At 38.9% G+C, this 72,089-nt stretch overlaps 1 protein-coding gene across 1 annotated transcript; it reads left to right on the top strand.

Moving 5' to 3' along the window:
• The first annotated feature begins 13,375 nt into the window (after window positions 1-13,375).
• Window positions 13,376-64,195, top strand: LOC114646445 (carboxypeptidase A2-like). Its single transcript, XM_028794639.2, has 11 exons — window positions 13,376-13,513; window positions 22,730-22,811; window positions 28,873-29,007; window positions 36,424-36,522; window positions 37,401-37,502; window positions 38,181-38,282; window positions 46,839-46,949; window positions 48,179-48,269; window positions 54,554-54,753; window positions 56,549-56,633; window positions 63,903-64,195. The coding sequence occupies exons 1-11, from the start codon at window positions 13,449-13,451 to the stop codon at window positions 64,088-64,090; spliced, it is 1,260 nt and encodes a 419-aa protein (XP_028650472.1). The 5' UTR covers window positions 13,376-13,448; the 3' UTR covers window positions 64,091-64,195.
• The last annotated feature ends 7,894 nt before the right edge of the window (window positions 64,196-72,089 follow it).

Below are 72,089 nucleotides of genomic sequence, written 5' to 3'. Positions count from 1 at the left end.
TATCTAATTTAAGTTGGTTTAACTTAAAATAATTATTTTTGCTGTTAAGTTTTATTTAAATTTTTCTAGTTACATTAACCTAAATTTGTAAGATATGTCACATAATTAATTTATGCTGAAACAAACCAAACAGATTATTTTCTTTCAACAGAAGTGTAATCTTTCTCAGTGACTGTTGTCATTGCTCACTTATTTTATGTTAATCTAACTCAAAATTAATACTTTTCCAATCCTCAAAACAAGGTGTCTCCATTATTCCTATACACAGTTAAATTAATTTAACTTAAAATAATTAAGTTTTACTGTGGTGGGTTGGCGCCCTGCCTGGGGTTTGTTTCCTGCCTTGCCCCCTGTGTTGGCTGGGATTGGCTCCAGCAGACCCCCGTGACCCTGTAGTTAGGATATAGCGGGTTGGATAATGGATGGATATATATATATAATCAAGTTTTATGTACATGTCTATCCCATATTTGCATAAAGTGTGACATTTTCCATAAAGAACCACCCCTTTTGTTGACAACACATTCTAAACTATCCCTACACCTTTGATCTTTACTAAATGCCATGGATTTTGTGGAGTTGTGAAAGACAATTTATGATCATTTTTCGATATGCTTCACCTACTGCACATCAGAAATGTTTCAAATCAATGTAACAATGTCACTATTGTTAAGGTTACATGAAAAATGCAATCAACCGAAATATAACTTATTTACTTAATAAGTAAAAAGTGAACCACTACACACTTAACCAAGCTTTTGTTTTTAATGTATTTAATAGATCAAAGCACTGTTCATAATTTTCATTCATACTGTATGTAGTGAAATAAGGTCGAGTTGCATTGATTTAAGAAAATATGTATTCTCCACCTAAGAAATCAATTTCAATAAACACATTCAATGTAATTTACATTTAATGAATAGGATTCAGTTAATTTAATTCTACACAAAGACATTCTTTTAAGTTATCCTAACTTTGTTGTGTTTTCTGAACACAAAGTGAATGCACTGACTTAAAACTACTTAAACCAATTAAGTGGAATCTCTGTCCATAACTGAATTAAGTGTGTTTAACAAATCATTTTTGAAAGTAGTATGTTACTGATTAGTTGATGTCACACTGTAGTGCTATGGTTATTGCTGCCACACAACTCTTGGAGAGTGCATTTGGATACTGGCCTGGAATTTGCATTTTCTCCTTGTGTTTGTTTTGGATTTTCACTGGGTAGTCTGTTTTACTCCTTCATTCCAATACATATTGTATATCTGTGTTGTTGATGGGTAGGTACATGACTGATGATATACTGGCTTCATGGCCCAAATTGCTCCCTGCTTTCCAAACATTGCTGCTGGGAAACCAGGGTCTAATTGCCTGCAACCCTAAATTAGAATAAGTGGGTTGGGAAAAATGAAAGGATCTTCTGGTGTAGTCCACACCTGTCTATCAGCAAACAAACAGATACAGGACTGGAGCCAGGAGTCAGTCCATCCTTGACCAGAATGATGTCAGAAATGTCCATAAATCCTCCTTACACCCTGGAGGCATTTTTGCAGCAATCTCCACCTGAGGGGGAATACCCTAAAATAAAGTCTTATTATTAAAAAAATAAAGGCAAGACAGTCAATTTTTCACTAAAACCTGACAGATAATTTAAATGTGATAGAATCTGTGTTTGAGTCAAATGTAAACATTCCTTTACTTAGAAACTGCTGCTAAACCAGGAAAAAAAATAGGCGCTCATAGTAATATTTTCACATTTTTGTTTTCTGATACAGTATATCTCATGTACAAGTAATGCCACGACAGTTTTTTATTTCACCTCTAAGGTGTTCCCAGACATGTCAACTGTACCTGTCTAAAGTTTCATGTTTCTTTTCTAATGGATGATGAGGCAACATCTCAAACTGAAAGCTATCAAACTGAAAAGAACATCTTCCTGACACCCTGCTCTCTCTACCTGAAGCTCCAGCATTGAAAAAGAATAAAGGGGAGTCTAATTTGAGGGAGCTGCAAACTAATATTAGAACTGCACTAACGTAAATAATAATAATAATAATGAAAGGTCTGATGATCTAGTACAAATGATTACATAACATCCAAAAGAAACTGCAGAAATAAAAACATTTTGGACTTTCACATTTTAACGAAATTCAGAGTTTAAAGTAAGACAATAACATCCTCCAAATTAAATGTGAAGAGCCAGAACAATCTCAAAATAAGCTTAATTAGAGACTTTCAGATGCTGAATGTTATAAGAAGAGATGGTGTTTGAGATTATATGGCTTATCTGATCAGGACAATGAGGAACAAAATTTATATGCCTTTGTCTCTGGATGTAGGGTCAAGCTGGCACAGACTGGTGGGACTTAATTTGGTTTAAAGACAAAATCAATGTTTACTTAATGGAGAGAAATCTGTGCTTTGGACAGGATCTCATAAAGATGGGGAAAGAAAGAATACCAAATGCTCTGGCTACAAATTGAATAAGCTCGCAAAGAGGGTAAAGTGGCTTATTTTTGTGGTGTGTGAGAGTTCACTGAAGAAAAAAAAATGAAACATTTCTGACTTTGTACAGTGTGGCATAGACTTCCTTTATTAATACCATTGTGTTTTTAATATTTGAGACATTCTTTATTTAAATACTGTTATTTTTTGGAGTCTAGGTTTGACATTACAGTGTTCTTTAATTTTTAAATATTGTTAGCAAAGTTTGGAACGAATGATATTAAAGTAAATAAGCTACTGTGTAGATATGAAACCGTCTCCTGTTTCAGTAAACAATGGAGGATTACATGATAATTTAAGAAGTAAAGCCTTTTTTTTGTTCTGCAGTGAATTGAAAGCTAGTTTTATTTTTTTACAGGAACCCCATTCTTGCACTAAGGATGCATCCACCTGGAGAGCTCAATGGAGTAATGACATTTGGTTTTGGAGAACAAATCACTCTACTGTGTTGGCTGTTCTTAGATGGGGGAATATAGGACACATTATAGTCAAACAGCGATTCTAAATGTCAATGGCTATTTATTTTGGTTTAGTGTGATAAACATCAGATTTTGCTTTGCAATATACTGTATATGTTCATAATTTGATAATGGAGAATGCTAACCTTTAAGAGAACAGTGAAAAAAATATATATCAAGCTGATTCTGGTTTAATTACTATTCTCATCCTCCTTGATCTGAGTGCAGTCTTTGACACTATTTGTCACACTACTCTTCTCAATAGATTATCTTTGATTGGCATTACTCACACTCCACTAGATTGGTTTTGATCCTACCTGTCAGGCCGCACTCAATTTGTTCATCTTAAAACTTTCACATCCCAACCCACTGCTATTACTTCAGGTGTGCCCCAGGGCTCTGTCCTGGGGCCCCTCCTTTTCATTATTTACCTTCTTTCCCTTGGAAATATCTTTAGTAAATATAACATTAGCTTCCACTGTTATGCTGATGACACCCAGCTCTACCTCACTCGCAAACCTAATGTTTCCTTCCCACCTTCCTCGCTTATTGATTGCATAGCAGAAATCAAATCCTGGTTTTCTTCAAATTTTCTTAAATTAAATAGTGACAAAACTGAGGTTCTCCTCATTGGTACAAAATCAACATTATCCAAAACTGATCATTTTGCATTTGTTATTAACAATTCCTCTGTCTCCTCTTCCCCACAGGTTAAGAGTCTGGATGTCATCCTTGAAAGTACTTATCCTTTCAGTCCCACATCAATAACATCTCCCAGTCTGCATATTTCCACTTGCGTAACATTTATTGTATTCGTCCCTCCCTCACTCCTCACACCACTGATATTTGCATTCAGTTGCTCTGCTCCCCAGCTCTGGAACTCACTATCATCTGAGCTTAGAAATATTGAACCATTTTCACTTTTCAAATTTAACCTTAAAAACTAATTTGAGACTGCTTTTTCTCTTTGATTACAATTGCTCTGTCTGATTTTAATTTTTTTATTTTAGTTATGTTTATAACCTGTGTTTTATCTATTATTCAGTGTCCTTGAGTGTTTAGAAAGGTGCCTATAAATAAATAAAATGTATTATTATTATTATTATTATTCAAAAGTTAAACTTGTAATAGAGGGTGATTTTAGCATAGTAATGGACAGATCTCCGGCGAGACCTTATTGCATTAGAAATTGCCTACAATCTATATATATAAAATTCTTTTCGCATTTGAAACGGAAATTATATATGACCATGTGATATGGAAATTACGTATGAAACGGAAATTACGTATGACCACAGAACATATTATAATACAGGAACTAGCCAGGCGCGTTCTGACAGAGAAGTTTTATTTATTCGTCCACGTTACTGTCGCTGAAACTGCCACATTGTAACTTTTTTTTAGTTGGCAGTACTTGATAGTAGAAGAGATGAGGAAAACAGCTTTGCGTCTTTCTACTTTTTAACTTCGCCGAGATGTAAACAATGTGAATACAAGACCGCCTTCAGCTGTGAGGGGTCATGAGAACAAAGTGGACACTGGGAGGTGTGGAATGTTGGGCTGCTCCGCTGAGTTGAGAGCTTCGCTGTTTCGGGCAGCGTCCTCTCTTCTCGCACTGTTTGTGACACTTCAAGTCCCCCGTTGGCTCCTGGGAGAGTGGAAATCTTTGCGAATGAGTGTAATCGGCGCCATCGAACCAGGACTCTGTTTGTAAATTGCCCTGCACAACTACTTACAGTCCATTAAGGTAAGTTCGGGTGACTAAAACCCCACAACATTCAAGGTTGCTTTTGTGATTAATTATTTTAACAAGTAAATCACAGGCATGTATTGCAAGGTTGTCAGGCAAAAATTTGGACGATCACATAGAAAATGTAATTTCTATACCACAGCGGTCGTGTAGCGCCTTTCACAAGGGATCTACTACTTACCTGTTGTGTTATAGCACCACTCCAGTATTGCTCAATGTATCTTTACTTCTTAAATGTTAATGTTTTACTGTTTAATAACTTTATAGACTACATTTTATTCTTTTCCCTTGCACTCAGTGAGCGAAGCCATTGGGTAATCAACTAGTCTTTTTATAAAAATTTAGATTTAATTGACAATTGGAAAATTAAAAATACCCTTTTAAAGCAATTTACTGAATACAAATAAAATGTTAGCCCTTAATCTAGAAGATGTGGCTCATTTCAACAGTGTTAGAAAGTAAAATAGTGGTTGAAATCTGGCTGTTACAGACCATAAAATGATCTAAATTCATATCATTGTAGAGGAGCAATTACATACTGCAGCTAAATTACATACAGGAAGTTGAACAGTAGTTTATTCAATAATGAAGATTTGATTAAGAACATAAATGCACTTATTGATAGGACAGGCAACGAATAGTAAAGAGTATGGGAAACACTGGGAAATATTAATAGAAAAAAATTGTGTCACATTTAAAAAAGGAAAGAGTTGGCTTCAAAAAAACAGAGGATTCAAAATATTTTGAAAGGAATCTTAGCTTTTAATAAGGATCATAAGGAAAATCAAATTAATATTATTGGGAATGAAATGTTGCAAAATGAGATGAATTCCATAAGGAAAAAGCAGAAGGTTCCTTTACACGTCTAAGTGCAAATGGATGGAAAAAGCAGAGAAAACCAGTACATATTTCTTTGGATTTGAGAAAAGTAAAAAGTGCAAAACAATATGACAAGAAAATTTTAAATTAATGAAACAGTCTGTAGTGATATAAATAAAGTGTCGAGGTTTGATAATGATTTTTATAGCGGCTTATATAAAGCCGCTAACCATCCTGATAGCTGTAAATTGTTCAGCTCAGTTATGAATCTGGTAATTGCTAATAAGGAATTCAGAAAAGTAAATTCTGAAAGTTAAGCACTCTTAATCTGAAAAACTCTAAGTCTCCAGGAAATGATGGGCTAACTGCTAAATTTTATAAGAAATTCACTGATAAGCTTACTATGTGTCTACCTGCAGTTTATGAGGAGCCCTTCAATCCTGAAGAATTACCACCTTTTATTAAACAAAACGTAACTACCCTCATATGAAAACTTCATAAAGACGCTAAATTGATTGATAATTGGAGCCTCATTACCCTATTTAATATTGATTATAAAAGTATTACCATATATACTCGATATATATCTTGATTTTACCGTACAATTTCAGGTATTTTACAACGTCGGTCGTATCAGTCGAATGTGGAAAACTCACGCTATTGGCACAAGAGATTATGATATGCTAACGCCCACCTGAGAGAGTAACCACGGAGCACACTGCCTTTTTTATCTATGTATTGTGCCTACGTGACCACATGGTCATACCCGAATTATTCTGAAGCAACATTTGCACTGTTTTGTGTTTTTTTATCTCACATCCTCATACACCTTTATTGTAACAGCATCCCTTATCTATGATGGAGCATTCAATCAGAGGAAAAATAAAGCTGGTTTTAAATTAAAAGCCATTGAAGTGGCGAAAGAAATGGTAACGGCGCTGCTGCAACAAAATTCGATGTGTGTGAGAAACTGGTGCAAGACTGAAGAAAGTAAGAAGAAAAATTAGTGTCGTATTTTTGAACGGGTGTACAAGTTAGGGTCTGATTTTATGATAAATTTTTCAGGTTTCAAGACCTGACTTATGCGCGAGTATATACGGTACTTAAGTGGTTTTATGAAAGGACGTTACATTTCAAATACTTTTAATCTCATTTTGACCCATTAATGTTAAATAGATAGATAACCATTTTCCAAGCTTTTCAGGACTAAATCTCAGTATTTAAAAATTCCCTTGGAAAAAATGTAATGACTGTGCAATATGTAATACACCAGTTAAAGACAGTGCATGTTATTAACATTTCTAAGGATGTTAGAAATATGGTCAACTTAAATTACATATCAGTCTCTAGTAATATAGAGGAGAAATTTAATGTTTGTTTAACTAGCGATTTATCTGTTAAGGGCAGAGTCCTACTTAGTAAAGCAGAGGGGTTATCGAGAGCATCATTATGTACGAGGGACGTTCAAAAAGTTTCTGCACTTTTTTTAAACACTATTTATTAAGAATTTCAAAAACAAATTACACTACTTTTCTACATAGTCACCTTCCTTTGCGATGCAATTTTCCCAGTCACATGACACTCACAGAAACGACCAATTACTACTCCTCCAGCCTTCACCGTTTCCAACAAAAATATAAACTTTTTTAATATCCCTCATATTTTCATCATTAGATGCTTCTAATTCTGTTACTGTGGAGCTATATAAGATTCCTTCTAATTTCCCATGGAAGAACAAGCCTTGTAAAGTTAAAAAAACAGATGTTAAAAAACAGGATATCAGATAGAGAACTTGGTGTCATTGCCTTCTCCACACACAACCAAAGTATTCACATTAGCTGGATCAACAGATTTCTTAAAAATTCTTCTAGTAAATGGAATTGCATAACCAATGTCATTTTTAGCCAAGTCGGTGGGTTACAGTTTCTGCTGTTATGCCCTTACAAAATAAGTAAGCTATATATAAAGTTACCTCCTTTTCAAAGAAAGGTTTTGTTGATTTGGCATAATTTTTCTCTGTTTTTTTTTCCTCTGGAATAATGAACATATTAATCACCAAGGAAATAACTATTCTTAGATGACTGGTTTAATAACAACATCTTATTAATTTACCAGTTATTTGGTAATAATCATTATATGATTACTTATTCTGATTGTTGCTCAAATTTTAAAAATATTTTTTCAATAAAAGAATATAAAATGGCAAGTAACTCTTTCCCAGATGATTTTTTTCTCCTTAATTATCCATCCATTATCCAACCCGCTATATCCTAACTACAGGGTCACTGGGGTCTGCTGGAGCCAATCCCAGCCAACACAAGGCGCAAGGCAGGAAACAAACCCTGGGCAGGGCGCCAGCCCACCGCATCTTCTTAATTAAAAGCAGTCAAACCACTGTAGACACTTTTTCATTAGACAGATTTTCATTATTTATAAATGCAGTTGACATATTGGACAAGAGTTACTAATAATTTTATAAGGCACTTCATCATAAAAGTAACCGTCCAGTGATGGTTCAATGGTCAGCTCAGCAAAGGAGAAACTGTTGCTCAATATGGACTGTTTCTTATATGTTCTTTATAACAAAATCAGAGAATTGCTGTTTTTAAGATATTGCACAGATTTTACAATAAAACACTTGATGTAAGTGATGTGTGTGTGTTCAGTAAAGGGGCGGCAGTGTCTATTGTCATTTATTTTTTCATTGTCTTTTTGTCAGCTCCTTTTGATTAGATGTTTTGGTACCGATTCTTTCCTTGTGTTTTTCTTTATTCTTTGTATAAAAAATATGTAAGAATGTGCATTTATATATATAAATTGGAATATGTAAAGCATTTAAAAAATATTTGTTTAAAAAAACAATTGTTAGCTGCATCAGAAATTTTTGCAAGTGTATTTGAAGTTTATAGAAATGGCATATTATTTGCTAAATTTGGGGTAAACAATTGGCCAGTTAAAAGATATAGCTTCACAGGAACCTTATATGGAGATCTACTACTATTATCTTGCTAAAACTCAAAATTGCTTACACCAAACATCACAATCAAGTACATTCTCTTGTGATGTAATGTGACGGAGTTATCTCAAAACTTTATTAATAAAACAGGAAAACGTATGCACCGTACTAGATATACTTTAATGACCAACAGGAGAGCAGTAACAACACACAAATACACCAACTTGTGGAAACCCGAACTGGGAGTTTTATTTCAAACTAACAAAACAACAACTTCAGACACAAGCTAAACCTTCCTGTTGTTTTTGGTCACAGAAAATGCCTGATAAACTCCTTATCGTCTTAATTAATCTTGTCCTCCTTGACAACTTACTCCTTCCTTACACCGGCTACTCCTATTTAACTCCTGCCACACTCAGGCTCCACCCACCTTTCACATCTTCCTGAAGTTTCCCCAAAGAGCACTCCTTTAACTTGCATGTCTCACTGCTCTCAGCCTTGTCTGTGGACCCACCTACGCGCCTCAGCAGCCAACCGGATGCTACAATACAAACAATATCAGATGAAATTAATTAGAATAAATGCAGTTATACAAAAAAATTCAGAGAGCAACAGAGTTGTGGTTGCTGCATATACACAAAAATATCCTAAAATGAACAGACTTGCTGTTTTCACATATTGTAATGACTCAGGGGATGTGGGAGATGGAGGAATGAAATTAGCCTCTTTATGCTGATTTCAGGCAAGTGACTCTATAAAGGACTGTTTGGTTTCTTCAGAGCTGTTTCCACCGATGTTCAGCAGTGACAGTGCTCCCAGTTGCTTTTTCCTTTCATTTACGCCACCCAGCTTCGCTTCACCAAGGGTCAGAGGCAACCCGTATGCCATACTGCTCCCCCGGCTCTCTGTGAGCCGACACAAGCCCATGATCCAATCCGAGGCTCATTGGGCCAAGCATTCATGCTGATGGGCTTCAGTAGCCGTGAGGCACGTCCTATCAAAGCGCTCTTTAAGTGGGGTATCTGTGCCCTCCTTCTCCTGCAGTTCACAGGGCCACTTCAGAGCCAACTTCTCCAGGGATTCTCACACTCTCAGTTGGTACACCACCACCTGAGGAGATTGTCCCTGTGATATCCAGACCCAGAGGTGTGACACAATACACAAAAAAAACCCCAAAGTGAACAGATGTCCGCTTGCTATATATACACAAAAAATCCCACAGTGAAGAAATTATTAAATACACTCAAAAACATTCAGAAAATCACTGCGGTTCTGTTACTAAATATATGAACAGAGAAACTTCTACTCAACATTTAAATCAACAAAAGATATGCACCTTGGCTCAAAAATGGCAATGTTGGGTAATAATTATAATTCAATTATTGATTATGAAACTAATACAAAATTGTTATAGGGCCATTGAATGTTAAATGTCCATATTGTTGTTCATTGAAATGGACTGATGAGCCATCTAGAATGTGTTGCGAAAATTGAAAAATCAAATTATCGCCTCTTAAAGAATTACCAGAGCCTTTTAAAAGTTTAGTATTTGGTTTAAACCTGGTCTCAGAACATGTTTACATTACTACAAGAAAATATAATAGTGTGATTCAAATGACACAAGCTAGTGCAAAAAGAATAATCAAAGGCAATTTTGTGCCAAACTTCAAAGTACAAGGTCAGGTGTAACACCTGTGTGTTAGAAAATTTCCTGGGTGAAGCTGGGTAACGCTAGGTTTTCATTATAATGCCAAAGTATTGCTTTAAACTGTAATCTGCATTCTCATTGTACTATATTAATATACTAGAGATGTCATAGAAAATCTAATACTCAAGAGTATGTATATCAGCTAGAGGATAATGTACATCTAATTCCAATTAGATTTGCTGCCTAACATAAACACCTGTATAATGGCATGAATATTCAGTTTACCTCTTTTTCGATAGAAATATAGTATCAGGTTGCATTAATACTGCATCACGATCTATCATCTATTCATTGTGCTTGTAAAAATACTTTTCAACACATTTTTCTTGTGTGGTCTCAATTATTGGTTGATAACCTTACTACATATTAAAGGGATCACTTAGTAAAGAGTTACCCAGAGCTACATTTAGACAATATACTGTGGTGTGTATTGCATATCTTAACTGAGTATTCCCAGTCTTACTCTGAATACTGATATATGTAAAATATATTTTCACAATTAATAAATATTTAAGTGGGTAATTTAAGTGATATTCTTGTAGTAGTTGGCATTGACACATTTCCACTATAAGAATATGATATCAGGTTTATCAAAAATGACAGAATACTTCAGAACTGAATCACAAGACTTAATATGTTGCAAAGCATAAAAAATATATTCTATTGAGATCCAAGTATTGTGAAAAAATTGTATCATGGTGTTGCCAGTGTTCCAAACCCTGACGGGAGGAGTAAGAGGGACATCCAGGCAATCCCTGGTCCACTGAAGCCCAGCAGTGCTAGAGTACCATTATGTTTGGGAGGGATTATAACTTAGAGGCGTTCAGTCATAATCTCACATATGGTAACTTTGAACCATTGGCTCCTCAGTCAATCACATTTACCAAATGTCTGAACCTGCGGTTCCTCTCATGTTGAGCCGGACTGCTATCATGATGACACATTGTCAGTAAGGTAAGACTATCTCACGATGGTCTATCAACAAATTGCACTAGATTATACAAACAATAAACAGTTCACATCATGGTAGTAGCTGAGTTTTGTTCTAATCTAGTCATCTGTCTACACTTGTTTTCCCCTATCTGGGAACTACACACTATGGATGTGTGTGTTTGAAGTTTACTGGTGATTGTTAAGTGACTCAGTGTTTTTCTTAAATATCTAATGTCCTTTGAATTGGTTCCAGTACTTCATCTAAGGCTGCTGGAATATCAAATTCACTATGACCCTGGAATGCAAAATGTGGGTGCAATAAATTGATGGATGTAAACTCCGAGCATTTTCTTCTAGTGTTACTTCGCTAATGATCACTTACTAGTTGAGTTTATACTTAGTGTATAAAGCACAATTCTACTTTTAAATTGTTTTGTTTAGTTATTAGTCTGAGAGTAAACTATGTAAATACAGGTTTCACAGACTACTTTAAGAAGTCACAGATAATAGCCACATAGTTAACTTGGGCGTCTGCCATCTACAAAATAGCTAGCCTAGATGATGATATGATTCCAGCAGCTACAGTTTTAGAAGCTCAACCAGACCTTTTTTTAACTGAAAAATATGTTTTCAAAAAAACATTCTATGGTAATATGGTGGTTAACACTGCCTCACAAATCCAAAGACCAGTACAGGTATTCAGTTTTTAGCTTGATGACCATCTAAATGGATTTTGCACATTTTCTTGACAGAGTTATTGTAGGTATTTGGACTTTCCAAACATAGAGTGTTCCCTAATTAGTAAGTCTAATCTCATTTGGTATGATGGAGTTGAGTACAGCTTATAATGAAATGGCATCCCTTTTAGTATTGATTCCTACAGAGTAAAAAGTGTTGTGTGGGCAAGGTCTTATTTTCCATAACCCTAAAATGAAAAATGAGAAAGAGAATTCAGAAGGAGGGCGGCACGGTGGTGCAGTGGTAGCGCTGCTGCCTCGCAGTTAGGAGACCCGGGTTCGCTTCCCGGGTCCTCCCTGCGTGGAGTTTGCATGTTCTCCCCGTGTCTGCGTGGGTTTCCTCCGGGCGCTCCGGTTTCCTCCCACAGTCCAAAGACATGCAGGTTAGGTGGATTGGCGATTCTAAATTGGCCCTAGTGTGTGCTTGGTGTGTGGGTGTGTTTGTGTGTGTCCTGTGGTGGGTTGGCACCCTGCCCGGGATTGGTTCCTGCCTTGTGCCCTGTGTAGGCTGGGATTGGCTCCAGCAGACCCCCGTGACCCTGTGTTTGGATTCAGTGGGTTGGAAAATGGATGGATGGATGGAATTCAGAAGGAACAATGAAGGAATGGACTATATGCATTTTCAGGCACAAAAGTAGGTTCTGGGTAAAATCTCCCACAACAATGCTTGGATTGGTTTATTAAAATATATTCAAAGGCTGCATTGTGGTGCAGTTGTAGTGCTGCTGCCTCACAGTAAGGAAACCCCTGTGTGGAGTTTGCATGCTCTACCTGTGTTTAAGTGGGTTACCACCCACAGTCCAAAGATGTGCAGGTCAGGTGGATTGGTGGTACTTAATTGACTCTAATGTGTGGTTGGAGTGTATGTGTGTGGGTGTGTGCCCTGTGATGGACTGGTACCCTGTGCTAGCTGGGATAGGTTCCAGCACACTACCTCCCATGACCCTGTTCAGGACTAAGCAGGTTAGATAACAACTGACTGACTAAAAGGGTGTGCTGCAACCTCATGGATACAGTGTTTTGGGCAGAACCCTGCATCCAGTCATTGCATGTAATTTGCATGTTCTCCCTTTGCCCAAAATGCACTAATTAGCTTTATAGGTGATTCAAAGCTGGTCCTGTCAGAGAGAGTGTGTGTGTGTGTGTGTGAAACAGACTATAATGGACTGGTGCCTTGTCCATAATGTTTCCTGTCCTATTCCTAGTGCTGAAAGGATAGGCTTGGAATAAGTAGACTTAAGAATGTGATGTTATGTAAATTTCATTAAAACACTCTCAGAATTATTTAGATTTTTAACCATGTTTTCCATTTTTAAGTGTTTTACTGCAGCACTAGAACGTTTTACACAAAACTACTTTGGACATTTTATCTTTGGTATTTATTTACTGTAAGTAGCATAAGAAGGAAAAGCAAACAAGGTCACTTTATCCAGTGTGAGTATGTTGCAATATCACCCTGAGAACTCAGCAGATGCATGTTGGGACCTGAGTTATATATACAGGTGATGGCAATAACATAGCCCTCCAGCTTTTAGAATAAAGGACATCTCATCACAAACGTGTCCATTTGTCATCCTGCAACATGAAGGGGCTTTTTGCCTTTGCTGTAATTATTGCAGCCATTCATTGCCAGAAGTTGTTTCTTGGGTAAGCTCCAGTTTGTGCAATCTAAATTTAAAATCTTGTCAAGTATAATTAGAATTTGTCTACCGCTTATTGGTCCAGCATATCCTTTAGTGTCTTTGTTAATGTTAATCAGGGTTCAATGTGTAAAATCAAGGCAGCAAGGCAACTACATAGAAGGGTCTGAAAGCAAAATGTTTAAAAATCACAAAAAAATCAAGAATGTTCCTTAGTGAGTGTTATCTTCCGTTCTACCTTCTGTGAGCAGAAATATGTTTCCTGGTCCTTGCTGATTTGAAGTAAGATTAACTTTTAAATGAAGGATTGGTTAACACACAAAAGATTTAAAGTGATGGGCTCCAAAGCTATTTATTGTATCATGTAACAGTTGCAGCTCTGACCAGTAATATAAGTATTCAAATTTACAAAACAGGTTGCTAAAAAGGATCTCTTGAAGCTAAGTGTATGTAGGGCATCAGGAATATAAAAAGAGAGAACTTATTCTATTTTTGTTTCATTTATAAATTTACTAGTACAGCTGTGAAACCATCATCCTTGCTGTTTTGTGTATTCATTTGTATAGACGCCTCCATTTTGTGCTTTGGGTTTTCACAGGCACCACTGTCTTGTGTGTGGTTGCTCTGATGCTACTGTAACTTGTTTCTAAGCACATACAGTACATCATGGTTTCTACACAGTTAAAGTAGTCTAATATTTGAGCAAATTACAAGAAGATTTCAGAAGACCCTTGGAGTTTGAGCAAATCCCTGATTTTGGGTGTTGACTGAGGTTTATTTAATAACTTTATGTTTAGTGTTGCCCCATGATCCTTGATTATTCAATTTCTGGTAAACGTGTACTGACCTTTGCGATTATTGAGCATCATTCTGATACACCCTTAACATAAACAAAAGAGCATGAAAACACTTGATGGTCATGACACAAGCAAGTCATGTGAAAAGCCAATGTCTGATGATCCTCTTTACCAAGTTAACCTAGATGTGTGAGCATTTCAGAAGAGGATATTTATGATAGAACAAAGGTGACACAGAGGCATTGACCGTTACTCATGCATCACAATCTATTGTATATGGATTTGTTTCCACCCTGGAATTTGTAGAATATTTCCAATAAAAACATAGTGGTACAAATAAAAGTATTTATGAACAGAAAAATAAAAAGCTCACTGAATGATAAAATGCTGAAAACAACAGTAATTACTGAAAGTGAGAGTCAAACCTGAATAAACAGTCCGAACACAAAATGTTTACCACAGTTTTATAAAAGAAATATTATAATTTTCTCCCACTTTGACTTTGTCATGTTTTATTGCACCGTTGACCAGGCCTATTAGACACAATACCTTTAGATAGCATTTCAGGAACACATTGATGGATATGTGAGTGGTGGTTTAAACTCCAAGTACTTAAACAAAAATGCGTATTGTTTTGATATTGTTCATTAAATTGTAACTTGCAAACTCAAGAATGTAGGGGCTTCTTTGATATGTTAGTAAAAAACAAAAAAACTTAAAGACCCCCACCTGGGGTTGTGGTGGCCAACAATGGAATCAACCACGAAGGAGAACTAAGCATTTTAGGAGAACATTTGATGGCACATCAGTCTAAAGCAGATTAGATCATCTAATCTCTGCTCCGTGCTTTTCAGTATCACTGCAGATATCCACTTACTGTATGTGAAGGAGTTTTCTTGATAGCAAGCCACCGGTAGTGAAAGTTTGGTTAAATAAGAAAGAAGTACAGGAATATATGTGTTAATAATATGAATACCTATTATGACGAGCACTGGAATGAAGGAAATGACACAACAGATGTTACCAAAGTACGCCTGAGGTTACTTTTATGTACCCAGGCCTTTTAGACATCACCAAACCTACAGTATACACTGTAGGACACCAGTGACCTTTGCTCTTCTCTCACTGTCTTTTTCTATTACTCTGTATCTCCCCTCTTACTTCTTATTGCCAGTTGATCATCTACACACTCAATATTCTCCATAGCACTAATGCCCTTTTGGACCTCTGGCAGTCCTCTCACAATATGGTCAGGGAGCACATACCAAACAGACTGCTTATTATGCCTGCTTATGTCATCTGTGTGCGCTAGTGGAAGAAAGTTTCTGTGCTGTGGTTGAGATCTTGATGGGCTGGCTTATCAATATACTGTAAAAAGATCAAATCTCTTGACTTTTTTTTTAGTACTCTGTCAGGTCAACTTAAAATATTCTGTTTGTATCTTTAATTTTAATCTGATACTGATGTAGCTTGAAACTATGGTCTCTGCACTAGAACACTATTTTTCACTGAAGACCTTCCTCACTGAGCCAGTTTAGACTAGTGAAATCTAACCTTCAAACATCCTTAATGAAAGAAATTCACACAAAAACAGAATAGAAATCCCAGTTCATTCATTTGCTAGCAAGAAGAAACTTACTAGACAAATTTGTGAAGTTAAAAAAAAGAAATTTGCATTATGGGGATACTTCAGGGCGGGCGGCACGGTGGCACAGTGGTAGCGCTGCTGCCTCGCAGTTAGGAGACCTGGGTTTGCTTCCTGGGTCCTCCCTGCATGGAGTTTGCATGTTCTCCCCGCATCTGCGTAGGTGTGCTCCAGTTTCCTCCCACAGTCCAAAGACATGCAGGTTAGGTGGATTGGTGATCGTAAATTGTCCCTAGTGTGTGCTTGGTGTGTGTGTGTACCTGGAGTTTGTTTCCTGTCTTGCACCCTATGTTGGCTGGGATTGGCTCCAGCAGACCCCCGTGACCTTGTAGTTAGGATATGGCGGGTTGGATAATGGATGGATGGATACTTCAGGGCCAAAATAAATACACTATATGCAATTCAGTTTTATTTTAAAGAAAGGCATGGCCACTTTTAGAAATTTATTTATCTGCTTTTGCTTTCTTCCATGGCCTTTGGTAAAACAAATTGTAACGCATCACAATGTATAGTTGGCTGTATTAAGATGTGATGCAAAAAGTTAAATAGAATATTGTATATACAATATGTATAATTAACTAGTGAGGTCTCCATGATACAAACATGACATAAAAGCAATTTAGAAAGTCCAGAGAAGAGCTGTGAGAGCTGTGAGTAAGGCAGGCTATGAGCTATGAGTAACGATTGAAGGAATGAAATCATTTCAGTTTAAGCAAACAGAGGTTTAGAGGTGACTTAACAGAGGGGCTTAAATGGATTAAAGGAGTATCTAAATCAATCTAAAACTGGCATTAACAGCTAAGATGTGCCCCAATGAAAGGAATTTTGTTTGTTTTATTTATGGTTTTTCATTTGCAGTGAACATTACAGTGAGTTAAAACATTTCCAAAAAAGGAAAGCAGGATGTCATTTTGTTGAAGAAAACTTTGACAACCTAAGTGTTCTTTTATGAAAGTCAGCTGCTTCACTGCTTGAATGAAGTTGGAGGAATTGCCAAAAGGAAGTGAGCTTTTATTGTGCCTTGAAAGAAAGAGCTAGGATAGCACAACCATGTGAGTTGGTGGGTTTGTAACAAACTGAAGTAATTTTTGAGTCTTATATAGTCGGTGGTAGACTTATGATATGAGAAAGTATCAAAGCTAAATTTAAAAGACAATGCAAGTTAGTGAAATAATCGTTTTTTTACCTGATGTCTTGAGCAGAAAGCAGCCATATCCCAATTGTCAATAAAGATTTTTTATTCAAGAAAAGAAGGAAAATATAGCTGGGTCTGACCCTGGATTTCACAGTAGCAAAACTAAAGAAGACAGTGTGAAAGTCTGGGATACACTGTTTACGGATACTCAAACTAAATAATTGCTCTACAAATATTAGGTTATGATTTGGAGTTCAAAACATGGCAATAGGGTGTAAGGCCTCCAAAAGACCCATAAAGCTGGTCAGGACCTTCACTAGTTGCCCAGCAGAGCCTCACTTTAAAACAGCTAGGTCCCAAATACTACCTGCTTGTTTTCAGCTTGTGTAAGCCCAAAAATAGGGAGCTGGCAAAACAACTATAAATATCAGAAAAATATAACAAAAGCCCCAAAAAAGAAGGAAAATCGTCAAACCTTGGCTTGTGTAAACAAAGCAAATGAAAAATATTTTATAAATTAAGGATTTATATAAAAATTTTAAAAAAACAAAGAAAAACTCAAACTAGCAAACAGAGGCACATGGGAGACAATCCTAGCATACAAAGTCCCAAGACAAAATACGGAACTCAGAATCTTTAATACATCCAGGAGACAATTAGAAAATCAATAAATCCAAGCAATAAAATCAGTACTTAAACTCCAATGATAAGTGAAATGCTCAACTGCAATAATGCTGCTTTGGGCTGAACCCAGGAGCTGTGACGTCATTGTGGCCATGCCTCTTGAAGAACCAGCCACTATAGGACAGATTGACATCATCCACTTTGCTTTTAAGTCTCTGCCTTAAAAATCTGCTGTCAGATACTCATAATATGGATGATCAATCACAAGCCAAGTGACATCCCAGAGAAAGCTCTCCAAGGTATCACCTAGATATCCAAACTTGAACAAAATGCCATAACTCAATGACTGGCAACTTTGATGGACAAAACTTTGCTCTAATAGTCAACCAAATAGGATGGGCTTATGTGCACCCAATAAACCAATTTCAAAACTCTATTCTATCCTTTAAAGACCTTTAACACCCCAAAATCTTTTCTTCCTCGGTCTCCTCACTTTTCTCAACCTGGCCATAACTTCTGCTCGATAACAAAGACCCCAGTGCCTATAGGGTGTTTGTGTAACACAGGCTAAAACAATCCCTTTGTCTCCAAAAGGATCACGTGCCGGACTAGAAAAGTGGAAGACTTGACTGTATTTGAGTTAGACAAGGATGTGATAGGTCCAAACCTTGCTAAGGTAGCAAGTGCACAAGCAGAAGAAGACTGCCCAGCAGATATGATTTTGCTGGCAACAGAAGGATGTACGTGATGTGTTTGAACCCCAAACTGAAAGTTCAGTACTGTCTGCAACCAGAAGGTGCACCCAAGGCAAATAAGAAGAAGGCCTCCTGAGCAAAGAAGGAAAGCATACTAAAGACCCTTCCACATGTGCAGAGAAAGTTGAGCAGGAAAGGAACAAAGCCTCACCTACAAAGTACCTTAAGTACACCTACTTTAATTCTGAGAATTATTAACTGTAACTTAATAGTTAGCATAAAGCCAGATAATGTATTATGTTATTGGTGTCATTGTAACAGAAAGGTAACTTTGTGAAAGATATGTTCCAACTGTTGTAAGTTTCTTCCTTAATCCAGTCAGAAAGTGCAGAGAAGCATTTTACATACACACACACAGACACTGCTGTGAGAGAGGGTAAGCCAGTGTAGACTAGCAGTGAGTAAGCCAATGCCTCTCTATAGTAGAGAAAAAGATTAACTAGAGCTATCATAATTTTATGTTTTGTGTTCTTTGCTATTGACCCTCATCTCACTCTCTGTATAAATATATATATATATATATATATCACTGTACATCTACTTGCATTTATCCATCTTCTATTATCTTTATTTTATACATAAATTGTATTATTTTGTTTATTGCAACAAACATGTTTGGGTTATTTGTTGAAACCATACCAAACCATAACTGCGAAAGTGACAGTTTTAGTAAATTGTACAAATCTGTTCATATTTTCTAGTGTCCTGGCTGGAAAGTGAAACAGAGATCCCTCACTTAATCTACACCGGGGTGCCCACACTTTTTCGGCTTGCAAGCTACTTTTAAAATGACCAGGTCGAAATGATCTACCTACATTAAAAATGCTATATATATATATATATATATATATATATATATATATAGTAATCCCTCGCTATATCGCGCTTCGCCTTTCGCGGCTTCACTCCATCGTGGATTTATATGTAAGCATATTTAAATATATATCGCGGATTTTTCGCTGCTTCGCGGGTTTCTGCGGACAATGGGTCTTTTAATTTCTGGTACATGCTTCCTCAGTTGGTTTGCCCAGTTGATTTCATACAAGGGACGCTATTGGCAGATGGCTGAGAAGCTACCCAGCTTACTTTCTCCCTCTCTCTCTCTCTTGCGCTGACTTTCTGTGATCCTGACTTATGGGGATTGAGCAGGGGGGCTTTTCGCACACCTAGACGATACGGACTCTCGTCTAAAAATGCTGAAAGATTATCTTCACGTTGCTATCTTTTGTGCAGCATGTCGGTGCTTCGCATACTTAAAAGCTCGAAGGGCACGTATTGATTTTTGCTTGAAAAACAAACTCTGTCTCTCTATCTCTCTCTCTCTCTCTCTCTTTGTCTGCTCCTGACGGAGGGGGTGTGAGCTGCCGCCTTCAACAGCTTTGTGCCGTGGTGCTTCACATACTTAAAAGCCAAACATTGATTTGTTTGCATTTCTCTATCTCTGTGACATGATCTGCTCCTGACACAGTCCTTTGAAGAGGAAGATATGTTTGCATTCTTTTAATTGTGAGACGGAACTGTCATCTCTGTCTTGTCATGGAGCACAGTTTAAACTTTTGAAAAAGAGACAAATGTTTGTTTGCAGTGTTTGAATAACGTTCCTGTCTCTCTACAACCTCCTGTGTTTCTGCGCAAATCTGTGACCCAAGCATGACAATATAAAAATAACCATATAAACATATGGTTTCTACTTCGCGGATTTTCTTATTTCGCGGGTGGCTCTGGAACGCAACCCCCGCGATGGAGGAGGGATTACTGTATATATATATATATATATATATATATATATATATATATATATAATTTATACATAAAATATATGCTGTTGTACCTAACTGAATAATCCTTATGGCACAATAACAATTCAATACATTTATGGTCACTACAGTATTTGGATTTAATAATCTTCATGTGGGAAAAGGCTGACTCGCATAAATAAGTAGAGCTGAATAATGCATTCAAGGAGGCAGCACATTTTTTCATGTTTAGGTACTTTTCCTCTGTGATTAAGTTCTAAAACTGTCCAAGAGCCCCAGATTTCAGCTGAATGTCATCCTGTAGTGTCAAAATCTCATCCTCCACTGTAGAGGAGTTTTAGGTGAAACAATATTGCAATTTTTGATGCGAGTGAATCACCCTCAACATCTTCTCTAAATTGATGGCACTTAAATGCGGCAATTGGCTCAAATACAGCTGAATCTTGAAATCGTCTGTCAAAGTCTGACAGACAATTTTCATTCTGCTCTGTGTAGCGTATGCTGTCATATTGCACACACGCCTTCCATTGCATCTCCAGCTCTGACGCGAGGTTTCGGATGTTCCCCAAAACAAGGCACTGCAGCTTTGAGGACAGATGTTGCATTTTTCGTTTGAAAGTATTAACTGAGCTAATCATATTGACCATGAAGTTCTCTTTTCCTTGCAGCTGTAAATTAAGCTCATTCAACATGTTGGTCAGATCGGAAAAAAGATGCCAAGTCTAGCGGCCATGATCGTTATTAAGTTGCTTGTATTCTGCATGTTTAATGACAAGGAGAAACTCCTTTTTCTCCGGCCAGGGGTCTTGAAATCTGAGCAGGAATTTCTACTTAGCCATCTGTATCAGTGAAGGCCTCTTTTATCATCTCTCCATCTTGGAAGGACTTCTTATGCTTAATGATCGAGTGACTCACCCGGAACGATGCTTCGGTGTGTCTGCCTTTGCTTTTGAATTCAGCGGAGTGAAAAATGCCGGCTGTCCAATTAACTGCGATTTTAGTTCCCTCTCCTTTCTCTTTCTCAGATTGCTTTTCGGAAGGAAATCAGTTTCGTAGTTTTTATGAACAGTTCGAAAGTACCTTTCCACATTTTCCTTCTTTGGAATAGCAATGATAGATTGACAGATCAGACAAACACACTTCGATTGTGACATTGTGAGAAAAAAAATCCTCTTCCAATTCCACATCCAGCCCATACCCTCCCCAAACATCCATCCTTCATCCATCCATTATCCCAACTACATGGTCACGGGGGTCTGCTGGAGCCAATCCCAGCCAACACAGGGCACAAGGCAGGAAACAAACCCCGGACAGGGCGCCAGCCCACCGCAGCCTCCCCAAACAATTTTTTTTTAAATCCCTTCTTTAGTCGATATAAATTAGAAGGCTAACTAGATCACAGCCGGAGTTTTGCAGTAGCTTGCGCGTTTGATCGTGCATGCGGGATGACCAGTGTGTTAAAAGAAAAGAGATCTCAGACTGGCCGCCCTGTATGTCAATCAAGTGGCAAATGCTATAGAGAGGATATACTGTATAGACTAACATTTAAAAAAATTTTTTTTGAATACAACGCGATCTACCTGCACTATCTTTGCGATCTACCGGTCGATCGCGATCGACGTATTGGGCACCCCTGATCTACACCACAAAAAACAAGGAACACAGGCACATTTAAAAGGGCAGTACATCATAACAGACATATTAGAAAATGCATAAAAATATGACACCTAGTAAACAACAAAAATAACAACATGTATTTAGACAGATATATAACATATTACTACTAAAGCAGAACACCCTCAATTTTAATGGAAACCATAATCCATCCATCCATTATTCAACCCGCTATATCCTAACTACAGGGTCACTGGGGAAACCATAATGTTTTATTAATTTGATTTGAATAATTTTTCCTTTGATTGGTATCATTAGATTTTGGATTTGTCATTTGTTTGCACACCCAATAATGATGATATCATAATTCCCCATTTATAAGTTCTGGTTGCTATGGCATCACATGTCACAAAGAAACTTGTTATGCATGTGTGTGACATCATGGAAGCCATCTTTTTAAAGACCAAACCATGTGCTCTGTGTTCAATTATGATTCATGAAGAAAACTAGCTTGACAAATTTAATTTCTCCTGCAATTTGAAGCTTTATTCACTTTATTAATTAATTTGTTTTAGGAAGTGGGGAATTCCTTTTTTTACTTTCATTTTCATTGTGATAATATGAATATTTGAGTAATGTTTCTGGGCTGCCAATTTATGTATCCTCAAGTATTTTTTATGATAGACATGGCAGGCTCACATGCCATGACCATAAATACTAGTAACTTCACTGTGCTCTGCTCAGAATCTCTGAATGAGACATGCACAGCACAGTCTTTAAATGAATGCATGAACATAATTTCTCACTTGTGAAAATCTAATAAAACCTACAATGCACTGCATATAGTAAAATATCAATCACTTCATGAAGTTATATTTTTTTCTTTTTCACTTCAGAAATCAAGTCTTAAGGATCAAAGTCAATGATGATGAACATCTTAACATTCTGAAATCTTTGGAAAACCAGCAACATTTGGAGGTACGATTGTAGCATAAGCCAACATCTGTATGGCTAACTAAAATCTCATAAAGCTATTAAAGAATTTGACAAAAGAGTGTACAACATCCTTTTTTTTTATAGGAAGCTGCACATTTCACAATGCCTTACGTTCAGGTCACATTTTTAGCACATTTTGTAAACAGCTTTGCTTTCCAAGACAGTAGTTTTATATTTTAATTTCATTATTCCAGTCAGACGATTGAGCAGTGCCTCTTTTGATTGTAACATTTCCAGAATAAACATATTTTGATGCTTTATAATATACATTTTACTTAAAAATAAAGTCAACCTAATGATGGTTTAAAACTTCAACTAATATTTGACAACATATCATTAATGCAACAAAATAATTTATGTATAAAGTGTGTCAGAATGTGTTGAATGTGTATATATACAGTATATTGTGACAGGCGGCCACAGCCATTATCCAGCTGGGATGCCAGATGGATGGAAGGACCGGGTGAGAGAGTATCCACAGGTCACTACTTTTCTTGGGACATAGAGAGAGAGAGAGAGAGAGAGAGAGAGGAGGCGGAAGGACTGAAAGTGGACTAAGGGAGAAGAAAGGGACTGTATCTTGTATATTTTGATGCTGTACTGTGCTGTGCTCTGAGGAGCTCTAATGGAAAAAGCGCTTCCCCATTTCTGAATAAAAGGGTGTTGTGTGCTGCACTTGTGTTTCAGCCTATCTGTGTTGGGTTAGGGCAGCTGTACACACCCTGGGCTATCACTATATATACGTATATATATATATATATATATATATATCTACTCTCTATATATAAAATCCTAAGCCTAGAAGTGTAACAATTTTGTGCAAAAATTTTATGTGATGTTTTTATGTCACATTTTTTGTCACGCTTTAAATCAGGCTTATTGTAAAACCTACATATACTGTATATGTTTGGTATCATTCTTTTCAGAATTTATCGAACTTTAATATGGCGTTGTTAGATTTTCAGATTCTTATTCTGTTTTTAAATTATAAACTAAAAACTATCAAGAACTCATATCCCGCGAGACTTAAATGTTCGAAGCACCGTGCGCAATGCAGATCACGTGGCACGGCAGCAGCAGCAAGCCAGCAGATGATCGAGCAAAGAGGAGGTAAAAAAAACCTATTTGTTTCCCATTGTGTCACCATTTAAGAGGGGGTTTCGGAGGAGTGACCGCATCTCCTTGGGGTGCGTTCAGCCCCCCTCTTCACAACATAGACACGAAGTGGTTGGTGCGCCGGCAAGGGGGGTTGGTAAATGATGCGAGCAGGGGATAAACCCCCTAGTGTATATATATATATATATATATATATATATATATATATATATATATATATATATATATATATACAGTATATATATATATATATATATAGTATATATATATATATATATAGTATATATATCCGAATTTTGTTATCTTGTAAACGTACAATATAAATAGAAAAGAACATAGTTTTATTATTTTTAGCTTTAGTAGTTACAGTGGCATAATGGTTAGCACTGCCGCCTCCTAGAATCCCATGTCTTATCAGTGTGTATAGCTTTGGCCTGTGCTCTGTGAGTCTGCATAAGCTTTTCTCTGGTTTCCTTCCACTTTCCCAAATATATGAATGTTGGGATATTAGCCCATTCTAAATTGGCCATAAGTGGGTGTGTGCATGAGAGGGCTGTGCATGACACAATGATCTGTAGTATGTTCTAGACTTGCAGCTGATGCTGCTGGTGGGTTAGGCTTCAGCCCCCATGACTGAATGCTTGCTTATATTCCACTTAACAACAACGCTGAAGTATGTTTGATTTGTGGCATGCATTCTATTATGTCTTCACAAGTTTTAGGCTACAGCTTTATGCATTAGATAGGTACACAGTTATGTGAGTGCAAGCTTTATGAAGAATACACTTCAAATAGAAAACAGCTAAAAAAACTCACAGTACTTATGGTGAAATGCATTTAAACCCTCGTACAATTTGCACAAAATGTAGGTTAAAGTGTCATTGACTCAGGTACATCTAAACCCTTGGTATAGAATCTGATTTCCTTCCTAGGCCAAAATAGCAAGGCTATGATCTGTAAAATGAGTTAGAAAATTAATGGATGAATTTGTCCTGCAAATGGATGGATTAATTTATTGTACTTTATCCATATCAAAATTACTGTAAATAAGATGTAATGCTGTCAGTCACATTCAAAAAAATTCAATATCGGTGAACACAGTATGATGGGCTATGTATTTAACATAAGATTAATTTTGAATATTTTCTGGAGTATTTTGTCACACAGTAAAAAATTAATAAATAAAAATAGAAATAAGTATTCATACTGTAGATGGGAAGCACATTGGGACAGGGACTAATTGTACCTTCTAATTGCATCAGAGTCCTGAAAGTGATTCCTAGACTGGTCACTATGTACTGTATGAGTTATTTCCTTATACAGTATATATAGTAAAAAACAACACAAGAACTGCATCAAATGTTGGGGGCACCCAAAGGCAAACCCCATATAACTGGTTGGAAAAAGAAAAAAACGCATTTTATAATGAGCATTAAATATGTCTTCAGTCTAGTCATGACTGACTAAAAATGGTGTATCGTCCGGATTTAGCTATTTCTGGCAGTAGGAGGTGGGTCCAATCTTCCAGTCTACAGCGGGAGGAAAAGGAAAGGCAACAGTACATAACGCCAACCTCTGGAGTGGTGGGGAATTACCATCATCGGAGCCATTAAACTGCCCTCTATGGGCATGCACGTGACAATATATATATTGTGTTGTTTCAGTTTTCTCACATTCCAAAGTTATGCAGGTTATGTTAACCAGTGTCTTGTGTGAATAAGAGTGCCCTGCAATAGGTTGATGTTCCATTCAAGGCTGGCTCCTGCTTTGTGCCAAATGTGGACAGAAAAGAATAAGTAACATAAGATTGTGGACTAATCAAAGGTAGTTTGAAGTCAGTTTTACAGTAAGTCTTGCTCAAGAAGGTAAAGTCTCTTAACAACTGTGAAACAAGTTTAAAACTTCCATAAGAAAAGTATAAAAGTGTGAAAATAATTTTTAACCATTTTATGGTTAAAAAATCTTTATTGGCAGAAAATGTGTTGCATTAGCATAATAAACTTCAACAACTTACCCGTGGCCTAACTCTTCAAAGAATGGGAAATGTGCAGCTACTTGCCTAGGCGAATGTCAGGCTACAGATAACAAGAACACATTGGATGACTGTAGAGCAGTTTGTCATTTCTGTAGAGCAGTTCATCATTTTTTAGTGGCTATACCGGGGTCTCAAATTCTGGTCCTGGAGGACTCCTGTAGCTGCAGGTTTTCATTCTAACCCTTTTCTTAATTAGTGACTTGTTTTTGCTCCTAATTAATTTCTTTTGAATTAATTTTATTTGACTTGCTCTTGAAGACTCAGACCGCTTAATTGTTTCTTTTTCCTTAACTATTGATATATAAAATAATTGATATATAAAATGAACCAAAACATGACCAGCAAACGGTCAATATCTGAATCACAATATCTGAAAATCAAGAAAGGTGAAGGTCTCAGGAATGCTGATTTGCTAAAGTCCCCTAACCATTTTAACGGTGCTCTTAGAAAAGAGAAAACCAACAATTTCAGAAATGTATTCTATTGCACACTGAGAGCAGTAACAAGCCATGGAATTAAAGAATGGATTTAATTAACAGCAAGAATCAGCGCCTAATTAAGCAACTGGTTGGAGTGAAATTGGTTGGAGTTTGAGGACCTGACTTAGTTGGTTTTCTTTTGGCTCACTCACTTCATATTTGATTTCTCTTTGGGTGCCATTTAAGGAAAGGAATGAAGCAATTCAGAGGAACACATCTTAAAAAAGAAAGGAAAAGGAGTTAATTAGCAGCAAAAACTGGTCACCATTTAAGAAAAAGGGTAGAATGAAAACCTGCAGTCACTGTGGCCCTCCAGGACCGGAGTTTGAGGCCACTGGGCTATATAGTTCACCTGCAGTGTTTACATTTAGTTTTATGCATAAAGTTCAGTTATTTTATCTACTGTCTTACAATTGGTCTGTTCTGTGTATGCCCCTGTAGTCCTTAGACTTGTTACCCATATAGAATTAGTGCCTGATTCTTCTAAAATTGACTTCAGCTTTGCACAAATCTATATGTTGGAACAGGCAGGTTAACAGAAACAGCAGATGAACCAATACAAATGAACAATCACAAACTATAGTTGTTAGTAAAGAGATAAATTGGTCATAATATACCTTGAGGAAGTTGATTGCAAAGTACTAGCTTCCCTTGAATACAGAAGGAAGTGTGAAAGAAGTAAAGAACATATTCTATTTTTCCTTTTGTGTTGGGATCGGAGGATCTGAACGGACAAATGCACAACACCTAATAACACTTAAAATCTAATAAGAACTTAATATATATATACTAATTTGGGAATTCCAAAAAAATAGTTGGTTGTTGCATTCATTCAAAAAACAGAAAGAAGATCATATCAAGAATGCATCAATATATAGTAAGACATTATGCTGTATCTTGATCTGCACACGCCACTGAGGAGGGCTACTCTAAATTTGAATAACTTGTGCTACTTGCACTTCACTGGAAAATAATCCAGCAGTTTGATGCTCATGTTTCAAGGAAGAACATAATCCTAGTGTAGAATGAATAGGCATCTATATAAAAATATTTTTTTAACTATTTACTGGCCTTGCTTGAGCAGCAGACAGCTGGTCACATGATAGTTAACACTATTGCCATACATGCGGTGTGCCATTTGAGCTGTGCAGTGTGTGTAGCATTCTTTCCATGTTATTGTGGTTTGTTCTTTTTCACATCAAAACTGTTTGATTCTAAACTTGAGGTGTTGCTATTTCAGTTTGGGCAGTTCATAGCCAATAGATTTTACTGAACAATGGGTCCTTATTTTCATTAGTGTTTAATTCTCCATGACTGTATATTGTCAGATCATGACAATGTCAAAGGGTACTTCAATGATCTGAAACCAATCGATATTCTTGTTTCCCATTCTTCAATTTTTTGTGATGTGAAAGGTGCATGAATGTGTATGTTTGATAGTCATTAGCAGATGAGACAGAGATTTTTATTTAAGTAAGTTAATGTTTATGTTACAAAAGTCTGCATACATATAGGGAAATTCTAGTATGGATCCACCAGAATTTTTATGTCAAAAACACAACTGGCTCTGAAAATAAACTGATCATAAAAGATTGGCATCTACTAAACCATCATATATTTTATGGTTTGAATAGTGACAATAGTGACACATCTGAGCGACGGGCGCTCAGCAGGCTCCTATCAATTATCGAAAATCCACTATCTATCTATCTATCTATCTATCTATCTATCTATCTATCTATCTATCTATCTATCTATCTATCTATCTATCTATCTATCTATCTATCTATCTATCTATCTATCTATCTATCTATCTATCTATCTATCTATCTATCTATCTATCTATCTATCAATCACATCAAAAGCAAGTGTTTATAAGATCATTAATTAATTGTTTCTTTTAAGAATATGTATAAATTGCATGGCATTGTAGTGCAGGAAATAGAGTTTAGCAAGGGAACACCCACAGTTGAAAGTCTTGTGCTAGGCCGATTTGTCGCCTTTGCATTGGCTGAATGAGTGTTAGTTTGTTCGATGTCTTGTCAAAACTCACTCCTTTGCCTTGTACCTGTCGTTGCTGACAAACACTCGGGCTTCCTTCAGGCTTGCCTGAGATAAGGAGGGTTCAGGAAACAGGATGGGATTCTCAGTTTCAGGACTGATTACTCAAAGTTGAATTCACATTAAGTAAAACAGATTAAAGGTGATGAAAAAAGCAGAGAAGAAGGTATGAATATTAGGAAATGATTCGTTAGTTTGAGAAATATAACTTTTATAGAACTCTAGAATTCATGCCAAGCCATTTTAATTCCCTTGTATTTCTATTGTTTAGCAACATGCTTATAGAGAATTAATTTCAGAGTGGATTGTAAGTAATATGCCATTACTTACCTGTCTTAATTTCTCTTTAAAGCTAGATTTTTGGATCCCACCATCAAAGACTGGACTTTCTGTGGATGTTCGAGTTCCACCTGCCTCTCTGCAAGTTATCAAGGATACTCTGGAGTCCAATAACATACAATACTCTGTTATGATAGAGGATGTTCAGGTAATCAGAACGATTCAACTTCTAACTGACAAGTCTTAAAAGTTTATTTTAGTTTATATAATTTATTTCTTTAATATTTTTCCACAGCACACCTGAGGAAGCCAGAAATAATTTACAGTATACATTGCAGAAAAAATGAATTTTCTCTAAGGAATTGTATCTATACTAATAAAAGGCAAAGCCCTCACTGACTCACTCACTGACTGACTGACTGACTGACTCACTCACTCACTCACTCATCACTAATTGTCCAACTTCCCGTGTAGGTGGAAGGCTGAAATTTGGCAGGCTCATTCCTTACAGCTTACTTACAAAAGTTAGGCAGGTTTCATTTCGAAATTCTACGCGTAACGGTCATAACTGGAACCTACTTTCGTTATACTGTATACGGCCATAGCGGGCAGCTCGGTTGCTGTGTGAGGCGGTTGCGTCTTGCGTCTTGCATCATCACGCCTCCCACGTGAATGAGTGCCTGCCCATATAAGGTAAATATTCGCGGGTGAAGGACTGTGCTTAGCATATTCATAAGTGCGGCTGCTGCGGAAATCAGCACGCCTCCCATGTAATTGACTGCCTGCCCATATAAGGCCGTTCTTCGCTGCGGTGTGTTGAATCCTTTTCTTGCTTTGCCAAGGAAGCAGCCTTTTCACACCTTAAACACTGTTTTATAAACGAACGACATATAAGACCGTCCTTTTTCCTTGCTTCGTCAAAGAAGCAGCCTTTTTATTTAATCCACGGGTTGTCCCCTGTTTTATTGTTCATTTATTACGATTGTTATAGTTATTGTGTAGGTTTTATTTAATCCACGGGTTCTCCGCTGTTTTATTGTTCATTTGTTAAGATTGTTATAGTTATTGTGTAGGTATTTTACACTTAGTTTACTGTTCAGGTAACCATTTCCTTTATTTAATCCGCGGCTTCTCTGCTGTTGTTTTAAGGAACTTCGTGCAGGTGCCGCCAAATACGCCATAGCTTAGCATATTCATAAGTGCGGCTGCTGCGAAAATCAGCACGCCTCCCACATAATTGACCAGCTTGCCCATATAAGGCCGTTCTTCGATGCGGTGTGTTCAATCCTTTTCTTGCTTTGCCAAGGAAGCAGCCTTTTCACACCTTAAACACTGTTTTATAAACGAACGACAGATAAGGCCGTCCTTTTTCCTTGCTTCGTCAAGGAATCAGCCTTTTTATTTAATCCACGGGTTGTCCCCTGTTTTATTGTTCATTTATTACGATTGATATAGTTATTGTGTAGGTTTTATTTAATCCACGGGTTCTCCGCTGTTTTATTGTTCATTTGTTAAGATTGTTATAGTTATTGTGTAGGTATTTTACACTTAGTTTACTGTTGAGGTAACCATTTCCTTTATTTAATCCGCAGCTTCTCTGCTGTTGTTTTAAGGAACTTCGTGCAGGTGCCACCAAATACGCCATAGCTTAGCATATTCATAAGTGCGGCTGCTGCGAAAATCAGCACGCCTCCCACGTAATTGACTGCCTGCCCATATAAGGTCGTTCTTCGCTGCGGTGTGTTCAATCCTTTTCTTGCTTTGCCAAGGAAGCAGCCTTTTCACACCTTAAACACTGTTTTATAAACGAACGACATATAAGGCCTTCCTTTTTCCTTGCTTCGTCAAGAAATCAGCCTTTTTATTTAATCCACGGGTTGTCCCCTGTTTTATTGTTCATTTATTACGATTGTTGTAGTTATTGTGTAGGTTTTATTTAATCCACGGGTTATCCGCTGTTTTATTGTTCATTTGTTAAGATTGTTATAGTTATTGTGTAGGTATTTTACACTTAGTTTACTGTTCAGGTACCCATTCCCTTTATTCTTCCAACTGTACCCCTATTAACATGTCTATGGAGGTGATCACCATCAATCAAAGAACTATCACTTACCGAGTGGTGTCCATGCCCCGAGATGGCGCCTGCCTTTTCCATTCTCTGTGTTACATATTGCACGGACATATCAGGCTCACTTTTGATATCCGCAGGTACATTGTGTCTTATGTATTAAATGACTGGGACAGGTTCAAAGTGTGGACTGATGATGATACAGGAGATAATTATAGTACACAGGAGCACTATAAGACTGAAATGCTTAAGCCCTTCACCTATGGTTCTGCATGTGAGTTGATGGCTGCCGCTTAATTGTTTGGTTGTCGCTTTCAAGTGTACCAAAATGGCCAAATATTTTACACCTTTGGAGAACCGTCAATGCCTCTTAAACATCTTAGATTCACAGGCAACGATTTGAGTAGTGGACACTTTGATGTTTATGAATATTTCAACTCTCAAAAGATGGATGCGAAGTTATTGATGAAGCCAGTTGTATGCTTATATCGATTGACACATACCGAATGTCAGTTCAACACAAATCCAGCTCGAGCCGATTATGACAGCAGCAATCCAAGCTGTGAGAACACAGTAAAAAGGAGGCGTATCAGACTTCGTGGTAGATTTTCTGATGCACCTAGACGGAAGCAACTTCGTGCAGCTGCCGCCAAATTCTCGCACAAAAATCCACAAGTTAATAAACACGCTGTGGCTAAATACTCAGAAGCAAATCCACAAGTTCATAGAGACGCTGTGGCTAAATACTCAGAAGCAAATCCACAAGTTCATAGGGACACTGTGGCTAAATACTCGCAAGCAAATCCACAAGTTCATAGGGATGCTGTGGCTAAATACTCGCAAGCAAATCCACAAGTTCATAGGGATGCTGTCACTAAATACTCGCAAGCACATCCAGAACTTCATAGGGACGCTGTCACTAAATACTCGCAAGCATATCCACAAGTTAATAGGGACGCTGTCGCTAAATACTCGCAAGCACATCCACAAGTTAATAGGGACGCTGTCTCTAAATACTCGCAAGCGAATCCACACGTTCATAGAGATGCTGTCGCTAAATACACGGAGGCAAATCCACAAGTTAATAGAGCTTCTGTTTCTAGATACGATCCCAATAATGAAAAGCGGCTCATACGAAAACAACAGGTTTGGCTCAAAAAAGCCAATTGTGGATTTGTGTACGACCCAAACATACATTATGAGTCTGACAAAACAGTACACATTGGATCCATGGATGTTCACTGTGACTATTGTCAAACTCAGAAGTGGAAATGCGAGTCTCCTGGTTTGTGCTGTAACGGTGGTAAAGTCTCTCTCACTCCTTTACGTAAGCTTCCTGACCTTCTTGAGGGCCTGTTAAATAGCGAACATCCTCAAAGTGAGCATTTCTTGAACAATATTCGAAAGTATAACAGCGCATTTCAAATGACGTCATCTGGTGCTAAACAAATCGTTGAAGGAAATTTTATGCCTTCATTTAAAGTTCAGGGACAAGTGTATCACTTGATTGGCAGTCTTTTACCTATGCCGAATGAGGAACACAAATTTTTGCAAATTTATTTCGTCGGGGACGATGAAAAGGAAGCACAAATCCGCTGCGCTAATTTTTCTGGACTTAACATACCCCTGGTCAAGCAATTACAAAAAATGCTCCATGACTGTAACACTTACATCCAGGACTTCCACTCCACAATGGACAGTATTTCAGATGATGACAAAGACTTCAAAGTTGTCATTCACGCAGACAAAAAACCATTACATGCACACAAAGGCAGATTTAATAAACCCACAGTTCATCAAGTTGGTGTTGTCATCGTTGGGCAAACGTTCAACAATAGAGATATTGTCTTGAAAACCAGAGACAATAAACTACAACGCATTAAGGAAACCCACAGATCCTTTGATGCACTTCAATATCCTCTCATGTTCTGCTATGGTGAAGACGGCTATTCTGTGTCTATACCTCAAGTTCATGCTACCAGTAAGTTACCTATGAACAAAACTGTCTCTGCAGCAAACTTCTATTCATACTGGCTTATGATCAGACAACATCATGATAATACTATCCTTTTCTTCCGAACTTTATTAAATCAGTTTTTAGTTGATATGTACGCAAAAGTTGAATCCGAAAGACTAAATTATATCAGACTAAATCAGAAAAAACTACGAGCTGAAAATTACGTTCACTTAAAAGATGCTATTGACAAAAACGACACTGATTTAATATAACTTGGTCAAGCTGTGATATTACCATCTTCCTTCACTGGAGGACCTCGCTATATGCACGAGCGTACACAAGACGCAATGACATACGTACGTCATTATGGCCTCCCTGACTTATTCATCACATTTACTTGCAATCCTAAATGGCCTGACATCACTGAAATTCTCCTTCCACGTCAAAAACCTCACGATCGCCACGACCTTATCAGTCGTGTATTTCATCTCAAGATTCGCAAAATGATAGACTTGCTCACGAAGAGTAACATTTTCGGCTGTACAAATTGCTACATGTACACCATAGAGTGGCAAAAGCGAGGTATTCCCCATGCACACATTCTATTGTGGCTAAAGGATAGGATTAAACCAGCTCTCATCGATCAAGTCATCCGTGCGGAAATTCCTGATCCACAGACTGACCCTGCCCTACACAAAATAGTAAAATCCACCATGATCCACGGCCCATGTGGACCTCATGATATCAACTCACCCTGCATGATCAACAGAATATGCACTAAGAAGTACCCATGTCCGTTCATCTCAGAAACTCAGACCGGAGAAGATGGTTACCCTCAGTACCGCAGGCGCGCACCTGCTGATGGAGGTCATACAATTAACATCAAAGGAGTAGATATCGACAACAGATGGGTGGTCCCTTATAGTCCTGTGCTGTCCTGCTTCTTCAATGCTCACATCAATGTCGAATTTTGCAGTTCAGTAAAATCAATCAAATACATCTGCAAGTATGTTAACAAGAGAAGTGACCAGGCAGTATTTACAATACAAAATCAAAGTGACGAAGTATCTCGATACGAAGCTGGTCGTTACATTATTAGCTCTGAAGCAGCCTGGCGCATTTTCTGTTTTCCCATTCACGAACATTTCCCTCCGGTTGTTCATCTTGCTGTGCATCTTGAGAACGGACAAAAAATTTATTTCACAGAAGGCAACGTTGCCGATAAAGTACACAATCCACCACAAACCACCCTTTTAGCGTTCTTTGACCTTTGCAAACACGATGATTTTGCAAAACAACTTCATTATAATGAAATTCCATCATATTATGTGTGGGCAAACAACATGTTTCGTTGAAGGAAACAGGGCAACCCTGTACCAGGACATTCGGGAGTGAAAAAGGATAATGTACTGGGACGGGTCTACACTGTACACCCGAATAACTCTGAATGCTACCATCTTCGACTGCTGCTCAACAAAATCACAGGTCCCACATCTTTCAAATCTCTCAGAACAGTTGATGATGTCCTACATCCGACCTATAAGTCAGCCTGCAGGGCACTCGGTTTATTACATGACGATATCAACTGGGACGAGACTCTACAGGAAGCTGCTCTATCTCGCTCACCTCAAAAGATCCGTGAACTGTTTGCTGTCATGTTGGTGTTCTGCCAAATGGAAAACCCCTTAAACCTATGGAAAAAACATAAAGACAGCATAGCAGAAGATATTAGGAGACAGACTGAAAGAGATCATATACGAACAGAAGTCCACCAGTGGTTACATTTGATCTATAACAACTGTCTACAGTTGCTTGAAAACTACGTAATTGGTATTGGATGTCAATCTCTTCATCATTACGGTTTGCCTTCACCTTTAACAGAACTGGCACAACTTACGTCAAATCCCGAGTACTTGAAAGAGACATCTTACAACACCTCGCAATTGGCCAATTAGTCACAAATAACGAGCGCTTGCTAAATAGTGACCAAAAGTCAGTTCATGAGCAAATCATGAGTAGCGTTGCGTCAGCCACTGGCACGGTGTTTTTCCTTGATGCTCCAGGAGGAACTGGTAAGACATTCCTAATAAACCTTCTTCTTGCAAAAATCCGAGCAAAACGTAACATTGCCATAGCTGTGGCTTCTTCTGGCATTGCTGCAACTCTTCTAGAGGGTGGCAGAACTGCTCATTCAGCTTTCAAGCTGCCTCTGAACCTCAACCATACTGAGTCCCCCATGTGTAACATATCAAAGCAGAGCAACATGGCTGAAGTGCTGCGACATTGTCAGCTTATTGTCTGGGATGAATGCACTATGGCACACAGAGCAGGTATTGAGGCTTTAGACAGGACCCTCCAAGACATCCGAAACAACAACAAACTTATGGGAGGCTTGACAGTGTTACTGGCTGGAGACTTCCGCCAAACCCTACCATTCGTGCCCAGAGGAACATGCGCTGATAAAGTTAAAGCATCTCTGAAATCTTCATACCTATGGCCACAAATCAATGTTGTTACTTTAAAAACAAACATGAGAGTTCATTTGAAAGGCGACAAAAAAGCCGAGGAGTTCTCTGCTCTTCTGATGAGTATAGGTGATGGCACCTTCATACAAGAAAATCGTAAAATAAATATTCCTACAAATCTCTCAAAATGTTTACCCCGATCTACGAAATCTCCACCAAAATGATGTGTCATGGTTAAGAGAGAGAGCTATCCTGACACCAAAAAATGACATGACTACGACTATAAACCACATTTTACTTGAAGAACTACCTTCACAACCAAAAACATATCAATCTGTTGATTCAGTTGTAGAAGTAGAAGACGCGGGTACATTATCCGATAGAGTTTCTCAACACTCTAAATCCTCCAGGCACTCCTGAGCATAATCTCATTTTGAAGGTTGGGGGCACCAATAATGTTACTGAGAAACTTACAGCCACCAAAACTTTGTAACGGCACGAGACTTCAGGTCACATCTCTACAAAACAACCTAATTCAAGCAACTATTTTTACTGGCAGTGCCTCAGGTGACACAGTTTTTATTCCTCGCATCCCCGTTATACCATCTAATCTCCCATTTCAATTCAAACGCGTTCAATTTCCAGTAAGGCTCTGCTTCGCAATGACAATTAATAAGTCTCAAGGACAAACACTATAAAAGGTTGGCATTGATTTGAGGCAGGATTGCTTTCCACATGGTCAACTATATGTTGCATGCTCAAGAGTAAGCTCAGCGCACAGCTTGGTCATATTACAACCGGAGGGACGAACTGACAACGTGGTATACAAAGAGATCCTTAACAAATAATTTTTTGTATATTTTCCCTCAATTTAAAAATTTTTACTTTTTTCTTAATAAAAATATTCAGGCAGTATTTCGCCGCTGCGAAGCGCGGGTATTTTGCTAGTTATATATAATATGAAGCAATGAAGACTGGTTATACAGCTATAGACAGACATCCAATCAAAGTAAAACACCATCTTAAACCTGTTATTAACCTTTTAGTGCCTTAAGACGTGATCTTTCAAATAGGTACTAGAAGTTTGAAGGGATTGAAATAAGATATGAATTTATATAAATGTGTTGTTTACAGGCAATCCTTGATGAAGAGCAGGAGCAGATGAAGGAAAATAGAAGATTGGAACGCAGCGCAAAAAGCTTTAACTTAGGCGCCTACCACACATTAGACACGGTACAGCTCTTTCTAAAGTTGTATGTCAAAATGTGATGTTGCTCTCTGAAATATAACATTTATTGAATGTAGTGAGAAGTCAAGCAAAATGACACCTTTAATTGGCTAACTAGATGGCAAGATGTTGGAGAATCCACTCTAAAGGTTTGTCATCAATGGTTTCTGAAAAGTCAAGGGAAGCAAAGGATACAAAATTTCTATCTATCTATCTATCTATCTATCTATCTATCTATCTATCTATCTATCTATCTATCTATCTATCTATCTATCTATCTATCTATCTATCTATCTATCTATCTATCTATCTATCTATCTATCTATCTATCTATCTATCTATCTATCTATCTATCTATCTGATTTGAGGACATGTAACATTTAATATGTTTAAACTGTTAATTGTAAGAATCCTTTCTATGTCGTTAATCCATTCTTTGATAGTGTGCATACTGCTGCCATGGACCCACAACACATTGCAGAACTGCTATCCCTACTTAATTCCACTAGTATTCAGTAGTTGGACATCAGAAAGTTCTTGTGCATCATGGTATTTTGTATCACTCTAGTGAGAGTGAAGGGAGGTAGTGAGGATTTCCACTCTGTCATTTACTGACAAGATTAAGGTATTCATTTTACTCAGGTCTCCTTACCCTAAGTGAGAATTATGAGAAGATCTCTGAGTAAAGTGTTACATGAATTTGGCTATTTGGGGTTTCCAGGAGTGAACACATACTTTCTATTATTTGCAATACTACAGTGTGGTCTGGCAACAAAGCAACTGCCACATACAAAGGTTGAGATGGCAACATGGAAGCCATATTTTATTCAAGAAGTGTTTTGATTATGCCAATGTTCTCAGTATTTGCCTTACTGGATTGCAGATTTACAATTGGATGGACACCTTGAAAGCACAGTATCCCAATCTGGTGTCTAAAATCCAGATTGGTTGGTCATATGAACATCGGGAAATGTATGTTCTTAAGGTAAGTCCTATCATTAAATAATACATTTAAATTACAGTGCAGGTGACATTTCATTGAGAATACAATGTAATTGTGTAAATTTACAATGCAAAAGGTAAACTGTAAAAAAAACTGTTATATTTAGAATATAGTTCTGGGTAAAGCCTCTCCATAGCAACTAAGACCCGTCAGAGTGCATGTTAATTTGGCCAACAACATTCAGAAAATGATAAGGTTAGTACCCCCAAAAACACCAATCACAATTTTAAAATAGCATATACATTTTAAAACCATTATAAATTACAGAGACTTAATGCTTATGTGATTTATCTTCCAGTAATACTATCAACAATATAATATATCCTACAAATATCTTTAAAATATAAATAATACAGTGAGCAAGAAATTGATACGATTCCATTCTGTTGTGAGTACATGCTAACAGTTACAGGAAACAGATTTATTTTAGTTTATTTTAGATTTAAATTAGTTTATTTCATATCTCATGGACTGTCCATATACTCCCCTACATCCATGTGAATTTTCACCAGATATTCCAATTTCCATCTACATCCTTTAATGTTAGACAATACGAATTCTATTCGGTACACTATTTGGTACATCCATGTGAACCCTGAAGTTAAAAAAAAAACTTTGGAAAAATGTCTTTCCTAACATTCTGTAATTTCTAAATCTCAGTTTAGCACAGGAGGATTGAACAGACCTGCTATCTGGATAGACTCAGGCATTCATGCAAGAGAATGGGTGTCAACAGCTACTGCAATCTGGACAGCAAACAAGGTATTTGGAAATGTTGCCTGTATGTCTAAGCTAAATTAACTAAATGTAAGTAAAGTAAAATAACTCAGGCAATTAGTCCAAGTCACATGTAAAGGGACTGCCAGAAGGTGTTTGACTGCTTGAGACAACAAAGTGCTTTTATACTTCATGGTATTCAAATAAGACAGATCTGTATGGGAGGCTCATTCTGTGCTGCACGTTTATAGTTTAAGTGTGCACAGTGTGTACTTCAGAAGAAACTGTACAATATTAACAATCTTTACCTATAACTTTTTTGTCGCATATTTTCTAATGACAAAAATTGTGTTTTAGAATAAGATCAGTAGTGTACCTTAAGGGTTAAAACATTTACTAATTTCCATAATAATTTAAAATAAAATACATCATTATTTGTACTTTTGATGTTTCAATAATGCAGATCAAATCTACCGCAATAAAAATCACTGAAGGTAGTGTGACTGTATCTACTGAGGCACAAAGTTTGTCTGTATATCTTTTAAGCGCAACTACTGTTTGTTTGTTCTTTATGTCCAGTTTTGTATTTTAAGCCATAGATTTAAAATTTGGCACACAGGTACTTCTAACTATCTAGTCAGGTTTTTCACATATATATAACTTTGGCCTTGCCACCATGAGAGCAGGCTTGGGGTTGGAGTGAGTTCCAAGAAATACTACAGTGTGATTTATCGACAAAGAAACTGGCATACACTGTGGTTAGCTACACTTACCTTTCATGCAGGATATCTACATTTGATTTGTGCCCCATACATTAATGCTTTCTTTAATCAAACATTTCCCTTATTATTCTGGTTGGGGGACCTAAAAAATATTTCGCTGTAATGAAAATTTCGTTGTAATGAGATTCTGTATTTGTCACATAGTGCTTTCTTTAACTTGTGTCCTGGCATTTGCAATCATTTCAATAGCTTCTTTCACATTAATTTTCATCTCCTCCTGTCTACAAGTTATGCTTACGAGAATTTTTCTCAGCATTTCCTTGCAAATGATGCCCAAATCCAATGGCTGAAGCACTGCTGTGCAATTGGGTGGGAGGAATTCAATGTGAACATTATCTAAATGTTGTGTTGTGCATGTTGTGGGCAGCACAGTTATCAATCAGAAGCCGAATCATCCTTTTTTCCTCATCATATTGTGAGGTTTCTAAGCCCTTTTGGGATCCCAACCCCCCACTCACCAGGAACGTCACGCTGAAGTGCATCCCGAAGCGCAATTGCCGCGTCTGCGGAAGATTGTTTGTCCATTGCCGGAACAGGGCAACAGCAGGCTAACAGTGGTGCAGTGAGGCACCACAGAAGCGAATCCTAAAAGATCGGGGTCGCGCTATAAGTCCCTGTCTTACATGCCAAAATATGAGGATGAGTCTCAGTACTTTAGAAAAACCAGCTTTATTCAGCTTGATCGCACTTCGGGACACTCGTCAGCATGTTGTCCAGTTGGGGGAGGTCCCAAGAGACTTTAGAAACCTCACATTTTCTTGAATGAGTGCCGCATTAATAGGAATGTTTCTTGAACGAGCATCACTGAACCACATAAAAACGGCTTTTTCGACGTCTTCAAATGCAGCAGATCACATACATTTGCAACCCCAAGAAAGTTGACAGTGTCGATGGTAAAATTCCGAATTCACTGGCAACGTCTTTTTTCTTTTTGCCGCAATCGAGAGCTGCAAAAATATAAAGTTTTTTTTTTCTAATATGAACTGTTATCGTTTTTTCATGTCTGTCGTTTCTATAGGAGGTTGACAATGAGTTAAATTCCAAAAAAGGTATCACTGAAAACCACTGAAAACAAAAACAGCAAAAAAACAGTACGAGGAAAGTTCGAAGAAAGAAATTTTTTTACAGTGTTTCTGTTTGAGGATCGTTGTGCACAACTGAGTTGCGACCACAGAACTAACTGCTCTGTGGATGATTCATTCAAGCATTTCAAGGTCTTTTGGGCACTTCGTTGTAATGAAAGTATCTGCTGAATGTACTTCATAGTAACGAGATTTCTATAGACTCTTATTATATGGGGAAACTGTCGGGACCATAAAAATACTTGGTTGTAATGAAAATTTCGTTGTAAAGATATTCGTTGTAATGGAATTTTACCTGTAATTATATGTGAAAATTATTACTGTTTCTCTATATATGAATAAATCTATGCAAAATTTATCTTAATTTTTCTCTATACATTATTTTAATTTTCTATTTAAATAGGTTAACACATTCTGATATGTTGGAGGGCGGCAAATTGAAGGACCGCCCCATGGCACAAACTCTAGCTACACCACTGCATATCACCAACTGGTAGCTGTAACCCCACAGTCAAATGTCATAATGAACTGTGATTGCCAATCATATTTAGTATAAACAATCATTTTTTCATTTTAAATTTAAAGCAGTCTTTTGAAATAATACCCAGACAAAGCTGGGAAACATATTGTAGCTGTATCAACATGAATAAAACCGACTTGTCATCTACTTGTATGCACGTACAGTATATGCTGAATGTTTGTATGTTTGTTCCAGCTATACATATTTTCATGATAACTGAAGGGTAACTTGCAGATAGTTCAATTTATAGATTATGTGATGTCTAGATGAAGTGGCAGGGAGGGTTCAGTGAATCTGATATTGTCATGTTTCTATTGTTGAGCATTAAGTCCCTTCTTTACAATGTTAGAGGTTAAATTTAAAGCTGACTTGTTGGAGATGCATGACAGCCTGGCCCAGAGAGGTCTAGGCAGAACAAGGGCCCAAAATCTTGACAGGATATGAGAAAAGAGAACCCATATTTCTATTATAGATTCCTGTCATCCCATCATATAATCCCAGGCTATAGTTTCCTTTGGGTCTATGTTTTCTGGGTATCTCTGATCAAACTACTTCTCAATAGTGATGAGCAAACCCCACTGAATTTGCTTCAGCAAAATCACGGAAATGTTTGCAAACATCGCTGAGCTCCACAAACTGCATTGAAGTCGAAGGGGAAGGAGGAACAGACCTAGTTTTGAGTAGATTAAAATGGTGCAATATTCTTTTTAAGTGTTCCTGAGGGACAAAGAAAAGTTTTTCAGCTATGCTGGATAACCCCTGCGCTACCGTACCTCAAACATCAAAAAATACAAGCGGAACGAATACCACAAACAAAATATAACAAACGGCCACAAACAAGCAATAAGTAAATAAAATAAAGATCATTGTGAACACAGTATTCCACTCTTAGAGCACACATTGACCGTGCCATGAAGTGGTGGAGTGGGACTGCCTAGTTTCATTGATTGAAGTCACAACTCCAGGCAGAGTGAGAATGTCTTTTTGTTTCCCGTGAATCTATGCAGATGCTTCACACTTTTTCTTCCATCAAGTAGAAAGAAAAGCCTTGTAAATAGTAATATACCTTTTTTATTATTTCACAGTGTATCCTGTGATTTCTGATAAAGGAAGGGGAGAGAGGGCTTCTTTAAGGTTTCATTTGAGTTTGTTGCATGGTACATGTATGCATAATTAGCCATGCTGTGCTGACACACAGGGATCAGTGTTATTTATCCAATGTTTCTCAACCTTTGTGGCTTTGGGAAACATTTTTATATTTTTAAGTTCACTGATGAACCACATACAGTAATTGAAGGTTGAAATTACCACAAGCAGAAGAGACTAGAGTGGTTAGAGTCCAGGAAAAATACTGCACAACACTGTCAAGCACTTCGATGATGGGGAATGGTTGTTTAGCATATCTCAATAGCTGAAACATATTTTTTTTTCCCGTTATGCTTACGACCCAGCTATGGCCATGTTGGTAATGATCTTACAGTAGGTGTTCACGAAAGTTCTGTGCATGGCTGCTACAGCGCTGTGATGTCACACTAGCCTCGCAAAACATCCAGAAGCGCTTGGAAAAATATTTTTGCCTAAGCTGGCTGCATGGCACATTTCCTGAAAAATATTCACCAAACACAGCAAACTCACTGCTAAGAATTTCACCAATCAACACTATTTTTTTCATGGGTAAAATTTACAGCAACGTTTTGAAATAAAACCCCAGAGACTCTGGGAAACATAGCTAGTTTATGTTAAAGGTCCAGTATTTCTTTCATATATCTATTTATCTTCTTGATTAATTCAGAAAAGATGTAGAAAATAATACAAAGTGTTCTCTCATTTTATCTTTAGTATTTGCCTTATAGCTCCAGAGAATAATAGAATATTAGAACCTTGGAGTAATTGTCATAAGAACATGCCATTCAGCCCAACAAGCTTGCAGATCCTATCTAATTTCTCCAAAATAACATCAAGTTGAGATTTAAAGGTCCCTAAAGTCTTCTTGGATCGAGGCCTTGCCGTTGTAGAAGGGCTTACGTGGCCTAGTGATCCTCTGAGCTATGTTGTCAGGAGCTACTGTACATGCTCCTGGTAGGGCTTCCCAAGGCAGACAAGTCAGAGGTGAAGATCCAGACTAACTCGATCCTGAGACTCCATATGGCTTTAAACCAAGGATCGGTGTTCCCCTTGCCTGGGAAAGGGTACCTGGGGCCCCACCCTAGAGCCAGGCCTGGGGGAAGGGCTTTCTAGTGAGCGCCTGGTGGCTGGACCTTCAACCACGGGGCCCAGCCGGGCTCAGCCCGAAGGAGCAACGTGGTTCTGCTCTCTTGTGGGCCCACCACCTGCATGACAGGTCATAGGGGTCAGGTGCAATGCGATATGGGTGGTGGCCGAAGGTGGGAACTCTGGCATTCCAACCCTCAGTTGCCTAAACTGGCTCTTGGGACATGGAATGTTACCTCTCTGGTAGGCAAGGAGCCCGAACTGGTGCGTGAGGTTGAGCGGTACCGGCTAGATATAGTCGGGCTCACCGCTATGCACGGTCTGGGCTCTGGAACCATTACTCTTGAGAGAGGCTGGACTTTGTTCCACTCTGGAGTTGCTGTGGGTGAAAGGCAGCGGGCAGGGGTGGGCTTGCTTATGGCCCCCCGGCTTGAGGCCTGTACGTTGGGGTTCTCCCCGTTGGACAAGAGGGTAGCTTCCCTGCGCCTTTGAGTTGGGGGAAGGACTCTGACTGTTGTTTGTGCTTATGCACCGAATGACAGTTCGGAGTACCCGGCCTTCTTGGAGTCGCTGGAAGAAGCACTGTGAGGTGCAGCACCTGGGGACTCTATTGTCCTGCTGGGAGACTTCAACGCTCACGTTGGCAACGACAGTGAAACCTGGAGAGGTGTGATTGGGAGGAACGGCATCCCTGATATAAACTCGAGTGGTGTTCAGTTGTTGGACTTCTGTGCTGGCCATAGATTGTCCATAATGAACACCATGTTCGAGCATAAGGGTGTCCATAAGTGCACTTGGCGCCAGGATACCCGAGGTCGCAGTTCAATGATCGACTTTGTAATCGTGTCATCAGATCTGCGACCTTATGTCTTGGACACTTGGGTGAAAAGAGGGGCTGAGCTGTCAACTGATCACCACCTGGTGGTAAGTTGGATCAGATGGCGGGAGAGGCTGCCGGACAGACCAGGCAGACCCAAATGTATAATGAGGGTCTGCTGGGAACGTCTAACGAAGGAACTGGTCAGAAAGATCTTTAACTGCCACCTCCGGCAGTACTTCAATCTTATTCTGTGGGAGGCGAAGGACATTGAGTCTGAATGGGCCATGTTCCAAGCCTCCATTGTCAAAGCAGCAGAATGGAGCTGTGACTGCAAGGTTGTTGGTGCCTCTTGTGGCAGCAATCTACGAACCCGGTGGTGGACACCTAAGGTTCGTGAGGCCGTCAAGTTGAAGAAAGAGTCCTACCGAGTCTGGTTGACCAGTGGGACTCCAGAGGCAGCTGAGGTGTACCGGCGGGCCAAGCGTGTGGTGGCATCGACTGTTGCTGAGGCAAAAACACGTGCATGGGAGGAGTTTGGGGAAGCCATGGAAAACAACTTTCGGTCGATTCCAAGAAGGTTCTGGCAAACCGTCAGGCGCCTCAGGAGGGGAAAGCAGTGCTCCACCAACACTGTGTACAGTGGAGATGGGGCCCTGCTGACTTCAACTGCAGACCAGTTGACCGGTGGAAGGAAAACTTTGAGCATCTTCTCAATCCCACCAGCATATCATTCCTTAGAGGAAGCAGAGCTGGAGGACTCCGGGGGGAGGGGAGGGGGGGTTTTAGGGGGCCCATCCATATCAGGGGCCGAGGTTGGCAATGTAGTTAAAAAGCTCCGAGGTGGCGGGGCCCCTGGGGTAGACAAGGTTCACCCTGGGTTCCTCAAGGCTCTGGATGTTGTGGGGCTGTCCTGGTTGACACGTCTCTGCAACATCGCATGGACATCGGGGGCAGTGCCTCTGGATTGGCAAACCGGGGTGGTGGTCCCCCTTTTTAAGAAGGGTAACCGGAGGTAACCCTGCTTCCAACTATAGGGGGATCACATTCCTCAGCCTCCCCAGTAAGGTCTATTCAGGGGTGCTGGAGAAGAGAGTTCGGTCAATGGTCGAATCTTGGATTCAAGAGGAACAATGTGGATTCCGTCCCGGCCATGGAACACTGGACCAGCTCTACACCCTGGCCAGGATCCTGGAGGGGGCATGGGAGTTTGCCCAACCAGTCCACATGAGTTTTGTGGATTTGGAGAAGGTATTCGACCGTGTCTCTCGAAGCATCCTGTGGGGTGTGTTCTCTAAGAGTATGGGGTACAAGGCTCGTTGTTACAAGTCATTCAGTCCCTGTACAGGAGTAGCAGGAGTTTGCTCCGCATTGCCGGGTAATAAGTCAAACTCATTTCCTGTTGATGTTGGACTTCGCCAGGGCTGCCCTGTTCTGTTCTAAATGTTTAATGGACAGAATTGCTAGGCGCAGCCAAGGAGCAGAGGGGGTATGGTTCGGTGACCTCAGAATCTTGTCTCTGCTATTTGCGGATGACGTGGTTCTGTTGGCTTCAACGGACAGTGACCTCCAGTTCTCACTGGAGCGGTTCGCAGCTGAGCGTGAAGCGGCGGGGATGAGAGTCAGCACCTCTAAATCCGAGGCCATGGTTCTCAGCTGGAAAAGGGTGGAATGCTCTCTCCGGGTTGGAACACATTACTGCCTCAAGTGGAGGAGTTCAAGTATCTCAGGGTCTTGTTCACGAGTGAGGGAAGAATGGAGCGGGAGGTCGACAGACGGATCGGTGTGGCATCCGCTGTAATGCGGGCTCTGCAACGGTCCGTCGTGGTGAAGAGAGAGCTGAGCCAAAAGGCGAGGCTGTCGCTTTACCAGTCGATCTACATTCCTACCCTCACCTATGGTCATGAGCTTTGAATAGTGACCAAAAGAGCAAGATCACGGATACAAGCTGCCGAAATGAGTTTTCTCCACAGGGTGGCTGGACTTTCCCTTAGAGATGAGAGAGGTGAGGAGTTCAGTTATCCGGGAGAGACTCGGAGTAGAGTCGCTGCTCCTCTGCACTGAGAGGAGTCAGTTGAGGTGGTTCGGGGCATCTGGTCAAGATGCCCCCTGGACGCCTCCCTGGGGGGGTGTTCCGGGCATGTCCCACTGGGAGAAGGCCACGAGGCACACCCAGGACATGCTGGAGGGACTATATCTCCCGGCTGGCCTGGGAATGCCTCGGGGTCCTCCCAGAGGAGCTGGAGGAGGTGGCCGGAGAGAGGGAGGTCTGGGCTTCCCTGCTTAGGCTGCTGCCCTCGCAACCCGACCTCGGATAAGCGGTGGATAATGGATGGATGGATGGATGGATAAAGTCCTACTGTATACCACTACTTGCTAATTTATTCCATGTGTGTATATTTATGTGTTTTTAGAAAAACATTTTCACAAAATCTGCCATAAATATGTTTCCACATATTTCTCAGTTTTCTTGTTCAAGATCTCATTTTAAGTAAGACAGCATCCAGGAGGTAATTGACATAATAATTTTAAACACATCGATCATGTCACCCCTTAATTTCCACCTAGTCACTGTCCTCTGTATCTTCTCTACTACTTCTGTGTCATTTTTATAATGTAAAGACCTAAACAGCACACAAAGCTCCAGATAAGGCCTCACTATTAAATTATATAGGCTAGGCATTCACTCCCCTGACTTGTGTTGTATGCATTGTGTTATATAACCTAACATTCTGTTAGCCTTCTCAATCAGTTCTGTACACTGTCTGGATCTGGAGAGTGAACAGTCCACAAGGACTCATGTTTTTTTTTCATAAGTCATAGAGTCATAAACTCAAAGCCAACCCAGGCACTGCATATTAGAAGTACACAGATTCCATCCTTGTCTGTGTAGGTTTACCTTGTAGTAATTCCATATTCCAAAGATTTTCAAACTACAGTAATCGGTTATCCTAAATTGGCCCAGAGTGAATGAGTTTGGTTGTGTGCACAAGTGTACCCTACAATATGTGGTATCCCCTCTGGGTTTAGTATCTGTTTTGTGCCCAGTGCTGTTGGGATAGACTCCAGCCCCTGCAAACCAGTACTGGATTAATGGGTTAGAAAATGGATGGATAGACAAAGTTTTATGCTTAATTCTGTATTTACTGTTAAATGTTCATTTACTTATGTTGACTCTTAAAAATTTAGATCGCCACTTTATATGGTAATGATGCATCCTTGACAACTCTGCTGAACAGAATGGACATCCTCCTGCTGATTACAGCAAACCCAGACGGTTATGTATTTACTCACACAAGTGTAAGTATGATGGAAAATCACAAAAATTGTAGAAATACACTGGTGGGCCAGTTCATTGACAAAGCAACCCTTCATATTGCAGCCCCTTTATTGCCTGTGGTGGGCATCATAAATTAGACAACACATATGGAGCTATTTAATGAGGCAGATACTATGAAATTTGTTTTCTGGATGAAATTTCCTATTCAAGCACATGCATTCAATGGCTTCCCATTTTATATATAATGGAAATACCCATCAAGGCAGAGCTTGGAACTGGGTAGTCTACTCAGTGAGGCACTGCTCTTACACAAATTGTAAAAGAAGGATGGGGGAATGCCTACAGAACATTTTTGAGTAAGGGAATTTCCAGGGGTTGACATCCACTGTCCTCAGGTTTCATGTAATACTTTGGATTCATGAAGTTGAGAAGCCCAGTTGGGATGCAGATAATATTCAATATGACACAAGAAGCGTGAAAGAGGTTAATCTGGCTCAGTAGCACAGAAGCTCAACTTTAAAGAAGCAATGAATGTGCTACTTTGCATCTACATAAATGTGTGTCTGAATCAAGTGCCACTGAAAACTAGAATTTCAGTAATGCAGAAGCACATTTAGATAACGATTGGACTTCAGTCAGGGAGTTAAAAATTCTCTCGAGTTTGGAGTGAAAAAGTGAGTCAGGGCAAAAATGTTGCATGAACGGATGGAACTTATTCAGCGCTGGAAATCTGACTGGTAAAAAATGAAATCTGTCTTGTCTATTACCTAGAATGCCTGGATTATGGGGTAGACAGAACTAATAAAATGTATTTTCATTTCTGAGACACAAAGTTTGTACCTGCTTACCAAGTAAGTATGTGAGTTCCAAATCAATCAATAAATGAAGCTACTTGACAGTCAACAGAGTGTGAAGTCCTTTCAAGGCTGCTTCTAGAAGGAAACAACGCTGTTGTTAAATGTATCTTCTCATACAAATACACATTTACTAATGTATTACATTTTTGAGGAAGCATAGAAATCCTTGCATTCCTGATTATATGTAGTATGTGCGCATATTGTCATGTACTTTTCTGTCACTTTATTATATTTCTAAATTTATGTAAGTGCTCTACGTCTGTGTTCTGTGAAAACTACTGTTTAAGAATGAAATGAATTCAATTGAATATAAAAACAAATAAGTTATACATTGAGTACAGGCTAAACAATGAGAGACAAAATGAGATAAGAAGCCTTTTATCCTGTTTTAGAACCGCATGTGGCGCAAGACCCGTTCCAGAAACTCAGCCAGCAGCTGCATTGGAGTAGATCCAAACAGAAACTGGGATGCTGGATTTGCTGGTATGGCTTTAATGTTATTTTGCTGTTTTTCAATGATAAAACATCTTTAAAAGCCATTATTGGTAACTGCTAATCTTGTAAATAAGTGTAGTACTTGAAGATGACAGGATACACAAGCATGGCCAGTGTTGACTGTAGAATGAAGGTTGTTCTTTTTGGTTCAAATCATATCAGATAAACTTCCTGATTCAGAAATGACCGCTAGAATCTATCTTGTCAAATTATTTTGGAACGTTTGATTTGTTTGCTGCTGAGAGACTTATACTAAAGGTTGGCTCAGTTCTTTACATCCTATCATCTGAAGAGTCCTGAAGAGACTAGAAAACAGCCTGAAAGCAGCTGAAATACAGTATATGTAAATGCTCCATATAGGAATAAAAGGCTCTTCTCAAAACTATTTTGAACAAAGGCTAACGGCCGCTTAAAATATTTTTTTGGATATTTGCGTGAGAATGTAGCAATGATTTTAAATGATCTCCTCATGAAAATAATTATAGGCATCCTGTCTTAGCATTTCAAAAATATATGCATAATTCAATTATAAGGATACTATTTAGGGTACAGCTATTTTTACAGCTGCTGCCTCTTAACTCCTGAGTTTAAATCTGGGCAGAGTTTGCATGCCCCCCCCACCCCCCATGTCTATGTGGGTTTTGTTCCCACTACCAAAAAATGTGTGCATCAGTTTAATTAGTGATTTTCCATCAGGCCTTAATGAGTAGAGGATTGTAAAATTGTACCTTGAGATTTATTGGTACCTCATCTAGGGTTGGTTTGTGCCTTGAGCTCAGTTCTGCTGGGAACTGTCATGACACCTCACTGGATAAGATGATTAGTAAATGCATATATATTTATATAATTGGATATAAGATAACATACAGCAGGTCACTCATTCTGTTTATCTGCTCAGGACATTAAAGCAGGGGTTGCCAAGTCCTGTCCTGGAAGACCACTGTTGCTGCAGGTTTTCATTCTAATCCTTTTTTTAATAAGTGCCCTGTTTGTGCTGCTAATTAACTTCTTGTGAATTCATTTTTATTGAATTGCTTTTTAAAGATTTGTTTCCCTGAATTTCTTCATCATTCCTCTGAATTGCTTCATTTCTTTACTTAAATGGCACCCAAACAAAAATGAAATGTGAAGTGATGGAGTCAAGAGAAAACCAACTATGTCAGGGCCTCAGACTCCAACCAATTTCACTCCAACCAGCTGCTTAATTAGGCGCCAATTTTTGTCATTAATTAAACCCGTTTGTTAATTCCGTGGCTTATTGCTACTTTTGTGGTGCATTAGCAGACATTTTCGAAACTGTTGATTTTCTCTTTCTAAGAGCCCTGTTAAAATGTTTTGGGGACCTGAGCAGATCAACATTCCTGAAACCTTCATCGTTCTTTATTTTCAGATATTGTATGATGGACTCCAGTTGTTTTGGCTCATTTTGTATCTCATTATTGTTTCGCTGCTAATTAAGGAAAAAGAAACAATTAAGGGGTCTTAGTTTTCAAGAGCAAGTTAATTAAAATGAATTCAAAAGAAGTTAATAGGAGCAAAAATGGGTCACTCATTGAGGAAATGGTTAGAATGAAAACCTGCAGCCATGGTGGTCCTCCAGCACTGGAGTTGGGGACCCATGCATTAAAGAGTCCCAGGGAGTGAAAAGTTTTAAACATACTGCTCATTTGAATAAACTGAATGAGGGAGTTAATTTGATTTTTCATTTTAAACATATTTTCACCCTTGTTTGCTTTATAAGGTAACATTTCCTGTTTTAGAACTAATTGCAACAGTTTGTATTGCCAAAATAAAGTTAGCTTTGTTTTTTTTTCCCTTATTTCCTTTTGGGTGTTCAACTTAAAGTGCAGAAAATACCTTAGAGAGTGAAGTGAAAAAATGATTTTTCATTCAGAAAACAGAACTGATGTTAAATATATAATGGTATGTACTAGTGTATTGCTTAATAAGACATGTGTGACCAATGTAGTACACAGACGTTTTATCTGTGTAAAAAGGCCATACGTCTACAACAGTAACAGTGTACTGTATATTAACTTTTGTGACATCATTAAAGGGTATTAGTTTAATAATCAGAGGGATATCCCATTTAATTAAACTCTAATCCCAATAATAATATTGTGAAGATTTTGCACTTAAGAATTGTAAGGATTCACAGTATATCATGCAGGCAAAGGCATGCAGCCATAACCCTAAAAATAACTGATTTACATGTATGCAGTAATAAATGCAGTCAATGATGAATTGGAGAGCAAGTTAGCATTTCTTGTTTAAAAATAAATGTAATTTTTCACATACCTAAATATAACAATGGTGTATGTTACAGATCTTTTTAATTGCTTACTTAGCAGTAGTTATATTTGCACATGTACAGAGTACAGCGAAATTCTTACTTGCTGGTTCAACTGACATGCAAAATGTTGCCACTCTCCAGCACCATGCTAAATAAGCATGGATTAGATAAAGATAAATCATCATGGATACACTGCCTATTGACATGAATGGTGAAGAAAAAGTTTTAACTTCATGTTATTGAATCTTTTAAGAGCAATGACAAATATTCTCGTTACTGCAGTTGCCAACAGGCCTAATACTGAATGACACATGTTTCACTTCTGAACTGCTCAGTTAAATCTAATTTCAAGCTAATCTGCTCTTCTTCTCAAAGAGGATGAAAATGGAATAGTAAAAATAGAAACGCAATGTATTTTATTTAAAATATTTATGTTAAAAGTGGAATGTTGACAAAGTGATAAGCTCTGTTGTCTCAATAGTGCTAGAACCCTGGCATTTGCCTGTTTGGAGGTTTCCCTTTCTTCTCATGTTCTTGTGGTTATTCATCAAATACTTCAGTCCTTCTCAGTATTAGGCTGAGTGGTGACTCTAGATTGGCCCTAAATAAATTGAGTATAGCTGTATGAGTAAGTAACCACAATAATTACCCGATGTCCCATTCATGCCTGCTTTCTGATCCAGCAAGAAAAGCTCTGGCCCCCCATAACTTTGTATTAAATTAAGCAAGTTTGCGATATGAAAGAATGAATGAAACTGACCAGGCCACAAAACTAAAGCAACAGAACATAAACAGCATGACCTCTATTTGATCTAAAAGTTTTTTCAATTCTTGCAGCATTTTGTAGAAATAATACAGAATTGTGTAAGTGAAAAAAATACTCAGCCATTTTAAATTTAAAGTGAAGCAGAATCCCATTTAAAGTCTGTTAAAGACTGAATGAACGAAAAAAAAACAAACTGTTTGGCACTGCCATGACTACAATGGAATAACTCTTACTGGTTGCAGTCCGAAATTCTTCCTTCTTTCAGTATAAATAGGAAAATATGAACTGTGATGGGTGGCCAGGGCCCATGATCGGCTGGGACACCCCTGCAGCATATGTTCCAGGGGAGCAAGCATGGGAAAGCAGTATGGCCCCCTGGATGCTAGATGGCAGCCTCCCTGGGTTGCAGCGGTGCCTCGGACTCCCGCAGGGCTTCATGGGAGTTGGAGTTTGGTGCAGCCCTGTTGGATTACGCAGGCGCCGCTAGCCCCTTTTGGGCACTAGTTTCACCACACCCGGAAGTGCAGCCGGATGTTGGCAATCAAGCACCTGGAGCACTAATAAAAGGAGCCAACAACCACCACTCATTGGCCAGAGTTGGGAGGAGGAGGACAAAACTTGGAGGAGGAGTGGTGGTGGAAGAGAAAGAGGAAAGGAAAGTGTGTGGTATGTTTTTGGTGGTGCTTATTTCACACTTGAGACTGTGTTGTGCCTGTGGGGATTAAATGGAAGATGTGCCCCACAGGTAAAGAAAAATAAAAGTCCATTTATTTTATACGTGCCTCCCGTGTGAATCTGTGTCGGGTCGGGTGCTTATATAGCACCTTATTACAGAACATATATTCATTCATTTGTAACTATTCACTCACACTTAAAAGCATGTTTCCATGTTTGTAAGGAAGGAACATTTTTAATTTTGATGTTCAATAAAATAATTGTGATTCACTATTTATTTATTACTAGCCATTCCTTGTGGATCCACCCGCGTAGTAGTGAAACAGGACAAACTTTAAAAATCAATAAACAAACAGATATCGCTATATAAGCAGAGGCAAGTTATGCTCCAAAACGCAGAGGTAGACCAACTCGAACAGAGGCTGGCGTTTGAGTGAGGATGGCCCTGCCCAGCTCCCTACTCCTGACGTCATGCTTCCCCCTCCCCTGAGCCCGCAGCCTCTGTCTCGGATTAGCGTGAATATATTGCTCCTGCAAGCGAACTATGATTCTTAACGTGATGAGAGAAGTCACAAAATCAACCGGAATGTTCAAGCAAATTCTAGAAAAAAAGCCCAACCTAAATCTGTTAAGTAGTTCTCTCGTTCAATAGCTAAATGGATGTAAGATACACCCTGAGGCTGGTGCTTGAATGAGGCTGGGCCCCTTCCCCCTTTTCCTCTTGGCCTGTTGCGTCTCTCTCGGATTCATGCAAATGAATCAGTACCACAAGCGAACTATGATACTTAGCGCGATGAGAGAGGTGGCAAAATCAACTGGAATGTCCAAGCAAATTATAGAAAAAAACCTGATCTAAATCCATTAAGTAGTTCTCTCATTTGCTAGCTAAGCGGATGTAAGATATGCCCCGAGGCTGACGCGTGAGTGGGAAGGGCCCCAGACAAACGTTAGATTTTATATACATAGAGATTTTAGGTATTTTAGCCACATATTCAAATACCCTAAGCACAATCACTCTAGAAAGACAAAGATCACTATTTCCTAATTTTAAATATGTGCTTTCATACAAATAGTTTATTTTATTTTTGAATATCTCTACACATTGGATGTCAAAATCATGGATACGGGTTAGTACTACTAAGCAATCTGAAAAAGAAACACAAATGTGACTCTTCCATGTTTAAAATGAAGCTAATCCTCAGTTCTGAGCCAGTAAATGTCTATGTTATATAGAAATTTGCTGTTAAGAACAGAGCTTCGCTAACACTAAGACAAGGTACAGATAAAAAAAAATTAATAAAACAAGGCAATAGTTATGATGATGGCGGCACGGTGGCGCAGTGGTAGCGTTGCTGCCTCGCAGTTAGGAGACCCGGGCTCGGTTCCCGGGTCCTCCCTGCGTGGAGTTTGCATGTTCCTCCCCGTGTCTGCGTGGGTTTCCTTCAGGCGCTCCGGTTTCCTCCCCACAGTCCAAAGACATGCAGGTTAGGTGGACTGGCGATTCTAAATTGTTCCTAGTGTGTGGGTGTGTTTGTGTGTGTCCTGCGGTGGGTTGGCACCCTGCCCAGGATTAGTTCCTGCCCTGTGTTGGCTGGTATTGGCTCCAGCAGACCCCCATGACCCTGTGTTCGGATTCAGCGGGTTGGAAAATGGGTGGATGGATAGTTATGATGGACTCATTCATTTTATAAAATAATAAAGGACCTACTGTATACATCTATGTTTAGATAGATAGATAGTTTAAACCCTCTTAATCCAATTTTGACCCACATACAGTATGCTGGCAGCAAGAAATACAAATGATCAGCTGTGGAGGGGTGCCAATCCATCGCAGTGCACACTCATACCCACACTCTCCCTCAGTTAGCCTAGTGGTGCACATGTTTGTGCTGTGTAAGGAAAGCTATAGTGTGCAGTATGGTAAAGATGTGGAAACACCACAGAAATAGCACCAGTGTCTCCTAAATTGTAAGGTTGTAAGGTTATCCACCGTGATGCCTCAAAAGTAAAACATAGTAGCATTAGAAATCAATTGCATAGTTGATAGCTGTGATTATCAAGTTTCAGGTTATGTTATTGTGGATATTGTAGCGATCCTTTAAGATACCACATAGGACACCAGGTAAGTGGATGCTGGAGCACCTTCCATTATTAATGCATTGTAGTCCCTACCACAGTTTCCCACTTGTCAGCCCACCTTTAAGGTCCCAGGCACACCATTAAAACAAGAAAACCACAAGCACCTACGGCCTCACTCACTGCTCTAGCTAACACTGTTTTCCTCTCTATCTCTCACTATTCTGTCTCTGCTATCCCGTCTCTGACAAGCTACAGTTCAGATGCTTCTTTTCCACTCCTGCTGTGGGCACACAGGGTGGAGAAGCCCAGTCAGCATTCCAATATGGTAGAAACATTCATGAAAAGTAACACCTGTATGAAGGTGAGGTGTACACCGTAAATGAGTTAAGTAGAAGTAAGAGATGTCCTATATTTTATAGACAGTATCCATTCATAGTCTGCTCTGACATTACTTAACAGGTCCTGGTGCAAGTACTAATCCATGCTCTGATTCCTACCATGGTCCCTATGCTCATTCAGAAGTTGAAGTGAAGAACATTGTGGATTTTGTCAAAAGCCATGGCAACATAAAGTCTTTCATCAGCATTCACAGTTATTCTCAACTCCTCTTATATCCTTATGGATACAAGTGCACCAACACCAATGACTACAAAGAGCTGGTAAGTTCAATATGTACTCATCAATTTAATGTTTATTTGGAAAGCAACATGGACACCCTGCAAAGTTATGTTAACATGTGATGTCCTGCCTCTATTTATTTAGTACTTTAAAGGCTGAGCATTACGCAGTCGTAATGCAGTGGTGCTGTTCACTCCGCTACAAAGAAATACACAGTAGTAGACTTAATTATAGAAAATGATTGATGCCTTGTAGGAGGGTATAAGTGTTGGGACTACAGGTTAATGTGAAGCATGTGAAGCAACAGCGTGTGCTTGCGCGTGTGTGTGTCACACTTTTTGAAAATCTACACTAATTGAGACTTTGCCTTTACAAATTAGAGTATTTGTTAGAGTTAAGGATCTTTTAATATTTTTTCAACGTATTCCTGAAGACAAAACAGGATTGCTGACATTTAGGACACAAAGTTCAATAGAACAATTTTGATGAGAACAGGGCTTTTAGCCCAACAACCTCATCAGTCCCATTCACTTAATTTCTCCAAATTAACTTGACTTCAGTCTGTTTCAGAGTACAAATCTCTATCACACTACATGGTAATTTATACCATGTGCTTATGACTGCTTGTCTGAAGAAAATCTTTTGTAAGGTTTGTGTAAAGTCGACCCACAACCAATTCTGTGTGTCCCCCAATATTTTTGAAGTAGGATTCACTGTACTAATTCTCTTCATAATTTTTAACAATTCAGTCATGTCACCTATTAATTTCTATTTGCTTAAACTGAAAATTTTATAGTTAATGTCTCGTGGTTGCAGAATCAGTCTAGTTGCTCTTCTCCGGAGGTTTTTTTTATAATTTTAGTGTGAAAACTTGGGGGCGCCACAGAGCCCAAACCCTAAAAAACATGAACACACCAACACAGTCCCGGGTTCAAATAAAAGGTGTTTATTACAGACCTTGTAAAGACAAGCACAAAAACAAGATGTCTCTTCTTCTCTTTTGCCTCCTCTCCTTTCCCTACCGCACTGCTCTCCTCCAGTTGAGTGTTGCTTTCCTTCCTCCCAGCTCTGACTCACCTGGACAAGGCAGTGCAGTCCCTTTTATTGAGGACCCAGGAGTACTTCCATAGCTTGGGCTCTTGTCTTTTGGAAGCACTTCCAGTCCCGAATAATTGGGAGTGTATCTCCCTGCAGCACCCTCTTGCGGCACCCATGGGCTCAGCTGTGTTAGCAGAACATAATTCCTGGCATTCCCTGCTGATGTCCGAATGGGCCATTTAGTGTCTTGGGGAAATGAACATCCCTTATAGCCAGTCCTTCGCTTTCATCCTGGCCAGGGAATGTAGTACAAACATGTCCGGTTGGGACACCTGTCCATGTTCCTGGGGCTTCCCATCTGGGTAAAGAATCTTCTTCTCCTTTGGCTGGGATGTCCATCCATCAACCTGGGGAGTCCTCTCCAGATATGGCACCTTTCTCTTCCTTGGCTGGGATGCTTGTCTGTCCTCTTGGAGTCTCCTGTCCGGGTAAAGAACCATCCCCTCTCCTGGTCAGGATGTGCATCCATCTCCTGTGGCACTTATAATGGATACCAAAAGTGTGCACAGTACTCCAGATGAAGCCTCACTAGTGTGTTATATAACAAAAGCATAACCTCCCTTGACTTGTACTCCACACATTGTAATATACAAACTAATATCCTATTATCCTTGATTGCTTTTGTACACTGTTTGTACAAAAGGTCCTTCTCATAAAGTTTGAATAGGCTTGCCTTAATGAAGGATATTCAATTAAATTAATATCTAAATTGTTTAACTGTGTATTCTGCTTTTACAGGATAGCATTGGTAAATCTGCGGCAAGTGCTTTGCAGTCGCTCTATGGAACTAAATACCAAGTTGGTTCTATCTGTGCTGCTATATGTAAGTATAATTTTTTAAATTTAATATTGACTGGATAAAAAATATTCAATCAAAATTTGATTAATATGGCTTATGACTTGAAATGGAAAGTTATATCTAGTAAAAAAAATGTATTGTAGTAGTGCATGGCATTAGTCAAATTTGAAAAAAAGACAAAAAAATATGAAAACAAATCATGACAAGTAAAATGTTATGTGTGGGAACAATCAACTCAGTTTAACTACCCTTTGTAAAATGCTTACAATAGAACTCTGTGATAGTCTGGTGCTCTGTCCAGTGCTGTTTCATGCCAGCTGTTCTAATACAATATATCCTGATCCTGTAAGTCACCTTAAGTAGAGGAGCAGGCCAGATGAGCCACATTATCAATGTTGCCTTGTGCCCAATGGTGGAAAGATAGGCTCAAGCCCATAATCACCCTGCATTCAATAAAAAATAATATTGAGCAAATAGAGAGAACAAATGAATGAATTAATTATATGAAATATAAAATAAATAGTCATGTTACCTGTCAGAATACATTTAAAAAGATTTGCGATTTTCTGCCCCACATACACTTTCTGCGTTTTCACTCAGTATCCTTATGTGTCTAAACCTCTTTTGACTGGTGCTGCTTCTCACAAGCACGTTCTCGTAAAGCCTGCTTCTCAGACTGCCACCTTGCTCTCCTCCTGTCCACTTTTATAGCACCCGTTATTGAAGATGACTCTTAACATGCCATCTATGCCTTTACTGCTCCTCGTGTGCCTCACATTTGCACATCCTTTTTCAATTGTGTCACCAAAGCCAAACTGACCAATCACACTAATGCCAAACTAACACATCAGACTGCTTGGAAGGTCTAGATGTACACGGACATTAGCTATTTATTATATATTAGATAATATTAATAAATATAGTACAAACTATACAAGAGAAATCTCAGAACAAAATCAGAAGCTGCCAGAGATATTTGCAAGCTTTCATACTTGAGCTTGTGCAATTGTGCAAGCACAAGGACTGTGACTTTTTGTTTTAATTTCTCTTTTACAATTTTAATCTCCACTATTGTCAACTGGCCATAGTTCATCAATTAATTAATAGACAAATATTGTTGGTTTCAGTTTCAGTTCTACCTTGTTCTTTGTTTCAACAATTCTGCATTTATATGTTCAACATTTCTGAATTTAGTAATTAGTCGAATCTATACTTGTATTTTAACTGAGAATTGTTCACAGCGATCTGTACCTGCACTCAGTGACGAGCGCTATACAAAAAATAAGCTGTATTGTACTGTATTGTAAGCCTGTGTGGTTAAGTAATGGCAATATCCCTGCAGATAACATTGAAATTCAGGGGTATAAATGGCGAACTTGGCTCAGGTGCTAGTTTGTAATAGTTGTAGTAATAGTAATACTGTAGTATTAATATTACTAGTAGTGGTAGTGGTGTTAGTATTAGTATAGGCATGAGTACACAGTTTAGTGAAATTTATGTCATGTCCAAGCTTAAGAGAGAGAGAGGTTAGGAGCACACGCTGATACAGTGCATTGCTGCCCACCACTTAAGCTTAAGAATGGGATTTAATTTTGAAATATGTTGGAAACAAAGATTACATTTTTGATTACATTGGTGTCAGAAGTTGGAATCACCTTCTCCAAGGTCAGTATTGTATGTTGGGGAGAACATACAAGACCTAAGTGTACATTAGTATGGCCTGGGCAAACTAAAAAAATGAATTTTAATAGAAAAGAAACAAGTGAACAATTTGTCTTTGGAGAGTTTGGACAACATGTTGTGCACTTTGAGGCTGTGGGAAATCCTCTGAGATAGCTCAGGCAGCATCTTTTGTAAGTTGTTGAATGAATGAAAGTGTAGAATTATTTTTCCATATGCAATCCTAACTCAGTAGGTGTCTGTTTCAACCCTATGGTGATAGAAACTCAACAAAGTAATGTTTAGCTTTATGTAAGAAATAACCTCTTCAATAAACCTTTTTTATTTTTTCTTGTTAAATATAATAATCAGTGAAGATAATAATTCATTTTAATCTGCTTACTGTAACCAAGATATTGTTTGGTTAACACTAGAAGCAAGACAAAAAAGTATTAGACTAGGAGATCCTGGAACTAAAGAGAAAGATCAAAGGTGCACACATTGATTGTATAAAAAGGTCAGAAAGTCAACAACAAAACAGAAAATGTGAGACAGAAGGTATAGTCAAATAACAAGAGTTAGAACTTGTAATTGTAACAAAAGAGGTTACATTTTTTTCCAAACTTGGGCCTCATGTGTTGTGTGCTTCCATCTTACATAGCATAGCTGTCATTGTGTCATTGTTGGACATTGTGTCTGTGAACAGACTTCTCAGACACAGTTTTGAGATTTGGAGCAGGAGCCACCTTAGTAATCTTGTTTAAATGGCACAACATCAAAGAAAAAATAGTACAATGAAAAATATCAGTCTCTGCCATTAACACTAACACAGTCTTATAGCTAGAGAGGGACTTGTCTACTCTCTTTCTCTCAATCTCTTTCAAGGGTCAAACTGAAGACACTACCCTATAGACAGACAGAAGACAGACACCCTATATATAGGGTGGTCCAGATCTAATTATGCAATTTTCATTACGCTATATCTTATTAAGTTTATTACATATAGAATTCACAGCACCTACCCTGCAAATAAAGATTTCACTTAAAATTCCTTTTGTTGCCGATAGATGGCAGCACCTGCCCTGCATTCCAAAATGGCGGGGAGACAGTTGTCAGTCGAACAGTTGCATAATTAGATCTGGTGTGTTCCAAATTTCAGGTCAATAGTTCAAACAGTTTGCAAGCTACAGGTGATTTAAAATCCTGGACAGACAAACGAACAGCCATGGTAGCGTATTATATTTAAAGATCGGTAGTGTATTATATTTATTATATTTAAAGATCTTTAAATATACAGTAATCCCTCGCTACTTCGCGGTTCACTTTTCGCGGATTAACGACTTCGCGGGTTTTTAAATACAAGTGATTGCCCGCCTATCGCGGAAGTTATGTTCCAGACCCATCAGCAACAGGAGAAAATCCGCGATATAGAAAGACCATATAAATAAACATTTTTATAGTTTAAGCCTTCAAATACCCATCCCACATGTAAACTTATAAAACACACTTTGTTAACACATATGATATGTGGATGTCGGGCTAAGGATATGAGTAACATCTCACTATTATAAAACATTTTAACTTCACGCAAGACAAGACAGTGAGACAGGAAAATTGGTGATGTACAGGCTTAAAATTATTGACACGCAGAGCGACAAGCAGCACAAAGCCAGCACAAAGTCCACTTCTCCTTAGCATTCATTCAGCTCCCCACCCCCTTGACAATGCGAAGTGGCAGGAGCGTACTGCGCTTCCGGGGAGGGGGGGTTTGAGCGAAGGTGCGTTCAGCTCTCACACACCCACACACACTCACACACACACACTCCTCGCGACAAACAGGCATTTTGGCAGAAGCAGCACAAAGTCCATTTCTGCTCAGCGTGAGTTCAGCTGCCCCCCTTCACAAAGCGAGTGCAGACACATTGACGTCTGATCGCTGCGTGCAGGCAGTGTGCAGTGTTGGTCTGAGGTGTTTAAGAATGTAGAAAGTGTTTAAGAGCATAGGAAGTGTTTATAAGAGCATGGGAAAGGTTAACAAGAGAGTGAGAAAGGTTTATAAGAGTGTGGGAAGGGTTTATAAAGCCTTAAAATATGTATAAATAATAAAATAAATATAGGTCGCTACTTCGCGGATTTTCACCTATCGCGGGGGGCTCTGGAACGTAACCCCCGCGATAGGTGAGGGATTACTGTAATGCGCTACCGATCTTTAAATATAATACGCTACCATGGCTGTTCGTTTGTCTGTCTAGGATTTAAATTACCTGTAGCTTGCAAACCGTTTGAACTATTGACCTGAAATTTGGAACACATATACTATGTGATGTCTACTATCCGTCTTCAGGGTAATGATTGACCTCCAAGGTTATTCCGTTTTTTATTTTTATTTTATTTAATTGTAGAATCAACTCTCGGCAGCAGCCAGCAGGGCGGCCGTGCAGCGCATGCGTACGGGCACCGTTCTCATCACTTCGCCATCACTTCCCCTACCTCTTCCATCCATCCATTATCCAACCCACTATATCCTAACTACAGGGTCACAGGGGTCTGCTGGAGCCAATCCCAGCCAACACAGGGCGCAAGGCGGGAAACAAACCTCGGGCAGGGCGCCAGCCCACCGCAGTCCCCTACCTCTTATTTATCTTAAATCATTCTTGAGGCAGGTTGAAGACTTAAGTGCCAGCTTAAGTGAAAAATTAAAGTAAATGTACTAATTGCAACACAAACACTGCCTTAATCAGTTTTAACGCAAAGGGATGCCGACGAAAGAAGAGAAGAAGCGGGCCACTAAGGGTGGAGAAAAGAAGCGCTGCTCAGAAAGCAGCAAGCACATCAACCTCTGAGCAAAGAAATGCTAAATGTACAGAGAAAGAGTTTGAAAACTAAGAATGCTCAAGTTAAATGTATTCGCCGAACATTATCGTGCAGTGCGCCATATATATATATATGTATATCTGGCCCTGGAAAGGATGTGGGTTGGGAAGTATGCGGAGATGTGGTCAGGCGTCTTCAGGCTGCAGGCTTTCAAGGTGCGACTGGTTGTGAGTGGCAACGCCCCTTTGCATCCTGGGGTGGAAGTGCTTACAGGGAGCACCCTTGTGACACTACATAAGCTATGTCCTCATTCCTAACAATACCAATAGCAACCATAAACAGCATGGTAGTTTTCATCTCAACAGAATGGTGGAAGAACAAAATTAAAACAAACATTTTATGGATAATAATAAAAATTAAATGGAACTTTGATTTTAAAAAAATCTGTCAGTGAAATCATTTCTGTACTTTTTTTATTACATTTATTGGAGGTGCAGTGATTGCATATAATACAAAAGAAAAGGTGACCAAATGATGAAAGCTTCCCATCAGCACTTTTGATTTTTGGTTTTATCCATGCATGCCATTGTTGGTTTGTCTCCACATTAAGTGGACCCATGCCCTACATGATGAGTCTCTTTCATTAATGTTGTAAGTGAGAAGATTTGAGAAACCTCTGCAAAATGTCCAAATTGCAAGGTTTCAGTAAACAGGTGCCATGGTAAGATGGCTGGACACAAAAGGAGGGTAAATTCCTGTAGCTTACAATTTTATTTAAAAAGGCAGTTTATACCATACTGTAACCCACTGCACTCTGGTCCTAATCCAAGTGGTTCATTGTGTGATGGGTGAGGCAACGTATATCTCTCTGCGGTGGGCTGGTGCCATGCTCAGGGTTTGTTTCCTGCCTTGCGCCCTGTGTTAGCTGGGATTGGCTCCAGCAGACCCTCGTGACCCTGTAGTTAGGATATAGCGGGTTGGATAATGGATGGATGGTTTACACCAAACAAATAGGTCACCAGCACACTGAGAAATAAAACAAAACGGCTTAATAAAACATAACACTTAGAATAATAAAAACCCATTCCAGTAACAGATATGATCTGAAAGCCCCACCACACTGCACAGCTTTTCCAAAGATTTTTTTATCACAACCTTTATTTTAACATAATTAACAAGCTGTGGACAGTCATCATACACACCCATGACTAGACATCCAGTGAGCACTCAGCTGGAGGTACAATGTATACAGTGTAGCTACAACAAAGGAAAGAAAGTTGGTGCTCTGGACGATGGAAACAGAAAAAAGGCCTGTCTGCTTGATGTCCTGTATTTGATGTACAACAGAAAAAATTCAAAAAGAAAAAAGACAAAGCAGAGATTGTGGTGGAATTCAACATACGTGGATAGTAAACATTTTTACAGCCACCAGTTCTGTCAGGCTACATGTTATTTGGCTGTGAAAATGTAGTGGGCTTTTGATATTTTTGTGGCACAAAATTACAGGAAATTTAAACTGTGCTGAAAAGTCATGAAGGATTCTTACACTCTGCAATTCCAGCATTTTTTCTTAATATTTCTGATAACAGTGATGAGACCATTCTTAAATGTATCAAAGGCATTTACTGCACAGTATGGCCTACAGAAGATTTTCTTTAGCTGACCTGGCATTATTCATTGTCTGTCTACTTCACAGAGATGGAGGCAAAGGTTTGCTTAAAAATATGAAATTTACTGGGCATTTAGGCATCTTGGTTTTATCTGCATCCAAGTGCTTATAAAATATGTATGCTGCATATAGAATACAGAATTCTCAATTTATTTGTTACTAGCTGTCCCCCGCGTAGTAATGAAACAGGACAAACTTTAAAAATCAATAAAAAAGTAATAATTTGTATTGAGAAGAATTTATATTGATAGTTTTCGTATCCGAAGGCCTTTTTATACAGTATTTTTTGTTTTGCTATCAGCGGTGAGAATGTAGCTGTGATCTCTTTGCCAAAAATGTAAAAAGTTGGCAAGGTAACTCTGGCCAAGTGGAAGGTAGGTACGCTCCAACGTCAAACATTGCCACTGTATCTGATCATGTACAGCTGTGATGGGAGAGCGCTCCCCGTGTGGGGAGAAGAGTACATAGTCATGATATCTCCGTCAATGAGCAGATACCCTCCAAAACACACGTAGCTGAGATCGCTCTCTCAAAAATGTCAAATGTTACTCCTTAACAATCTGTAGATGATAATGTCTGCTGAACAAACAGGTATCGCTAGCTAAGCAGAGGCAAGGTATGCTCTAACATGTGCTGAGAAGTAGAGTGACTCGAACGGAGGCTGGCGCATAAGTGAGGAGGGTCCCACCCGGCTCCCTACTCCTGAGGTCCCCCCTCACCCTCCTCTTGGTCCACAGCCTCGTGCCGCAACCGAACTATAATACTTAGTGTGATGAGAGAAGTCACAAAATCAACCAGAATGTTCAAGCAAATTCTAGAAAAAAAACATTCGAAATCCGTTAAGTAGTTCTCTCATGAAAAGCAGACAGATGTTGGATTTTATATATATAGAGATTATTTAAGATACTGGATTATTTAAACAACCTGACTAAGGTTTATCTTTTTAAATACACAATACATTACTGTATTGATGGAAAAACCTCGTCTGTTAATACCTTATGGTGTAGATGCTCAATAATTATAAATTCTATAGTTCAGTATCATTTGAGGATACATTGTCTTTAGTTAATTTGATGCTTATCTGATCTTCTGTTGTTCATATTGAAATTCAATAAAACTTATTTATATTGTTTTTTAATTATGTTATTCAGACCAGGCAAGTGGAGGCAGTATTGACTGGACATATGACAATGGAATCAAGTACTCATTTGCATTTGAGCTGCGAGATACAGGGCGGTATGGCTTTCTTCTACCTGCCAATCAGATCATTCCTACTGCTGAAGAGACCTGGCTGGGCCTTAAGAGCATCATGGAGTATGTTTATGATCACCCTTATTGAAAATCTATGGTAGCACTGTGACTGCAGAATCCTAATTGATGTGGTTTTGCTAGAGTAACATTTGGAAAGTACATTGGAAAATAAACTTCAAACAATCTTGTTCTATTTGTGCCTTGTTATCTTCATTACTGCAAGAGGGTGTGCCTTTTCATGTACAAATACTATGATAGGAACAAACTACATTTTTGGCAATTTTCTCAAAAGTTTAATTTCTTTTACCAGAATTCTTGAAGCAATATTCACAAAGCTATACAGTTCAAGTGCGCATACTTAGCAGAGCTTTCCTTTTAAGGAGCGAAGCAAGATACACAAGTGCCAAGAATTTGCATTTCATAGACACAGGCAGGAATACATCCGGTGTAAAATTTAGTCAAATCAATATGCGAACAACAATACAAATTTCCATACCAGATCGGTCGAGCCCTGGGTTAACAATGACCGCCACCAGTACCGTTAGCCAACAGGGTGCTGGCGGAAATTGGGTTACTGAAGTAGAAGAAGGAGAAGAAGAGGGGGGAGACATGTCCGGAGGCAGGAGGAGAGGAGGAAAGTAAAGAGAGTGGAACTGTGGGTAGGAACTTTGAATGTTGGCAGTATGACTGGTAAGGGGAGAGAGTTAGCCGATATGATGGAGAGAAGGAAGGTTGATATATTGTGCGTGCAAGAGACTAAATGGAAGGGGAGTAAGGCCAGGTGGATCAGAGGTGGATTCAAAGCGTTCTATCATGGTGTGGATGGGAGGAGAAATGGGGTAGGAGTTATTCTGAAGGAACATTATGTCAAGAGTGTTTTGGAGGTGAAAAAAGTGTCAGGCAGAGTAATGATTATAAAGCTAGAAATTGGAGGTGTGATGATGAATGTTGTTAGTGCATATGCACCGCAAGTTGGGTGTACAATGGGTGAGAAAGAAGATTTTTGGAGTGAGTTGGATGAAGTGATGAACAGTGTACCCAAGGGACAGAAAGTGGTGATTGGAGCAGATTTCAATGGGCATGTTGGTGAAGGGAACAGTGGAGACGAGGAGGTGATGGGTAGGTATGGTGTCAAGGAGAGGAATGAGGAAGGTCAGAGGATAGTGGATTTTGCCAAAAGTATGGACATGGCTGTGGTGAATACGTATTTTAAGAAGAGGGAGGAACATAGGGTTACATACAAGAGTGGAGGAAGATGCACACAGGTAGATTACATCCTATGCAGAAGAGATGATCTGAAGGAGACTGAAGACTGCAAAGTGGTGGCAGGGAAAAGTGTAGTTAAGCAGCATAGGATGGTGGTCTGTAGGATGACATTGGAGATCAAAAAGAAGAAGAGAGTGAGGGCAGAGCCAAGGATCAAATGGTGGAAGTTGAAAAAGGAAGACTGCAAGGTTGAGTTTTGGGAGGAGGTGAAAATAGGCACTGGGTGGCAGTGAAGAGTTACCAGACAGCTGGGAAACTACAGCAGATGTAGCAAGGGTGACAGCAAGAAGGGTGCTTGGCGTGACATCTGGAAAGAGGAAGGAGGAAAAGGAAACCTGGTGGTGGAATGAGGAAATACAGGAGAGTATACAGAGGAAGAGGATGGCAAAGAAGAATTGGGATAGTCAGAGAGATGCAGAAAGTAGACAAGAGTACAAGGAGATCAGGCGCAAGGCGAAGGGAGAGGTGGCGAAGGCTAAAGAAAAGGCGTATGATGAGTTGTATGAGAGGTTGGACACTAAGGAGCGAGAAAAAGACCTGTACCAATTGGTTAGACAGAGGGACAGAGCTGGGAAAGATGTGCAGCTGGTTAGGGTGATAAAGGATAAAGATAGAAACGTACTCGCAAGCGAGGACAGTGTGTTGAGCAGATGGAAAGAGTGTTTTGAGAGGCTGATGAATGAAGAGAACAAGAGAGAGAAGAGGTTGGATGATGTGGATAGTGAATCAGGAAGTGCAATGGATTAGCAAGGAGGAAGTAAGGACAGCTATGAAGAGGATGAATAATGGAAAGGCCGTTGGTCCAGATGACATACTGTACCTATGGAAGCGTGGAGGTGTTTATGAGAGATGGCAATGGACTTGTTAACCAGATTGTTTAATGGAATCTTGGAAAGTGAGAGGATGCCTGAGGAGTGGAGAAGAAGCGTACTGGTGCCGATATTTAAGAATAAGGGGGATGTGCAGGACTGCAGTAACTACAGGGGAATAAAACTGATGAGCCACAGCATCAAGTTATGGGAAACAGTAGTGGAAGCTAGGTTAAGAAGCGAGGTGATGATTAGTGAGCAGCAGTATGGTTTCATGCCAAGAAAGAGCACCACAGATGCTATGTTTGTTCTGAGGATGCTGATGGAGAAGTTTAGACAAGGCCAGAAGGAGTTGCATTGCGTCTTTGTGGACCTGGAGAAAGTATATGACAGGGTGCCTTGAGAGGAGTTGTGGTATTGTATGAGGAAGTCGGGAGTGGCAGAGAAGTACGCAAGAGTTGTACAGGATATGTACTAGGGAAGTGTGACAGTGGTGAGGTCTGCAGTAGGAGTGATGGATGCATTCAAGTTGGAGGTGGGATTATGTCAGGGATCGGCTCTGAGCCCTTTCTTATTTGCTTTGGTGATGGACAGGTTGACAGAAGAGATTAGACAGGAGTCTCCATGGACTATGATGTTTGCTGATGACATTGTGATCTGTAATGATAGTAGGGAGCAGGTTGAGGAAACCCTGGAGAGGAGGAGATATGCTCTAGAGAGAAGAGGAATGAAGGTCAGTAGGAACAAGACAGAACACATATGTGTAAATGAGAGGGAGGTCAGTGCAATGGTGAGGATGCAGGGAGTAGAGTTGGCGAAGGTGGATGAGTTTAAATACTTGGGATCAACAGTACAGAGTAATGGGGATTGTGGAAGAGAGGTGAAAAAGAGTGCAGGCAGGGTGGAATGGGTGGAGAAGAGTGTCAGGTGTAATTTGTGACAGATGGATATCAGCAAGAGTGAAAGGGAAGGTCTACAGGATGGTAGTGAGACCAGCTATGTTATATGGGTTGGAGAGGGTGGCACTGACTAGAAAGCAGGAGACAGAGCTGGAGGTAGCATAGTTAAAGATGCTAAGATTTGCATCGCGTGTGACGAGGATGGACAGGATTAGAAATGAGTACATTAGAGGGTCAGCTCAGGTTGGACGGTTGGGAGACAAAGTCAGAGAGGTGAGATTGCGTTGGTTTGGACACGAGCAGAGGAGAGATGTTGGGTATATTGGGAGAAGGATGCTAAGGATAGAGCTGCCAGGGAAGAGGAAAAGAGGAAGGCCTAAGTGAAGGTTTATGGATGTGGTGAGAGAAGACCTGCAGGTGATGGGTGTAACAGAACAAGATGCAGAGGACAGAAAGACATGGAAGAAGATGATCCGTGTGGTAACCCCTAACGGGAGCAGCCGAAAGAGGAAGAAGAAGAAGAAGACACAGGAAGGAATACAGAGCTATATAGCAAAATGGCTCAACAGTTAAATGATGAAATGTTACAAAAAAACTCATGGACAATTACATGATATGTACCCCACACACACTGTGCCTTCTGATTTACTGTGCAATAGATGTCCATAGGATAAAGCCATACTGCCAAAAGCTGCAGTGCTACTCTGATTGTCATAGTAGAAGAAGATACTGAAGTACTTTACTATTTGGATAGTGCATAATTATAAAAACCATTAAACCAAAACAGCAAACTATAACCTGCAGTATGTTGCGATGAGAATGTAAATGAATATAGGCCTACTATCAATAAAAACAGTTCACATAAAATCCTGGGATGTGTGGAACTGTGGAAGAAAGAAAAGAAACCATTTTCAGATGTGCAAAAAGAGCACAAACAAGTCCACATTGTTACCTAATATGCAATGGCAGCAGCAATATGGAACATTAGAACAATCTTGACGAGATTGCCCAACAAGCTTGACAATCCTATCAACCTAATTTCTCCAAAATAATATTAAGTGAAGATCGAATGTTTCTCTCTAACACACTACACGGTAATTTATTCCATGTGTCTATTGTTCTTTGAATGAAGAAAAACTTTCTAATATTTGCGTGAAATTTACCCTTAGCAAGTTTCCTCCCATGTCCCTGTGTTTAGGTTGAAGAATTTATTTTAAAGTAGTAGCTGTGATCCACTGTACTATTTCCCTTCGGAATTTTAAACACTTAAATCATGTCACCACTTAATTTGTATTTGCTTAAACTGGAAAGGCCTGTTCCTCCTCATAGCTCATATCTTACAGTTCTGGAATCAGCTTAGTCACTCCTCTCTGGACTTTCTTTAGCTCTGCTATGTCTTTTTTGCAATATGGAGACCAAAATCATACATGGCACTCCACTAGTGCATTATGTAATCAAAGCTTAATGTTATAAACCTATAAACCTACAGTGGGAACTGTCAGTTTACAGGTAGTGTGGAGTCAACCAGGACTAAGGGTATAGTAAGGGGCAGAAAAAGACGTCAAACAATGGCATAATAAAGGCAGCTGATGTTAAAAAAATGGTTTTACTCCACCATATGTTCAGTTCACAAGGATAGTTATTAAAGTGAAGAATATTCCCAGTGAACAGAAAAATAATTGTATTCAAAATACATTTGAGTCATATGAATACACACAAGTGGATATCACAAAATTAAAACCACATAGTAAATTAACCCATACTTTGCCCCTCTCTCAAAAGGAAAACAAAAAAAAATTGCTCAGCACCCAGTTATACCACCAAAAGGAAGGGTAATATAGCAGCCCTTTAATAAAAAGGAAAAGCAAATGGCTTACATCAACCCAATATCTAAATTAATAAAATACCTACCTAGCACATAGGAGTTTCTTTACAGCTCCTATCTGGCAGCCAAATACTGAGCCACACACTGCTAATCCTCTAGCTGGCTCTGCTCTCAGTAAGCACTCCTCAGTAGAGAGATTGATCGACCCCTACCTTTGTTCTGTGTAGCTTGTTTACATTCATGTGCACATGCAAGAGAACTGTGGAGTTTAAAGGTGGTGACCTAACCAGGCACTCGCTGGCTGACAGACCGGCGGGTGGGTTCACATTGATGGCATTGGGGTACTAATAGTTTCAGGAAAGTTCGATTTCAGTTAAAGTTTGTTTAATGCTTATATTATTTGATTAATCTACTTTTTTATCATTCCATTTTTGTTAATTAGTTAAGGACCACCATAATATGTGTACAGGTGAAAACAATTTAAGCAATGTGGTCAAATTTCCCCTTAGCAGGTGGTTGAGCCTGGGTGGCAAGTTAGGATAGGCAGGGGGAATAATTGAAACCGTTATATAAACTTTGTGGGGCATAAAGCTGGGAAACAATTACCTGCTTCACTTTCAATTCAGTGTAAATTAAAATCTTGCCATTAAAACAAACAAAAAAACAAACCAACCAACCAACCCATTGTTATTAACTAGAATCATGACGCACAGTGGCAAGCATTGCACTGCATTTTTACGAAAGAAGAGCCTCTAGCGCCACAACATAACCTCCCTTGACTTGTACTTCATACATCGTGATATATAATCTAATCTCTTGTTAGCTTTCCTGGTCCCTTCGGCACACTGTTTTAATGTACTGTAGACAATGAACAGTCACTAAAATTCTCAAGTCCTCAAAAAAAGTGTACTTTCAGTTTTGAGGTCTCTCACTGTGCATTCAAATCTAAGTTTTACTTCCTACGTGTAATGCCTTTCATTTACTTATGATAAATTTCATCTTCCACAAATATGCCCAGACTTCTGTTGTGCTTGTCTCTCAGTAATGATTCAAAATGATTCTACATTGTATACCATCTCACCTACTTTAGCATGACCTGAAAACCTAACCATCTTTTAATTTATATTTTTACCTAGATATGAACATCTAAGTATTGTTATAACACTGTTAAAATCAAAATTAATATAACAAAGAGTGGATTTATTAACCAACATATACGTGAAATATTACTGTTAAGCACAAAGTAGACTCACTTGGCGTAACTACACAGTGTCTGGTCTCTGGATACGGGGTGTGCCTTCCAAACACAGCGCTTCATGAACCAAAAACACTTTCTCACCACTCATAGTTTTGTATTACTGCTGCAACACATGAGGCTTTGCCACTTCACAGCTCCAGTTCTAAGGTCACTGGGTCACTGGTGGGCGGCTGCCTTTAACCCCTTGTAGACAACTGTCGTGAAATCGCTTCAAACCGCTTCCGGCCTGAATGTAGCCGAGGTGGCGTATGTATCCGTCCAATGCCAGTTGATGCATATTCGATACATACCAAGGATCATATTGGAAGCACTAGTCACGCCATCTAGCAGTCGTAGTGGAAACTTCATCCACCTGATGGAAGTGAAGTGTTAGGTGGCTATTCACATGGATTTGGCTACTATTTTCGAGAAATTGTCCAAATTTGAGGTAAGTTGTGGTAAGGTAAAAATATGTACCAGCTTATTGTTTGCTTGTGTGCTATATTCAAATTAACAATCTCCACTTAATTTCAATAAAGTGTAATTGCAGACTGCAGTACCTATGAGGTCAGTCAGTAATGCCCCAACATCAAGAAACACCCTCAACGTCCGTCACTTAACACCCGTCACATTAGACCATGATTAGCATTAAGGCCCCGTTAAACTATGGTTAAGATTAGGGTTGTAGGAGGGTTATCTGACTCAAAGGATGTTTTGTGACTGATGTTACGGGCATTACTTAACCTATGCCTTAGGTATTGCTGGCTGCAGCTAAACCCTTCTTCTTAATTTAGCATCTGCTTGACAGCAAAAACACAAATAATTTATTTTTTTATATAATTGTAAATAAATTTAGGCAACAAGGGGTTAAACCACATTTCAGGATTACTTCTGGGATAATCCCTTCAAAATACTTCTAAGGTGAGCCCTAAATTCTTCAAAACACCCCCTTATATCCCTATAGCGAGCAAGACACCCTTGATAGCTTCCATGTCTGCCCTCTATATGTTCCTGCATATCCCCAGTTTATCAGGTTAAGAATTTACAAGACAGATTGAAATCTATTATTACACTGTAAAACAAAGAGTCCGTGTGAATGCCTTTTCCTGAAGATGTACCCTTATGTGTATAATTTGAAAGAGAAACACATCCTAATGAATACATTGAGCAAAATGCAAATTAAATCTAGTTAACCCAAAGAAGTCAGAGAGTGCTAACCTTGATAATGAACAACAGAGGAAAAACAATTAATAACATCAACAAGAACAACAATAGTTTTCAAACTCCAGAAATATTGGATAATGCATATCCTTAATAATGATTAATTACAAGAGGGTGGCATGTTGATGCATGGAGCTATTGTTCTCAGCTAGGGAATTTTCTGTGTGTAGTCTGTGTGGGATTTTCTCCTCCATAAATAAAGATACTTGTGTTAGTTGAATATTTTAATTGGACAACCTACATTAGCATTTAAGGGGCTGGTCCCCACTCAAGTATTGATTGTAGTATGTACAAATGACAATAAACTTGATTTAACTTGACTTCTTGCCTTTCATTCGGTGCTGCTGGGATAAACTCCAGCCCTGACGACCATGAACTGGATAAGCTGTAAGGAAAATGGACAAATGTATAATAAATATAAAGGAATATTAAAAGTCTATGAAACTACATAAACAAAATCAAAAATATGCCATATGTTCAGTACTCTGTCCGATGCAAGTGGACAGCGATTTGAATGAGCACCACAACTGAGCTCTACCAGACCTAAACACTCTGCACGGACATTGCTATCAATTTTTTGGATCCAGTAAAGAAAACTCATTTAAATATTTACAAACTGCCTGGGTTATCAGACTTCCAAGATTTATGGTAAAGATACCAGGCTCTAGTGGCCACAAAAAAACAATCACAGGACAGACCACCTTTATGTTAAACCAATATATTTTAATCAATGAACAAGAACATTTTGAATAATATGAACTCATAATTGAACATATAATAAATAATAATAGCAACAAAAAGAAGCAGTATGGTAAAAAATACATTTAATT

The sequence above is a fragment of the Erpetoichthys calabaricus genome, chromosome 1 (genome assembly GCF_900747795.2).
Source record: "Erpetoichthys calabaricus chromosome 1, fErpCal1.3, whole genome shotgun sequence".
NCBI classification, from domain to species: domain Eukaryota; kingdom Metazoa; phylum Chordata; class Cladistia; order Polypteriformes; family Polypteridae; genus Erpetoichthys; species Erpetoichthys calabaricus.
The sequence above is the reverse complement of the archived record's forward strand: the minus strand, read 5'-3'. Positions and strand labels throughout refer to the sequence as shown.

Bases quoted from the DNA above. Each gene is read 5' to 3' on its own strand.
- LOC114646445 (XM_028794639.2), top strand. From the start codon at position 13,449: ATGAAGGGGCTTTTTGCCTTTGCTGTAATTATTGCAGCCATTCATTGC. The intron at 36,523-37,400 runs GTACAGCTCTTT...ACTGGATTGCAG, and splicing joins CCTACCACACATTAGACACG to ATTTACAATTGGATGGACAC. The intron at 38,283-46,838 runs GTATTTGGAAAT...TTAAAAATTTAG, and splicing joins CAATCTGGACAGCAAACAAG to ATCGCCACTTTATATGGTAA.